Below are 72,089 nucleotides of genomic sequence, written 5' to 3' on the forward strand. Positions count from 1 at the left end.
CTATTGTTTTCCTCTCTTTCTTTGCACTGATCACTGATCACTTTCTTGTCTCTCCTTGCTATTCTTTGGAATTCTGCATTCAAATGGGTATATCTTTCCTTTTCTCCTTTGCCTTTTGCTTCTCTTCTTTTCACAGCTATTTGTAAGGCCTCCTCAGACAGCTACTTTTCCTTTTTCCATTTCTTTTTCTTGGGGATGGTCTTGATCACTGCCTCCTGTACAATGTCACAAACATCCATCGGTAGTTATTCAGGCACTCTATCAGATCTAACCCCTTGAATCTATTTGTCACTTCCACTGTATAATCGTAAAGGATTTGATTTAGGTCATACCTGAGTGGCCTAGTGGTTTCCCTACTTTCTTCAATTTAAGTATGAAATCTGCAATAAGGAGTTCATGATCTGAGCCACAGTCAGTTCCCGGTCTTGTTTTTGCTGACTGTATAGAGCTTCTCCATCTTTGGTTGCAAAGAATATAATCAATCTGGTTTCAGTATTGACTATCTGGTGATGTCCATGTATTGAATCTTCTCTTGTGTTGTTGGAAGAGGGTATTTGCTATGACCAGTGTGTTCTTTTGGCAAAACTCTGTTAGTCTTTGCCCTGTTTCATTCTGTACTATAAGGCCAAATTTGCCTGTTACTCCAGGTATCTCTTGACTTCCTACTTTTGCATTCCAGTCCTCTATAATGAAAAGGATATCTTTTTTGGGTGTTAGTTCTATAAGGTCTTGTAGGTCTTCATAGAACCCTTCAACTTCAGCTTTTTCAGCATTACTGGTTGGGGCATAGACTTGGATTACTGTGATATTGAATGCTTTGCCTTGGAAATGAACAGAAATCATTTTGTCGTTTTTGAGATTGCATCCAAGTACTGCATTTCAGACCCTTTTGTTGACTAGGAAGTCTACTCCATTTCTTCTAAGGGATTCTTGCCCACTGTAGTAGATAAAATGGTCATCTGAGTTTAACCTACCCATTCCATTCCATTTTAGTTCACCGATTCCTTAAATGTCAACATTCACTCTTGCCCTCTCCTGTTTGACCTGGACCCAACATTCCAGGTTCCTATGCAATATTGTTTTTCACAGCATCCTCCTTTACTGCCATCACCAGTCACATCCACAATTGGGTGTTGTTTTTGCTTTGGCTCCATCTCTTCATTCTTTCTGGAGTTATTTCTCCACTGATCTCCAGTAGCATATTGGGCACCTACTGACCCAGGCAGGTCATCTTTCAGTGTCCTATATTTTTGCCTTTTCATGCTGTTCCTGGTGTTCTCAAGGCAAGAATACTGAAGTGGTTTTCCATTCCCTTCTCCAACTCTTTGCGACCCCATGGACTGTAGCCTACCAGGCTCCCCTGTCTATGGGATTTTCCAGGCAATAGTACTGGAGTGGATTACCATTTCCTTCTCCAGCGGATCTTCCCGACCCAGGGATCGAACCCAGCTCTGCCGCATTGTAGACAGACGCTTTACCATCTGAGCCACCAGGGAAGATTTTCCCTTCTCCAGGTGACCACATTTTGTCAGTACTCTCCACCATGATCCGCCCATCTTGGGTGCCCTACATGGTATGGCTCATAGTTTCAATGAGTGAGACAAGACTGTGGTCCATGTGAGTAGATTGGTTAGTTTTCTGCAATTGTGGTTTTCATTTTGTCTGTCTGTCTGTCTGATGGAGAAGGATAAGAGGCTTATGGAAGCTTCCTGATGGGAGATACTGACTAAGAGGGAAACTAGCTCTTGTCCTGATGGGTGGGGCCAGGCTCAGCAAATCTTTAATCCAATTTTCTGTTGATGGGTGGAGCTGTGTTCCCTCCCTGTTGTTTGATCTGAGGCCAAACTGTGGTGGAGGTAAAGATGATAATGTTGACCTCCTCAAAAGGTCCCATGCATGCACTGCCACCCTCAGTGACCCAAACCCTGCAGCAGGCCACTGCCGACCCACACCTCCACCAGAGACTGACATGGCACTTCACAAAAGAGGAAATTCAAACAGCTGGTAATCATAATAAATTACTCAAATTCATGAGAAATCAGGGAAATAAGACATCACTGCATACATATTACTTTGGCTAAGTAAATAAATAAATAAATAACAGAGCTGACTAGTTTCTGTATTAAAATATGAAATATTGGGAAATCTTATATATTGCTGATGAGTACATAAATTAATACAATCCCTTGTACAACAATGTGACACGTTCTTTGATGCAGTAATTTCATTCTTAAATAAACATCCTACAGAAATGCTTAGTTAAATGCTCTGGGACATAGTATAAATTTGTTTCACAGAAACATTGTCTATAGCAGCTGAATGCTGGGGAAATTCCTAATGTCTATCAACAATAGAGTAGATAAATCGTGACATATTCATGTGATGAAATATTAGATGTCAATGAAAATGAATTAACTAAACGATGATGTTTTAAAACATAATACTGAATTAAAAAACAACACTCCAATAAATATATACAATATATTTCTATTGAAAACCTTTAGAGTTATGCTATATTTTCCATCAAAAATTTAATTATAATTTTTAATAGAGAAAAAATATAAGTATCTAGAAATAAATTTCTAAAAAGTTATGCAAGAGGTTCTTAGAGAATATTTTAAAACTCAGTTGAAAAGCATTATAGAAAACTTAAATAGAGAAATGCACCATGCTTAGAGATTGTATCTGTTAACATTATACAAGATAATACATGTTGATTATCTCCAATTTAATCTATTGATATAATCCAACCTGAATACATACCAACAGATTACATTATGGAATTTGAGAAGTTATTCCTAAAATTTATATAAAAATGCTAAGGATAAAAACACTAAGATATGCTGGATCAAGAAAAGTAAGATAGGGTACATGCCAAGATATATATTAGAGCTACTGTAATTAAGACACAAGTATTCACTGAGTTATAGATATCCCTTAACTTAAGTTAGGTACAGCTATACTAATATATATATACATAGATACACTAAGAGAAAGACCAGAAAACAAACCCATACATGTATGGACACGTGCTATATGATAAACTTGATATTACCTGTTAGGTAGGTAGAATAGGGAAAAGGAGTCCAAAATGGCAGTGACTAGAAGACAAGGAAGGTCAAAGAAGGTCTGAGGACCAGAGTGAAGACTTCAGGCAGAACAAACAGCACTCCTGGCTAAGCCCAATTTGCATAGGGCAGGCCCAGGTGGAGGAAAAAACATATAAAAGGAGGAGCCAAAGCGCTTTCCACTCTCCACTCTCTTCTCTTCGAGTCTTGGATTCTCCTGCTATCTTCTAAATAAAATGGAGCTGTAACACTGATTTGCCTAAGAGCTGTAGCACGGTTTGTCCTAGACCCGAGAGCTGTGACGCACTGAGGACTTTAATGTCCGTCGCTCCAAATCTTTGTTGTGATGAGACAAAGAACCGAGGAACATACACTCACGTGACATCTATGGTGCCGTGACTTGGATACAACCTGGCTGAAACAATCTCTGCATGGAAGAGGCCAAGCACAACAGGAGCCCAACTCAGCAAAGCTCCCGCGCTAGAAGCGGAAGGCAAAGAAACCCAGCGCAGGGGAAGGCCCATCATGCTGGAAACCTGGACAGCGAAAAACGAACTCAGCAGAAAGCTCACGCGGCCCAGTCTCAGATTCCAGAAGACCTCAGGTTAAGGTAAGCGGTCCTTGCTCCTATAGCTGGAGGGACGTTTACAATCTCCTGTTTCTTGTTTCCTCGAACCTCCTGCGAACAGGCAGGCGGCAGGGGGCACAATTAGGGACTCTGGAGAGGCTACTCCTCAGTATGTCTCAAAGGCGCTATCTGCTGAGCCCCAGTAGCTGTTACACAAGCCGGTGGGGGTTCTTCTGTCCTTTATCTTCTCTGCGCCGAAGATCAGACCAATGAAATTGTGAGCACCCGTCATATATTTAGCAAATTTTCCGGCGGGCTATGAAGGGGATTCCTTGGCACGTTTTTCCCACTGCTTTTTCCTCCTGTCCTTCAGCCCTCTCCCGGGACTCAAGCCCGGCCAAAACTAATGAAACTCAGGCTCTGATGTCTCATTGCAAAAATTATTTGAGATACAAAGCGATAAGAGGTAGATTTATTAGGATCCAGAGAGAAGCCACCCTTCAGGGTGTGAACTGTTGCCGAGGGCAAGGGCTGAGGCCATGTAATTAGGCCTGGCTAGGTTTTGTGAAGGGATGGAATTCATATGCTAATGAGTGAGAGGATCATCCCAGCCATTGGGGAACCACCCACTCCTCCCTCTTTTACTTTGTGCCTTGGAGCTGTCCTGCCACCTCTGGGTGTGTCTGTTGGCTTATAGATTGGGGATTAAGGTTTACTTGAAGTTGACTTGTCATCTTGGACCCAATTGATTTTAATTGGTTTACATTATACCCTTGTGCTATGTCACTCTTTCAAAGTTTGTGCTCTGCCCCCTTCCCTCCTGTTTCATGCTCTTTTCCTGAGCCCCATCCAGACCCACAAGGTTGTCTCTACAATCTTCTGGAGAGACAACCAGAAAATAGTTGGCCTTGTGAGGAAAATACTTTATAATATCCAACCGCCTAATCCTACCCAATACTGGTCACACTGGAGATCTTGGGGACGCCCAAACTCCAGTCTGGGGTGTCCCAGGAGGTCATCACACCTTGACCTGCCTAGGGATCGGTCTTCGAAAGGTTGTCACGCCTCAACCTGTTCTGGGATCCTTTAGTCCCAGGGGTCCCAGGAGGTCATCACACCTCGACCTGCCCAGGGACCCAATCCTCGGGAGGCCGTCACGCCTCGACCTGCCTGGGGATTCGATCTCTAGGAGGCTATCATGTCTCAGTGTGCCTGGGGATCCGTACCCGGACCCGGGGACGCCTGGCTCTCAGGTTGCAACAGTTCTGGGTAAGATGAACTTGTATCTATTCCTGTCCACGGTGGGCAAACTAGCAATGAGTTACAAATCTCTCAATTCTACCCAGCACTGGTCACACTGGAGATCTTGGGGATGCCCAAACTCCAGTCTGGGGGGTCCCAGGAGGTCATCACGCCTTGACCTGCCTAGGGGTCGATCTTCGAAAGGTTGTCACGCCTCAACCTGTTCGGGGATCCTCTAGTCCCAGGGGTCCCAGGAGGTCGTCACACCTCGACCTGCCCAGGGACCCAATCCTCGGGAGGCCATCACGCCTCGACCTGCCTGGGGATTCGATCCCTAGGAGGCTGTCATGCCTCAGCCTGCCTGGGGATCTGCACCATGACCCAGGGACGCCTGGCTCTCAGGTTGCAACGGTTCTGGGTAGGATAAGCTTTAGAAAGACTCACCCCTAAGGAAGCCCACCCATGGAAACATAAAGAAGCTTATTACTTGTGGGACTGTGCCCAGTCTCAGCAATAACTCAGGAGCCCAATGAGAACCCCATTGCCTTTCTGGAGAGGCTAAAAGAGGCACTCCAAAAGTTTACCAACCTGGACTTAGACTCTTATGAGGGATGGGTGATTTTAAAGGACAAATTCCTGTCCCAATGTGCATCAGATATCAGAATTAAGTTACAGCAGCTACAACAGCAGGACGCTGCTGCCTCTTTAGATGAGATGGTCCAGACAGCCACCAATACCTTTTATAACAGAGAACAGGAGAAGGAGGCCAAGGCCCAGGAGGAGAGAAAGAAAGAGACAAGGCATGCCCAAATGCTGGCTGCCCTCCAGAGAAGCCCTATGGCAAACCCTGAGTCCTTGAGGGACAAGGCATGAGACAGATGCCTGATCTCTAGACAGGCGGGGCATTGGGCCAAAGTGTCCAAACCGTCCAAACAAGTCTCCTAGAATGGCTTGCCACAAATGCCATCAACTGGGACATTGGGCGGCACTCTGCCCTGGGGACCCAAGAGCCTCAAGGTCAAGTGCCAAGCCTACCCTCATGATGGTTCAAGAGGACTGAAGCAGCCCACTCCAGCCAGCCCGCCTGTCACAGATAACCATCATGGGGCTGGAGCCAAGGGTGCAACTGGATGTGGCAGGTAGGTCTGAGAATTTCTTGGTTGACACAGGGGCTACCTACTCTGTCTTGATCTCCTACTCCGGAGCCTTCTCCTCCCAAACCTGTACCATTTTGGGTGCTACAGGAAAAGCAACTACTAAAAGATTCACCCGAGCACTTCTTTGTTGCTGGGATCGACAAATATTTTCCCACCAGTTTCTGGTGGTCCCTGAGTGTCCTACCCCCTTATTGGGAAGAGGTATACTCACTAAACTGGGGACCAACCTTGTGATGGGAAGTTTTTCAGCCCCTAGAGCTCTACAGCTCCTGGTTACTACTGAAGAACCCATTACACCTTCAATAGAGAGGGATCAAAAACTATGGGAAGACAAAATTAACCCCCAGGTGTGGGACCAGGGGATTCCTGGATGAGCCCACCAAGCTGAACCGGTCATCATTGTCCTCCGAGATCCCACTCGCTTTCCTAACCGGAAACAATATCCTCTCAAAAGAGAGGCTCGGGAGGGACTATAGCCTTTAATAAATAAATTCCTTGCTTGCGGGCTATTGATCCCTACCAGTTCGCCATGTAACACCCCAATCCTCTCAGTAAACAAAAAAAGACGGAACCTGGCGAATGGTTCAAGATCTCCGGATTATAAATGAAGCTGTAGTTCCCCTCTATCCCACAGTACCCAATCCCTATGTAATCTTGGGAGAAATCCCACCCAGTGCCAAGTGGTTTTCAGTCTTGGATCTCAAAGATGCATTTTTTTTTTTTTTTTTTGCATACCACTGGCTAAAGAATCCCAATACCTTTTTGCCTTTGAGTGGGAGGCCCCAGGAGAAAAACACCAACAGATGACTTGGACAGTATTACCTCAGGGGTTCAGAGATAGCCCCCACCTGTTTGGACAGGCCCTTAGCCGGGATCTCATAGATCTGGACCTGGGACCTAATGGGAAAATATTACAATACGTAGATGACCTACTAGTCTGCTCTCCAGATAAGAAAAGTGCCCAACAACATGCAATTCAGATTCTAAACTTCTTGGCAGAAAGGGGATATAAAGTCTCCCGTACTAAGGCACAGATGGTCGAGACAAAGGTCACTTACCTGGGAGTTCAGATTACACACAGGTCCAGGAGGCTGTCCTCTGATCGGGTACAAGGAATCCTCCAGTTGCCCTCCCCCACGACTCGAAAACAATTGCGAGCTTTCCTGGGGCAAACTGGTTATTGTAGAATCTGGATACCCAACTATGGTCTAATTGCCCAGCCCTTATATGAAAGCTTAAAGGGACGAGATGATTCAATCCCACTGATGTGGGGAACTCCTCAAAAGGAGGCAGAGGCTACACTAAAACAGGCCTTAACTCAGGCACCAGCCTTGAGGTTGCCAGACCCAGAAAAGCATCCCAACTTTATGTCCATGAAAGAGAGGGAATAGCCTTGGGAGTGTTAACTCAAAGGTTGGGATCTGAGCCCCAGCCTGTAGCTTACTTATCCAAGAGGCTCAATCCAACTTCCCGAGGTTGGCCCCCCTGCCTTTGAAATCTTGCAGCTATTGCAATCATGATAGAAGATGCTTTAAAACTCTCCTTTGGGGGCAAACTATTTTTACCAGCCACCAAGTAAAACAACTCCTAAATGGGAGAGGCCATTTATGGATGTCTGATCAAAGAATCCTCAGATATCAAGTAATGCTGATGGAAAATCCAGGCCTCACTATATCCCCTTGTGAGGTTTTTAACCCAGCCACCCTCCTACCTACCCTTGAGGGCTCTCTCCCATTTCATTCTTGTCTAGAAACCTTGGACCACTGGACAAAACCCCAAGAGGGATTGTCAGAAGATCCTCTGACCAATCCTGAGGAAATCTAGTACACTGATGGAAGCAGCTTTGTCTTGGATGGAAAAAGAAGAGCCGGGTATGCAGTAGTCTCCAGTTTTGAGACCATAGAGGCTAAGCCTCTGCCACCAGGTACTTCAGCCCAATTAGCTGAGCTCCTAGTCCTGACTCGAGCTTTAGAGCTGGGAAAAGGAAAAAGAATAGCCATTTACACTGACTCCAAGTATGCCTTTCTGGTGCTACATGCACATGCAGCTATTTGGAAAGAAAGGGACCACTTGACCACCCGAGGGTCCCCAATCAAATATGGTGATCAGATTCTTCGACTCTTGGAGGCAGTCCATCTGCCCACTGAGATTTCAGTCTCCCACTGTAAAGGACACCAAAAAGGGAACACGGAAGTGGCATGAGGGAACCAAGCAGCTGATCAGGCAGCTAGGAGAGCAGCATTACAGAACCATGACCTAATAGGGATTGCCACCTTAGTTTCACAGACTAATTTTCCAAAAACTCCTTCATATACTGGAGGTGGGAGGTGAGACTCTTAAAGCTAAGAGCGAGGGCTTTCAAGAAGATCATATGGGGTGGTTCCAAAAAAAGGGACTCCTTTTTCTGCCTGGAAACCTCCAATGGAAGTTGGTTAACTCCTTGCATGCCACTACTCATTTAGGAGAAAAGGCCCTCCAAAGATTACTAGAAAGGTCCTTCAGAGGAATAGGCCTCCAAACAACTATAAGACAGGTGGTCTCCTCTTGTCCCACTTGCCAATTAAACAACCCTCAAGAAGCTCAAAGACCCCAGCTGGCCCAGCCCATCCAACAACGTGGGGCCTACCCAGGAGAGGACTGGCCAGATCGACTTCACCCAGATGCCATTTTCTCAAGGGTATAAATACCTATTAGTTATGATAGATACATTCACAGGATGGATTGAAGGCTTTCCCACCCGGACCGAGAAGGCTGAGGAGGTAGTTAAAAAACTGCTCCATGAAATCATTCCAAGATTTGGTCTGCCCAGGTCATTACAAGTGACAATGGGACATCATTTACTTCTAAGGTCACCCAAGGGGTCTCGAAAGCATTGGGCATTACTTATTATCTCCATTGTGCCTGGAGGCCTCAATCTTCAGGAAAAGTAGAAAGAGCCAATCAGTTCTTAAAATCAGCGATAAAAAAGATAACCCAGGAGACCTCCCTGGGATGGAAGGAGGCTTTACCAATAGCTCTCCTCCGCACCTGCATTGCCCCTAAGGAACAGGTTGGTCTTAGCCTTATCAGATGCTATATGGGAGACCTTTTGTTTATGTCAATGACCTCTTCCTAGACCCAGAGGTTCAGACCTTCCAGTCTTATATCATGGCCATTGGGCAATTCCAACAGGATATACGCTTGTGGGGTATGAACCAGGACCCAAAAGATTCTAAAGAGTCACCACTATATGCTCCAGGGACTCAAGTCCTAATTAAAGTCTGGAAAGATGGGTCCCCAAAGGCTCAATTCCAGCCCACATGGAAGGGCCCCTACCCTGTAATACTTTCTACCCCCACAGCAGTCAAGGTACCAGGACATGACTCCTGGATTCACTACTCACGAGTCAAGCCATGGAAGAAAACAGAAGAGTACACTCAATACACCTGTGAGCCCCGGGGAGATCTCAGATACCTATTCAGAACTACCAATGAGTGCCATTCTAATGAACACCCCCAAAATCTGGTTTCTGTGGATAAGATTTCTCAGGATAACTCCCAACACAGCTTGACAGAGACTGTACTCCAAAACGGACAGGAGATAGATCTTCTGATCCCTGAACAAGGAGGGACTTGAGCTATCCTGGCGATGTGGATTTAAAATTGACCAATGTCCCTACTAGTCCTCATTATGCTATATTGATGATGCCTATGATTATTCCATGTACTGTCAATTGTCTAACCTGTTTTGTCTCTGCCCAGATCAACCAGCTACAACATGCAGTGCCAGTTCAACAAAGATATAAAACTACAGCTGACCACGGAAAATATCACACACTCTTGGACACCGCTATAAGGACTCTGGGGGTTGAGACTAGCAAGACGGGGAGGCCCAATACCCCTCACCGCTCCAGTTCAGCAGGAAGTAGCCAGAAAGACCTCGACGCCCCTATTCTCAAAGAATTGGGCCTCCCATCTCTTGGGGAAATGTTAGGTAGGTAGAATAGGGAAAAGGAGTCCAAAATGGCGGTGACTAGAAGACAAGGAAGGTCAAAGAAGGTCCGAGGACCAGAGTGAAGACTTCAGGCAGAACAAACAGCACTCCTGGCTAAGCCCAATTTGCATAGGGCAGGCCCAGGTGGAGGAAAAAACATATAAAAGGAGGAGCCAAAGCACTTTCTCACAGACTGTCTCTCTCTATCTCCGCCCCCCCCCCCCACGTACGCATGCGCTCTCTCTCTCTCTCCCCCCCCCCCCCCACTCCCCACGCATTCCTCCACTCTCTTCTCTTCGAGTCTTGGATTCTCCTGCTATCTTCTAAATAAAATGGAGCTGTAACACTGATTTGCCTAAGAGCTGTAGCACGGTTTGTCCAAGACCCGAGAGCTGTGACGCACTGAGGACTTTAATGTCCGTCGCTCCAAATCTTTGTTGTGATGAGACAAAGAACCAAGGAACATACACTCGTGTGACATACCTATCAAAAGTGAAAAGATGGACTTTTCAATTAAGAATCTTGAAACAATGGGTTAATCATTTGGAAAGAAATGGAATTGAACTCATTCACACTGTACATATATGAAAACCAATATGAAGCAAGTTAAAGAACAGTCTTTGAAAGGAAAAAAATTCTAAACTCTTCACAGAAATTGTTGGAGAATTTTAAAATAAATTCAGGGTAATGTATAAGTCAGAATTCAATCAGAGAAGCAGAACCACAATGTGGAATATGTATGTCTGTGTATGTGCAAAAGGATTCATTCTAGGAATCTAATCTTCTTGCCTCCTTGTGAAGAGCTATTGTCTCCCTATCTGATGGTGAAACTTCAAGTCCACAAGGCAGGAAATCAGCAAGAAATTCTGAGGGAGAGGAAGAACAAGTCGGAACACACAAGGACAAGCTGAGGGCCACAGGACAGATTGAAATTTGTGTCAATTCCTATTGTCTCTTACCTTGATGGTTTGCATGCCCTCTTTGTCACAGACCTAAACTTAGTAACTTGGCCAATAAGTAAGAAAGCTGAAGAAAGATACAGGGAAGATGAAGTAGTTCCAGATCTGGCCACACCTCATGACAAAGATATGTGTCAGTAGATCAGACAAGCTGTGTGAGCAATAAAGTGGCTACTGCTTTGCTTTTGCCTCCCAAGTTTCCCACAGAAGTCTCTCTTGTAGTCCACCCTAACTAGAAATACTATATACAAAAGGAAGTTCTAGGAAATGTAGCTTAGCCTAGCCAAGCTGACTTAGTACAAAGCCACTGTTGTTCAGTCACTCAGTCATATCCAACTGTTTGTGACCCTATGGACTGCAGGACACCAGGCTTCCTTGTCCTTCTCTATCTCCCAGAGCTTGCTCAACCTCATGTCTATCGAGTTGGTGATATCATCCAACCATGTCATCCTCTGTTGTTCCCTTCTCCTTCTGACTTCAATCTTTCCCAGCATCAGGGTCTTTTCCAATGTCAGCTCTTTGCATCAGGTGGCCAAAGTATTGGAGCCTCAGCATCAGTCCTTCCAATGAATATTCAGGGTTAACATATTTTTAAAAACAAAATATGCAAGGAATACCCTGGTGGTCCAGGGTTAGGACTCCATGCTTCCAATGCAGGGGACCTGGATTCAACCCCTGGTGGAGGAACTAAGATTCTGCAAGCTCTGGGGCCAAAATAAAAGCCCTACAATGAGCTGTAATAGCACATGTTAAAATAGTTTTATTCAACAAGGAAACCTGAAAAGCATATTTTCTCGGCTCTTGTATATTTGAGAATATTTTGTTATATATATATCATTTTTCATTTAGAACTTCAGTTCAGATCAGATCACTCAGTCATGTCCGAATCTTTGCAACCCCATGAATCACAGCACACCAGGGCTCCCTGTCCATCACCAACTCCCGGAGTTCACTCAAACTCACGTCCATCGAGTCGGTGATGCCATCCAGCCATCTCATCCTCTGTCGTCCCCTTCTCCTGCCCTCAATCCCTCCCAGCATCAGAGTCTTTCCAATGAGTCAACTCTTCGCATGAGGTGCCCAAAATATTGGAGTTTCAGCTTCAGCATCAGTCCTTCCAGTGAATATTCAGGACTGAGTTCCTTTAGAATGGACTAGTTGGATCTCCTTGCAGTCCAAGGGACTCTCAAGAGTCTTCTCCAACACCACAGTTGAAAAGTATCAATTCTTCGGTGTTCAGCTTTCTTCACAGTCCAACTCTCACATCCATACATGACCACTGGAAAAACCTTAGCCTTGACTAGATGGACCTTTGTTGGAAAAGTAATATCTCTGCATTACGATATGCTATCTAGGTTGGTCTTAACTTGCCTTCCAAGGAGTAAGCATCTCTTAATTTCATGGCTGCAATCACCATCTGCATTTTGGAGCCCCCCAAAATGAAATTTGGCACTATTTCCACTGTTATCCCATCTATTTCCCATGAAGGGATGGGACCAGATGCCATGATCTTCATTTTCTGAATGTTAAGCTTTAAGCCAACTTTTTCACTCTCCTCTTTCACTTTCATCAAGAGGCTCTTTGGCTCCTCTTCACTCTCTGCCATAAGGGTGGTATCATCTGCATATCTGAGGTTATTGATATTTCTCCTGGCAATCTTGATTCCAGCTTGTGCTTCTTCCAGCCCAGGGTTTCTCATGATGTACTTTGCATGTAAGTTAAATAAGCAGGGTGACAATACAGCCTTGTACGTACTCCTTTTCCTATTTGGAACCAGTCTGTTGTTCCATGTCCAGTTCTAACTGTTGCTTCCTGATTTTGGAAGGAAAGTTATGACCAATCTAGATAGCACATTGAAAAGCAGAGACATTACTTTGCCAACAAAGGTCCGTCTAGTCAAGGCTATGGTTGTTCCAGTGGTCATGTATGGATGTGAGAGTTGGACTGTGAAGAAAGCTGAGCGCCGAAGAATTGATGCTTTTGAACTGTGGTGTTGGAGAAGACTCTTGAGAGTCCCTTGGACTGCAAGGAGATCCAACCAGTCCATTCTGAAGATCAGCCCTGGGATTTCTTTGGAAGGACTGATGTTGAAGCTGAAACTCCAGTGCTTTGGCCACCTCATGTGAAGAGTTGACTCATTGGAAAAGACTCTGACACTGGGAGGGATTGGGGGCATGAGGATAAGGGGACGACAGAGGATGAGATGGCTGGATGGCATCACTGACTCGATGGACATGAGTCTGAGTGAACTCCAGGAGTTGATGATGGACAGGGAGGCCTGGCGTGCTGCAATTCATGGTGTCGCAAAGAGTCAGACACCACTGAGCAACTGAACTGAACTGAGTGTGAACTCCAATGTGAACTCTCTTCCTGGTTTGCAGATGGTTGCATTCTCACCATGTCTTCAGTTGATCTTCTTCAGAGCGAGCATGCTGGTTCAGTACATTCTTGCTGGGGGTGGGGGGGTGATTGTGGGGGATCATTCTAAAGTCTCATAAGGACACTAATCTTATTAAATCACAGTCCCATTCCTATGACCTCATTTAACCTCATTTACTTCCTTAGAGGCCCCATCTCCACACTGGGGTTTAGGGCCTCAGTGTATGAATTTTAGAAAGGACACAAACATTCAGCCCATAACAGAAAGGTTTTGTATTTTTGGAAAGACTACCACATACAAAAATGTCTTTATGCATCATATCAAGGGATTCATGATATTGATATGTCTACTTACTGGTGTTATTTATCCTGATCATTTGGATAGGTTGGTGTCTGCTAGGTTTCTCCCCTAAATTACAGTTACTTTATTTCCCCTTATAGTTAATAAGTATCTTTGGGGGAGTATTTTGAGATTGAAATTCCTTCTCAAACATCTGCCCCCTAATTTTAGCATCCATTGGTGAATCTTGTCTGCAACAAATATTACTAGGGCACTTAGAATGATGATTCTCTATTTCCCCTTTCCATCTACATTTAATTCAAATTCAACTGTAAGAAAGAGCTGTCTCTTTTCCTTCATTTATGCATTTGATTTTTATATTTGCATAGACTCCCTGAGTGTATTATTCTAGGCGTTAAAGTCAAACGCTATTATATTGTTATTCACATTATTCCAGTTTTAGCCATTAGATGCTCCTTTAGATTGGTTTCTCTGTTTTTAATAAGCCTCCATCTTTCGTAGGAGCATTTCCTTACCTTCTGACATCACAAAATGTCCTAAGTTTATCTTCTATTTTCTTTGCTCCAGGCTGCTGTGGAATCAAATTATCCAAGGAACTCTGGTTCCTTATGTTGGAGCATGGCATTTAGAAACCAAGATCTGATAGTAGGTGTGCTCATTGTTCTGGAGTGTCAACTGCTTCTAGGCCTTCTCAGTGAGTTAGTTAGGAAATATCAATGTATACTAACCCACACATATGCCCATATTATATATTTATAATAATGTGTCTGAATTATATACTAAAACCCATGAATCTATGTGGATGCCTCTTATTCTAATCCAATACCACAGGCTTGACTTTATCCTTCTTCCTTTCTTTACAAAGTTTTCCTCCAACAGTAAGACGCCTGGCTCTCACTATCCACAATATATGTACTTACTTGTTCAATTCCAGTACATAGTAGGCAAATGCAGTTTCAGGATTGCTAACTCATATACCTGTGAGAATAACATTTACTAACTAGAGCACAGTGCTTAAGACTTTAGCTCTGTGCCTAGTGAAGATACTGCTTCTAAGTTGCTTAGGTTGATTTTTTTCCCCATCTTCTTAAGTATGGTCATGTTATTCTTTCACAGTACATTTACTTTCATTTGTTAGTATTGGCATTTCAATTTTCTTTTGTCATTTCCTGCTTGGTTTTAGTCATTTGTTTATTTAAGGGTATGTGAAGAGCATGCAAGATTCTACGAATCATACAAAAAGATGTAATCAGAGAAATGTTACTCTACTTCATTCTTGCTAACCTATTGCCATTCTCTTCTTCTTTCTATCCCTTTCCTTTAGGTAGTCTGTCTTGTTAGCTTTTGGTTTATGCTTCTCGTATTTTTTTATTTTGTACAAATGAGCAGATGTTTATTTTCTTATAGCTCTTATGCCTGCTCAGTTGCTTCAGTCGTGTCTGACTGTGACTCCAAGGACCACAGTCTGCCAGGCTTCTCTGTCCATTTGCCAGGGATTTTCCTGGCAAGAATACTGGATTGGGTTGCCACGCCCCCCTCCAGAGGGTCTTACCCACCCAGGGATCCAACCTGTGTCTCCTGCATTACAGACAGATTCTTTACTGCTGAGCCACAGAGGGGAGATATTTTGAAGGGTAGATACATGAAGGGTAACATGCTATACTCTTCTGTTTTGCTTTTTTTTTTTTTTCATTTTAAAGCATGTCTTAGAAATTACTCCATGTCTTAGAAATCACTTATCAGTTCATAAAGCTCTTCCTCATCCCACTATGTAGACATGTTTTTTTTTCAACTACTCTCCTATGAACGGGCATTTAAATTGTTTGCAATTTACTGCAATTAAAAACTATTATAATTAATATATTTTTGTATATACTTTAATACTGTTGGAGGGATATCTTCAGGATTCCTGAAAACAGAGGAGCTGGCCCCACTGGTTAAAACGTAAATGAATAACTTTGTTACATACCATCAAATTTCCCTCCAGAAAAACTGTATCCATTTGTAGTCCCATCAGCAACATGTGAACATGACTATTTCTTTACAGTCTTGCCAACATGTATTGCCATATTCTTAAGTATTTTCCATTCTTACCAATGAAAATTGTTGAATTTTAATTTGCATTTATCTAATCTCAAATGAATTTTAATACTTTTCGTTTGAAGGTTATATCTTTCATCATGAATTATCTGTTCATATATTTTGCCCATTCTCATTCTGCTTTTGGTTCTTTTTCCTCTCATTACCTATACTTTTGGGGCTTCCCAGGTGGTGCAGAAGTAAATCTGCCTACCAATATAGTAGCCGCAAGAGATGCAAATTCAGTCCCTGGGTCTGAAGATCCCCTGGAGTAGGAAATTCCAACCCATTCCAGTATTCTCGCCTGGAAAATTCCATGGACAGAGGAGCTTGGCAGATCCACTCCTCAGGGTCACAAAGAGTTGGACATGACTGAGCATTCATGCACTTTTTTATACTTTTAGCACAATTATTTGCCTATTGTGCTAAGTAAAGGTTGTAGGAGGACACTGGTGGAAGCAGGGAGACAGTTGCTTCAATAATCCAAATGACAGATAATGCAAGGCTGTCACAATACAGGTGGCAAACAATGGTCAGATTCCAGGTAAATGAAGACAATTTCCTAACTGACTAGGGTAAGAGAAAAAGAAAAATCAAGGTTACTCCAAGGTTCAACTGTGGTGTACTTAGTCACTCAGTCATGTCTGACTCTTTGCGATCCCATAGACTGCTGCCCTCCAGGGACCTCTGTCCATGGGATTCTCCAGGCAAGAATACTGGAGTGGGTTGCCACGCCCTCCTGCAGGGGATCTTCCCAACCCAGGGTTCAAACCCAGGTCTCTGCATTGCAGGTGGATTCCTTACTATCTGAGCCACCAGGGAAGCCCAAGAACACTGGAGTGGGTAGCCTATCCCTTCTCCAGAGAAGCTTAGACTAGGGTATAAGAAAAAGAAAACTCAAGGTGTACTCCAAGTAGGTACACTTGAACACGTTGAAGCCTGGATTTTTCATTAACTGAGATAGAGATCTTGGTTGAGGAAAATCGTGGGTGTGGATTAGAACTTGGGTTTGGTCTGTGTTAATTTTGAGATGCCCACTGAACTTCTAAATAGAAATCTCAAGAAGGTGGTTGGAAACACAATGTTGAAGTTCAGGAAAAAGTTCCTGTATATAGATGGTATTTTAATTCATGAGAATTAGATGAGACTATCGTAAGTGAACATAGGTATAAAATCAAAGACACACCAGGACTGAGCTGTATGTAACTTCAACATTAAGAGATCATGGAGGAGGGAAAAAAATAACAGGAGACTAAGGAGGAGCAACCAGTAAGGTAGTAGGAAATCAAGAATATGATGTCTTGGTAGCAAGAGTGAAGAACAAATTTCAGTGTTGTTGTTCAGTCACTCAGTTGTGCCCGACTGGATGGAGAAATGAGAAATTGACTAAAAACAGGTACATGGAAACTCTTTGGAGCAACAGAAACACATCTTGCTTGGTATGTACATAGGTGTGTGTATCACTTCAGTTGCACAGTTGTGTCTGTGACCCCATGGACTGCAGCACTCCAGGCGTCCCTGTCCATCACCAACTCCCAGAGCTTGCTCAACCTCATGTCTATCGAGTTGGTGATGCCATCCAACCATTCATTCTCTGTCGTCCCCTTCTCCTCCTGCCTTCAATCTTTCCCAGCATCAGGGTCTTTTCAAATGAGTCAGTTCTTTGCATCAGGTGGCCAAAAATATTGGAGCTTCAGCTTGAGCATCAGTCCTTCCAAAGAATACTCAGGACTGATTTCCTTTACGATGGACTGGTTTGATCTCCATGCAGTCCAAGGGACTTGCAAGTCTTCTCCAACACCACAGTTCAAAAGCATCAATTCTTTTGTGCTCAGCTTTCTTTACCGTCCAGCTCTCACACCATACATGACTACTGGAAAGCCACAGCTTTGACTAGATGGACCTTTGTTGGCAAAGTAATGTCTCTGCTTTTTAATATGCTGTCTAGGTTGGTCATAGCTTTTCTTCCAAGGAGCAAGAAGAGTCTTTTAATTTCATGGCTGCAGTCACCATCTGCAGTGATTTTGGGGCCCAAGAAAGTAGTGTCAAATTTCAATGACTTATAAATTGTCAAATGCTCTAACAGGTCAAGTAATATAAAGACTAAGCATTGACCATTAGATTTAGCAATATGTTGATATTTGAAGACCTTGAGAAAAATAGCTTTAATGGAGTGATAAAGCTAAAACCCTAATTTGAGTGAATTTCAAATGAGAAATAAGAGTTTGAGACCATCAGTATAGATAAATCTTGAGAATTTTGCTCTAAAGGATTCAAGCTACATTCCATATTATGGAATTTATCAGAAAAAAATGGGTGCTTGATAATTCCATGAGAAGCAAAGCCTTAATAATAAAAGCAGAAAGCATCAAGAGGAGGAGGTAAAGTAAGAAAATGAAATGAAATGAAAATGGATGCAATATGTCTATTAGGATGATTTTAGATGATTTTATTTAACAAATACTGATACATCGCTGTCAGGCACTATCCAAGGATTTATAAATACAATTAATTCAAGAAGCTTCTGATTCCCAAAATTCATTTGAGACTGCCCTTTTCCCAATCTTTAATTGTATTAAGACATGAGCCCACAATTTCACCTTCTTCTCTGTTTATACTGTTTCCCTAAGTGAAGTTATTCAGACCAATGGCTTCAAATGGTACCTATTTACTGATAGCCTTTAATTATGTATACCCAAGCTCCAACATTTAATATTTTAGCTTGATAGGAAAGTGAAATTTTAATATTTTGGATTGTTGTATTTGCAATTTTCCCAAAATGGACATGTACTGCTTCTTTTTTTAAAGCTTAAATTTTTTTTCAAAGGAGGTAATTAATTCATGAACTAATCTCCCCACAGATAGATAAATTAAGAAGACTGACAACTGACCACTGGATCTAGCAACATGGTAGTTGCTGGTGTCCTTAACAAAATCTAATATGGTGGAGAAGGGGGAGAAAAATCTGCCTGGAATAATCTGGCAGTTCCTCAAAGTTAGGGTATGGCCCAGCAATTACACTCCTAGGTATATACCCAAGAGACTTGAAAACATTATGTCTACACAAAAACATATACCCAAACATTCAGAAAAACATAGCAATATAACATTCTAGTAGCCAAAGTGTACACAACCCAAATGTCCATAAACAAATGGATAAACAAAGTATGGTATATCCATACAATGGAATATTAGCAATTTAAAAAATTAAGTATGAATGCATGTAACAGCACAGATGAACCTTGAAAATATTAAACTAACTCAAAGAAATCAGTCACAAAGGAAAATATACTGAATGGTTCATTCCATGCATATGACTGTCTAAACTAGGCAAATTTATAGAGACAGAAAGTGTATTGTTGTGTTGCCAAGGGATGCGGAAAGAAGGGTCTGGGGAGACTGCTAATGAGTATGACGTTTTCTAGGTGGTAATGAAAATGATCTAAAATTAGATCATGTTGAAGGTTACACAACTGTGTGAATAACTGTACATTTCAAAAGGGTGAAATTACAATATGCAAATTACCTTAATAAAGTTACAGAAAAAAGGGGGGGGGGGCAAGAGAATCTAGTTGACACTCAGTTTGCATTTGTTTTATTCCCTCTCAGTATTTTCTGACTTTCTGTTTTCTATTTTGTTGCCAATGTCCAGGTTTTATTTGACCTTACTTCCAGAAATTTATTATTTCTTAAAAATAACCTTTTCCTCCTTTCCCTTAATCCCTATCTCTACAACTCTCCAAATCAAAGATAACCAGAGATTAAAATGTCTGGCTCTATTAAGAAAAGCTACACTTTACAATTTTAAAAAGTATTAAATGTGGCCATGTTCAGATTTACTTTTCACACAATCTTAGTCATATATTTACATATTTCAAAAAACGGAAGCATTTGCCTAGAGATAACATACCACTTTAAGCAAACAATACATTATCTAGCCTGAATTCTAAAACCCATTTTGTATCATATGAAACTACTTTGTAAAAGTTACAAAACATCCCTCACTCTTGAAAAATGTTTGAAGTTTTTAATGCTGCTGCTATAATACATTTTCTTTCATGAAATTTAAGAAAAACTTACAACAATGGTGAGTAGAAGGTATTGTCATTTTATGGGTAAAGAGACATATAAAGATACAAGCCCATTGGCAAAGCTAAGTTTTAAGTTGATTTCCTATCTTGGATTATATAATTTTAAAACTACACAATAATTAACTATTGTTGGAATAACATCTGGGCAATTTAGCTAAACATACAAATAACAAATATTCAAACAGGGAATTCTAGTTGAAGTAATAGAAAAATAGAAAATTTTTCCTTCCAAAAAAAGGTACCTATAGACAAAGATTCAGATATCCCATGAGTTATTCATAAAAGTCAAACATGAGTTAATCTTTTCTGTATTTCTTACATAAAATTTTACAATCAGCTGATGAAAAGACAACTTTTACATTCAATAACACTTTCAGAATGCCCTATAACAATGCAAAAGTATATGAAAAAACATAGCTATTTCACTGATGCCTTTAAGAACAGCCATTTTATTATTTTTGATGCATCTTCTTACGCATTTCTTCAAGAGCTGCTTCTTTCTCTCTCAGCACTTGCTTAAGTCTTCTTATCTTTTCATCTCTAATGGTTTCTTCTAACTCTGGTGGTGTCATTGGGAAAATATCTTCAGTATAATTTTTATTAAAGGAATGGCTTTGTTCAAAAGCTGTACTTGAGTTCAATATGTCTTTTTCTTGGTTTCCATGAGTACAGTGCTCTACCTCAGTTCTATTTTTTTCTCTGGTTTTGTTGCAGCTTGTGAGGATGTTATGGTTTGACACATCTGAAGTTGGTAAAATACTGCTAATGAGCTGGGAACTGGTGACATTAGTTCCTCCATTTATAGTTGTGTTATTAACACTACTGGTTCTTCTCTTCTTTGGGTGATCCATCTTCTTAGTGGTTTTTGCTTTTCTTTTCTTATCAATACCCTGCTGCAGTTTTGAGTAAGACTTCAAAAGAAAAATAAAATATTATTGCTGTTTATTGTACTCTTGAATTTAAAAATATGTCCAGTTACAAATATTTAGCCATTAAATTTAACTCAACAAAACTACTGAGAACAACTACAGGAAGAAAGTAATGTTTGCCACTGTATGGTATCAAAGTGAATGGCAATGTCCCAGTGACAGTCACTGAGAATAAATTGCCTATTTTCCTGCTTAAGTCAACTAATAGAAGCTATATTGATCTACAATAAAAGCTTAACAATCATTTGTGAAGAGCCTAAGAAATAGAATTTATCTAACATTTTTTTTCATCTGCACAGTAGGCACATATGAAAGATTATCACTGGGAAAGGTTGACTGGTTTCTGATCTGAAGTTCAGGATATTCAACAATAAGGAAACATTTATAAGTAGAATGACAGTAGGCAACGTTACAGGGATTTTTTGGTTCATCATTATTGTGTAGATTTCTCTTAAGGCTTATATTAAAAGCAATACTGTAGTGAATATCTACATGCTTATATTTTCCTTACATTTCTGTCATTTATTTTCCTTTTTAAATTTTTTTGGCCACACTGTGCAGCTCGAGGGATCTTAGTTCCCTGAGTAAGGGATTGGGTCCTCGACAGTGAGAATGTGGAGTCCTAACAACCGGACTTCCAGGGAATTCCCTAAACAACATTTTAATTAACTGGAGATATCTTTTTACTTGTGCACATCTTATTTTCTTATATGTTTTGGTATAATACATATAGATGCAATATTGGTAAGAACTATCATTCATATTAATGCATAAGACTAAAAAATAAAAATCAAGAAAATTAATACATTCATGTATCTTTGGAATACCTACAAAGGATACTTTAAAATCTATTACCTGTGTTCACGTGTGCACGAATTCCCCATCCTGAACCCCCACCCATGGCAGATGCATGTTGATGTATGGCAAAACCAAGACAATATTGTAAAGTAAAAAATAATAATAATAATAAAGGAAAATCTATTACCTGTTTTCTCCCTTCCTCCTTCACTATAAACTCTGCCTCTTTGTAAGTTTCACTCTTCACCAAAGGGCTAATGGAATCAAAACCTTCTCCAGAGCCCAACTGCTGAGCAATCCGAGTAAGGCACACTCTCAAATCTTTAGTGATACCAAATATCTTTTTAAGTTCAGCATCACTCTTCAGATATGACACCTTATTGCTTCTTCGTTGAGAACTGTTCTTGTCATTTCTTTCTTGAGTAACTTTTTCTAATGTTGATGCCATCTCATTCTGGATCTGGAAATAGGAAAAGAAAACACACAAACAATACTGCCAATTACTTAAGCTATCTTATCACACTAGCAACTAAGTAATTACCTCATCTTACTTAAAATGCCATGCTTTAAAGTCCTAAATGGTTGGATTGCATTAGTCTTACGTTACCACCCACACTTGGAAAGCTGAACTTTACTGGGCAAAACCAAAATGCTCCCCTACAATTTTACTTTCTTGTACTAGGAAGGTAACAGGCAGTCAATTCTCAAACAAATGAAATGAGAATACAGACTAATAACAAGTTGAAGATAATCTATATGACATTGTTGGAAATTGTCATTTTTTGAAAAACTCTTATACCTTTAATCAATCGTACTTAATGAGAATTTACCTCCTTATATCCCTGGAGTTCAATGAATTCTGTACAAAAGGGGAAAATACTGAGATTATTAAGTAGACCTCTAAGTACAAATATTTAGAGGTCACACATACACGTATCTTAAGTAGAACAGAAATAATTATGTGGATATGTTGGGTAACTGAATGAGGAGTCAGAAAGAAGGGCTAGAAAAAGGAAAAGGAAACTTGTATATTAAAAAAAAAAAAAAATCAGGATGTTGATAACTTTTTTCCACATATGAATGAAAGGTGTTAATTAGTCAAGTCCTACCCTTTCCACCATCTACCTAAAAAACTGCCAGATAGCTCCCTACCACAAAACAAACAAATCCCAGCTCTCCTCTATGCCTAACATTAATCTCTTCTTATACTAAAAGTAAGCTCTTAAATACATGTATGTATATGTACTTATGTGTACAAATATAAGCATGCATATATATATTTACACACATAATTTTACGAAGCTTTGACTTCACATTATCCTTCTCCAACTCTTCTGAATCTTGTTGCTCTGTGATTTGTTTGTTTAATTTTGCTCTGAAGATTTGGCATGCCAAATGATTCAAGAGAAAAATACTGTTTGGTTTCTATTACACTTCTCAAACATTTCCCTCAAATGAAAGCTTTGGCTTAAGCATTCACCTGTGTATGATATGTATATGATGAAAAGGAGGATGGGAGAGGAGGTAAAAAGAGGTATCATAGATAACTAAGAATCAAGAAAGAAAAATTTTCTATATACATAAGATAAAAAGAACACCCTGACATGGGAAAATTACCTTTGGTTCTTGGTCTCTGAAAACACACTGTTGTGAAGTAACAGTTGTTGCATCAACAGAGGAACTTATTTTCTCTATGCTCTGGATGATATTTCCTTTCCTGGGGGCATTTTGTCCTGTACTAAATCCATCTGGTAAGACTGGCTTTGAGAATAAAGTCTTACTCTGCTTTAAGTAGTTAATAGATTGGTTCATACTATGTGGGTTTGGGGCAGAAAGAGATGGTTTCTCCACTTTCTTATTCTTCTCTGCCCTTAAATTGGCCATGGAAGCAAGCTGAGTATTTGAAACTGATTTTGTCTCCATCTGGGAAGATTTACTTTTAGCCAAAACAATATTTACAACCTCTCTGGATATTTCTGTGACTGGACTTGAACTCACTATCTGTGATGCATCTTTTCTTGGTGGAATATCAGAAGAAACTGAATTCTGTTTGTCAATTAGTGATGGTAAAACATCTGTCCCCTTTTTAGCCAAGAGATAGACTTTCCCATTAAACATAACCAAAGCATTATCTTTAATAGGCATACTTTTGGATTGTGTCCCAGTAGGACTGATGGTACTCAATGGTGGCATATTTACAGTATTATCTCCCAAATTTTTTCTATCTACAAAAGTTTTTAAAATCTTTGAAGCCACATTATTTGAAGATTTAACAGGAACAAGAGATGGAGTGCAAGGCTGTAGATTTTCTTGAAAAATCCATTTCACTGGAGCAGCTTGAGAATGCTGACCACCTTTTAACTGTGTCTCTTTAGCAACATTCATTGGAATCTGTGTGGTGTTTAATATCATTGGCTTTGCTATTTCTGTAACAGGTTTTGGGTAAATGTTTTGAAAGTTCTTGGTAACTACATTTTTCACTGTATTTACAGGAGATACATAAATAACAGTAGGTATTTGGGAGGGCTCAACTGTTCCTGAGGTACTTGTGGTGGCAGTTGCAAGTATCTTTTGCTGAACTGAAGGAGGCAATGATGACGCTGGTACAGATTTCACTTCAGCATGGGCTGGAATCTGTAAATGATGCCCAGAAGGCAAAACCGGAGACTTCACAGTCATTGGGAGATTCTGGGTATTTACTAAAATGTAAGATGAATCATTTTGTGTTGAAGAGGGAGAAACAGCAAATGTTTGCATGGTGAGTCCATCAACTTTCACACCATGACTCTGAACTTTAGAAACTGATGAGGTAAAATTTTCAGTCCCCACAGAAGTAACTCTAACTTTTTCTGCTGTATCTACTGTTCTTGTAAGAAAATAGTTTGAAGAACTGGCTGGCTGAAAAATGGGCAATTGAACTGATGCACTTGTGGAAGAGCTGGAAATCTGAGTCTGAAAAGTAACTTGAACTGGACTTCCTGTATTCCCTTTCAAAGCATCAGACATGACTGAAGATTGAACTAGTGGCATAAGATTTCCAGAGGAATTAGGAATTGGAAGTAATTGCAGAAGGTTTTTTCCATCCGAGCCAATCGTCTGAACTACTTGGTACATGCAGCCTGAAACACTTAAAAAAAGATTGAGTAAATAAATACAACATACTACATGGTATATACATTTTATTTAAAAACAAGTATTTGTAAATATTATTTTTTAAAAGTAAAAGTTTATAAAATATAAGTATGTAATTTGACACTTTGAGTTTTCAAAGTGAAATACTGCAAAAGAAAGATTTTGAAGTAGAAGAGATAATCAGAGATATAGCAAGCTTTGATTTAGATCTTCTCATATGATTAGGCAATGCATATGAGATACTAGCATTTATTCTTAAAACTAAAATTAGACTTTCCTAAGGTTTTATCTTGTATAAAATTTCACCTACTAGAATATGCTCCTCTTAAACCACATATTCTCCCTTCTTTCTTAAATTCTTTCCTCTAGTCCTTCTTCTTTACTATTACTGACCATGATTCTCATTTTACCTCCATTTATGTCATTCTATTTCCCTCGCTCTTTTCTTTCCCTAGCTAATCTGTTCTGTGTTCTTCCCACTGATAATGACAAGTTCTACTGTCAGCTATTCTTTTGCTCAACACATCTCTTAAGACACCACCTTCATGTGCCACATGTCTGGAGACTAAACTGAGTTACTCATGTAGGAAGCAAATTCTTCTTTGATGTCAGTACGTTTGACATTTAGTACTAAATAGCTCTTGGTATGGCAACTACTCATATTAGTTTCAACTGTCTGTCAATCCATATTTTAATAGCAACATCATTTCAGCTGAATGGCTTTCAATGAATATGGAATATGAATGACATCATTCACTATAAACTATCAAATACACTGGAAGTCAGTATTCCTTTTTAACAGCCTATTTTGATCCTGATAGTTATTAGCTATTACTTGGCACAGGTTGTCTGATTTTAAAGAAAAAATCAATACATACCAGTATCAGATCGTATAATTAATTATCTGTAGATTAGTTAAATGCAGACACCTAAAGCTATATACCTAAAACCAACCTTCAGCTCTTGGAAAATACTAAACCTTTAGTATGGGAATCAGGGTCCTCACACATGCTAATTAGTTATTAATTAGTTATTCTTCATCCACCCATGTAACTTAAGTCTCAACATAAATGATATTTCCCAGAAGATACATCCTCTGGCCACTTTTAACTACCCTTGTTCCTCCTTCATAATTAATAACATTAATTAATTAACTTTCTACAGGGTACATATATCACAGGTTTTTACCATATCTTAATTTTTTTTTCACCAGTTTATGTACTATCTCTCATGCTAAATTCTAGCAATATGGGTACAGAGTCCATGTCCTATACAGTTAACACGGCTTTATATGACTAAGATCAGATGAAAAAAAATTAAGAATGAAAAACAATGAAATAATAATTAGAATTCTCAGTAGTGTAAAGGTATGTTTTACTGCCTAAAGGTGTTTTTTAAGCCTCAGGTATTAATACAAATCAAAGTAAAAAATTCTATGCAGTACACAAGCTAAGAATGCTTTTTTAAAATCTTTTTTAAAAAATCACAAGTATTTTGTGATATGTAAAAATTATGAATTTCAAACTCACTGATGGACAGGGAGGCCTGGTGTGCTGCGCTTCATGGGGTTGCAAAGAGTCAGACACGACTGAGTGACTGAACTGAACTGATCCATAAATAGTTTTATTAGTACAGAGTCACCCCTACTTTTTATGTACTGTACATGGCTACTCTCATGCTGCAACAAGAGTTCAGTAGTTGCAGAAGAGATCATATAGCTTATATAGCCTAAATATTTACTATCTAACCCTTTACAGAAAATGTTTGCTAGTTTCCAATGTAGTTCAACCCACAATCCCTAAAAGAACTTAAACTGTTGGGTACATGAACATGTAAATAGGCAATTATCATTGAGATGATGATCTATTTGTATGACAACAAACATGCTTACTCCTCTCTTATAACATTTTCTTCCCAAGGCTTCCTAGATACCATATTCTTCTATATTTGTAGTGGTTCCTCAGTCTTCTTTGCCAACTTCAATCCTTGAATCAGCCTTAAAACGTTGGAATTCAACAAAGTTTAAAGTGAACTCTTCCTACTCAATAAGCTTTGCCCCAGATGATTTATTTTATATACATGACTTAAATTACCATTTATATATCAACAATTCAAATATTTATATCTTAGCTCTTTTGAGTCAGGCTTGTATGTCCAACTTCCCTCTTGACATTTCCATTCACAATCTCAAACACACCTAAAACTAGACACAGTCTTTTCCAATGTTCTTCCTTCAGTAAATGGTATCCCAACTATCTTAGATCCTAAATCTAAACAAGTAATTCCAGCTTTCTAACAAGTAATTCCAACTTTCTAACCATATATACCCAACCTATCTCAAAATCCTGTTGATATTATTTCCTACCTTTCTCTTGATCTAGTCAACTGTTTCCAAATCAGTCCTTCCCACCCCAGTCTATCTCTGGCTTGCTCTGTTATAGTAGCTTAACAACCAATCTTTTCTTTAGTCTATCGTCTTCTCTTCAAATTACCTAGCACTCTTAAAGCTGGCTGGCCCTTCCCTACTTAAAATGTTTCATCAGCTTCCCACTATCTCAGTGGTAAAAAGGAAACCAAGAGATTCTGAGGCAATTGAAGACAAAGGAAGAAAGAGTTTCAAGAAAACTCGGTAATTCCACTGAAAATTTCTGAGAGACCAAATAGAAAGCAGATTAAAAATGTATACAGGAATTAATGGCATGAGGATCACTGATGGCATTAAAGGGCAGTTTTGTGTGGAAAGAAGTCAGTAGGAGTGAATATGAAGAAAGAATATGAAAACAGCAAAGACAGATAACACTTTGATGAACTTTGGATGTAAAGGGAAAGAGAAAAACTGGCAAGTAGCTGGAAACTAAACGGGGTCAAAGAGGAGTTTTTTTTTTTTTTAATGTTAGGTGAACTAGAGCAGCAGTCCCCATTCTTTTTGGCACCAGGGACTGGTTTCATGGAAGACAATGTTTCCATGAACCAGGGTGGGGGGATGGTTTCAGGATGATTCAATCACATTACATTTATCATGCATTTTATTTCTATTATTATTATATCAGTTATTACATCAGCTCCACCTCAGATCATCAAGCATTAGATCTGGAAGCTGAGGATCTCTGAACTTGAGCATGAATACTCATGTGAGTCACCTTAAGGGAGAGACTGGAAATAAAGGAGAAAGAGGGACAATTAATAATGTAAAGTTTGAAAAAGAGGTAGGAAATTGAGACCACAAGTCAGGTCAAGAGACTAAAATGGAGGAATCAACCTACCTGACTTCAGGCTCTACTACAAAGCCACAGTCATCAAGAAAGTATGGTACTGGTACAAAGACAGAAATATAGATCAATGGAACAAAACAGAAAGCCCAAAGATAAATCCACGCACCTATGGACACCTTATCTTTGACAAAGGAGGCAAGAATATACAAGGGAGAAAAGACAATCTCTTTAACAAGTGGTGCTGGGAAAACTGGTCAACCACTTGTAAAAGAATGAAACTAGAACACTTTCTAACACCATACACAAAAATAAACTCAAAATGGATTAAAGATCTAAACATAAGACCAGAAACTATAAAACTCCTAGAAGAGATCATAGGCAAAACACTCTCTGACTTAAATCACAGCAGGATCCTCTATGACCCACCTCCCAGAATACTGGAAGTAAAAGCAAAAATAAACAAATGGGACCTAATTAAAATTAAAAGCTTCTGCACAACGAAGGAAACTCTAAGCAATGTGAAAAAACAGCCTTCAGAATGGAAGAAAATAATAGCAAATGAAGCAACTGACAAAGAATTAATCTCAAAAATATACAAGCAACTCCTGCAGCTCAATTCCAGAAAAATAAACGACCCAATCAAAAAATGGGCCAAAAAACTGAACAGACATTTCTCCAAAGACATACAGATGGCTAACAAAGACATGAAAAGATGCTCAACATCACTCATTATCAGAGAAATGCAAATCAAAACCACAATGAGGTACCATTTCATGCCAGTCAGAATGGCTGCGATCCAAAAGTCTACAAGCAATAAATGCTGGAGAGGGTGTGGAGAAAAGGGAACCCTCTTACACTGTAGGTGGAAATGCAAACTAGTACAGCCACTATGGAGAACAGTGTGGAGATTCCTTAAAAAACTGGAAATAGAACTGCCATACGACCCAGCAATCCCAATGCTGGGCATACACACCGAGGAAACCAGAATTGAAAGAGACATGTGTACCCCAATGTTCATCGCAGCACTGTTTATAATACCCAGGACATGGAAGCAACCTTGATGTCCATCAGCAGACGAATGGATAAGAAAGCTGTGGTACATATACACAATGGAGTGTTACTCAGCCATTAAAAAGAATACATTTGAATCAATTCTAATGAGGTGGATGAAACTGGAGCCTATTATATAGAGTGAAGTAAGCCAGAAAGAAAAACACCAATACAGTATACTAAAGCATATATATGGAATTTAGAAAGATGGTAACGGTAACCCTGTATCCGAGACAGCAAAAGAGACACAGATGTATAGAACAGTCTTTTGGACTCTGTGGGAGAGGGGAAGGGGTGGTATGGTTTAGGAGAATGCCATTGAAACATGTATAATATCATATGTGAAATGAATTGCCAGTCCAGGTTCGATGCATGATACAGGATGCTTGGGGCTGGTGCACTGGGATGACCCAGAGGGATGGTAGGGGAGGGAGGGGGGGGGGGTGCAGGATGGGGAACACGTGTACACCTGTGGTGGATTCATGTTGATGTATGGCAAAACCAATACAATACTGTAAAGTTAGAACACAAACACACAAATACGAGAAAAACTTAGCTAGAAAAATAAAAAAATAAAAAAGATGCAAAAACAGTCTTTCAGCAAGAATAAGCTGACTTTAGAAAATATCAGAGTCATTAGACACTGCCCCAGAGAGGTAGGTAACGATCATTAATTTACAGTTATACCAACTGTGCTGGTTAGTCTCCTTGTTTTACCAGGTATAGCCAAAGAGAAAGTGTTATCACTAAGTTCACCCAAGGTTGCAGTGGCTTCAGAAGGGTGTAACAAAAATCAAAGAGCAGCAAATGATTTTAGGGTATTGAAAATTTTTTTCAAATAATGAAATGCAGAATCTATACTAGATGGGATGAAAATGAGAATATAAAATCTAACATTTAGGGAGAAAGGGGATTCCCTGGTGGTTCAGACAGTCAAGAATCTGCCTACAATGCTAGAGAGCCAGGTATGATCCCTAGGTTGAGAAGACCTAGAGAAGGCAATGGATACCCACTCCAGTATTCTTGCCTGGAGAATTCCCCAGACAGAGGAGCCTGGCAGGCTACAGTCCATGATGTTGCAAAGAGTCGGACGTCACTGAGCAACTAACATTTTCACTTTTTCACTTTCATAGGGAGAAAATAAAGGGAATAGACTGAAGGGCCAGATAAAAAAGTCAGCGTGGGAGTACTTAAAACAACTAAGCTAAAATACAGGAACTGTGGTGTTTGGAAAGCAGGATGCCTAAAACCAAAATTTTGTAAATGCAGCAATTTCATCTGATAACAACTACAGAAGTGGATTGATGGTGATAGAATGGAGAAAACATTGAAGAAAAAGATCTGTGTACTGAAAGACCAGGTGACAAAAGAGATTACCCATACAGATGCTGAAGTCATTTGGATTAGAGAGATGATTAGGATGTGGGTGCTTACATTCAGTGACAGGAAGTGGGTACATGGTGTTAATGAACCACAGTTAACTTTCTGTTGCTGATATGCTAGAAAGTTGACTTGAAGCTCATGTCTTCTGCAATCTATTTTCCTCCCATATTCTACTACACCTTATTTTCAAAGATTACCAAGTATGTCCTCACAGTTAAATCTGGCTTATTCTTTGTCTTCATTTCCTAGGTGCTCTCTGCTGAAGCTAACATTGGTAGCTAATTATCTGCCTATCTTGAACCTCTTCCTAACACAGTTTCCATTGTGTGCAGTATTTGTTTTGTCTTTCTGTTCCATTTCTTATTAATTTTCTGCATTTTAAGCATCCAACTATGACTACTCCTGAAAGTACAGTTCTTCACTATTTTTCTTTCAAGACATTCCTTTGTAAATCAACCATATTTCAATTAAAAAAAAAAAAAACAAAACTTTTTAAAGGCATTCTTCCATAAAGACTGCATCAGGGTAACAGTTCAAAGCTTCTATTATCTTAAATTATCTCCTCTGCAATAATGACTCTATTATTTATCTCTTCCTATTCCTTAATATTTATCTCAATTCCATATTTGTAATGCCTGACCAAATATTTTCACTTCTAAAACCATTAAAGTTAAAATTACTCTGTACTGAAAACTAATACTTTCTTACCATCCAGTCATGTGTCAGCATACTATTTTCCAAGTCACTTAGGTCTTAAAATACCTAGTCATCTCTATCTTTACCACCCTCCTTATTCAACTTTAATTCAGAGTACTTTGTATAGATACCTAGATACCTACAAAGGATAAACATACAATAAACGTATACTGAATGAATCACCAAGTCTACATTTTTTCCCCTTTTTTACACCTCTTCGTCATATTCTCTTTCTTCGTCGTCACCACTTCTACTTCCTAGATCAGACCTGTATCACCTTGTGTCCTGTCCTCATTATCTCATCCCTATATTTTTTGGCTTTGACTTTTAAACTAGATTGCTTGATTGCAGCCATTATTATGATGTATCTCTGGCAGACTAAATCATTGTTTTCATCCTGTTGCCTTCTTGCTCAAAGTTTCAATAATTCATCACTGCCAATTCAGTTTGATGTTAAAATCATCTACAACCTAGTCTCAACCAATCTTCTATAACATCTCAACATAAAATCTCTGGTCTTATCATAAAGGTCTTTACTATTCTGGATTGTCCCATGTACAATATTTACTCTAACTATTCTTCAAGTTTTTTTTTTTCCTTCTCTAACAATTTAAAAGTTATAAATTGAGGACCAATGCATTTTCTCTACGAAATATCTTCTAGACACTCAAACTCACATTAATTTCTCCCAACTTGGTATCCTGAAAGCACTCTTGTTGCCATTAATGCCAGGAGTTATATAATGCCTTCTGTATTGTCTTTATTAGTTAATTTTTTTAAATGAGTAAACTATTGTTTTCCTCAGTAAGGCTGAAACTCCTTATGGTCAGAGACTGTATCATTTATTTTGTAATTATTCTTCCAATACCAAGCACAGAAGGCCCTAACAAAATTATATAAAAAATAATGCAACTCTTTGAAATATTTCAAACATATTAAAATGCCTCAACACCTGTATTGTTTAGTTAATGTATTTCATCTGTCAGTAATATCTGGCTAACAGATTAGAAGTTTCAACAGAACAGAATCCATGCTTTTATAATTAATTATTTGCATAGCGGAAAACACATTTTGGACTTCCCTGGTGGCTCTGATGGTATGGAATCTGCCTGCAATGTACAAGACCTGGGTTTCATCCCTGTGTCAGGAAGATCCACTGGAGAAGGAAATGGCAACCCACTCCAGTATTCTTGCCTGGAGAATTCCATGGATAGAGGAGTCTGGCAGGCTACAGTCCAAAGGGGTCCCAAAGAGTGGGACATGACTGAGCAACTAACACGTTTAAGGGCTTCCCAGATGGCACTAGTGGTAAAGAACCTGCCTGCCAATGCAGGAGATGTAAGAGTTGTGGGTTCGATCCCTGGGTCAGGAAGATCCCCTAGAGGAGGAAATGGCAACCCACTCCAGTATTTTTGCCTGGTGAATCCCATGGACAGAAAAATCTGGCCAACTACAGCCCATAGGGTCACAAAGAGTCAGATACCACTGAAGCGACTTAGCACACACGTAAACACATTTTAATTAGCACAGCAGTTAAGCAAATCACACAGGCTTCCAATAGGTCATTCACATACTTTATTATATGACCCCTGTATTCATTTTATAAAAAATATTTATACTATGCAAACTCTTTTTAAATCTAATCCAGAGTTTTTCCCTCTTTTCCACTTCCCCTCAAAAAAGGGATGGAAAATACAGTCTCTTCTATGTCAGTATATCAGTAGAGATTTATATGATCTGCCAGAGACCTATTCATATCTATGTTCTCTATACGTAATAGAGCAACTGGCACACTGTTAACAGTATTAGCTAAACTGAATCCTACAAGCTGTAATTTTTAAAAAATCCATGATTTCCTAGTAATAAATGGAATGAGTTCTAAAGAGTAAACTGAAATGCAGAATGCTAAGGAAAGAAGTGATAAACCAGGATGAAATTCATACTTCTTCAATCACTGTACATTTTTTTCAGATACAGAAGAGACATTCCATTTAAGATACTAAAGATTATATTCTTCTAGCTAAAGTTAGAACTAAAACTAGAGCCAGATTTTGCGTCCCATGTTCTGGTTAGGCCACTTAAAGAATAATAAACATGCTAATTACTTTAAATCAATTAGGATTTGAACTGAGAAATTACTTTGGAAAGTTAGTTTTAAGATTTTAAAAGAGAAGAGAGAAATGTATTAGAAGATTACTGGCTTCTAATCCTAGCTCTCCCAATTATTAATTGACTTTGGTAAACTTACTTAATTTTTTTGAATCTCTCTTTCTTTATTTGTAAGTTTTGCTATAACTGGTTGGGATCCTGATAAGCTCCCAATACATGCTAGACATTATCTTCCATTAAAATATTATAATTTCTGTCCAAGATCAAGTAAATGAATCAGGTAATCTTATGAAAATATGAGAACTTTAATAAAAGATATTAAATAAACTTATTATATAACTTTTGACATTTTTGACTTTTCATTTTGAATGAAGCATTTACAGATTTGATACAGAATCATAAAAATTTTGCAGGTTAGGACTTTCCTGATGGTACAGTGGATAGGAGTCATCCTGACAATGCAGGGGATGCAGGTTTGATCCCTGGTCTGGGAAGGTTCCCCACATCACAGGTAGCTAAAGCCCACGTGCCACAACTATTGAGTCCACATTCTAGAGCCCGTGAGCCACATCTAACGAGCCCCTGTGGTGTAACTACTGAAAATGATGTGCCTAGAGCCTGTGTTCAGCAACAAGAGAAGTCAGCACAATGGGAAGCCTGTGCACCGTGACCAAGAGTAGCCCCTGATCACTGCAACTAGAGAAAGCCCGTGCTCAGCAACAAAGACCCAGTGCAACCAAAAATAATTAAAAAAAATTTTTGTAGGTTAATAAACATTTTGTAGATAATTTCACAAAATTTTCAACTGCTAAGAGATTTTTTCCAACTTACTCTCTATGATTATTATAATAATCTCTATAATTATTCTCTATTATGTACACACATAACATATACAAATACATAATATAATAATATATATGATAATATATTTCATATGTATAACAAGTTGTTATAAATAGTTGTCATTAACTCTACTCTTTATAAACAGTCCAACAAGGTAGGTACTGCCATTCCCATTTTATAGTTGAGAAAATGGAAGTTTAGTAATATTAAAGAACTTATTCAGAATGACATGCTTTCTTAGGGAATCCCATTCACTTTCTTGCATTTACTTTAGCATAACCTCAATATAATATGGTCCTCAAAATTCATGCATAAACTGAGATATTAATGAGAAATAGATTTCATTTAACCAGTACAGTATGTTTCTCTCTCTTACACACACACACACTCAAATCACATAAACAAAGATAATAACAACTGTACAAAACTACATGCACACCAAACTGACAATGAAACATTTTATAACCAAACCAAGTCCCATACTGAGGACACCCATTTAGCTCCCTATTTAAGAACAAAGGGTCAAAGGCGGATAGAAGCCAACTGCCAATCACATGGCATCCTAATTCTTATTATTGTGGGATATATTATCACAGGCTTTTATTATAATTCTTCTAAGCTGATGACTCACAAGTCTCTTTGTGAACTCTGACTCTCAAATTTCCAGCTTTGACTCTACCTGAATTTCAGATTCAAGTATCTCACTGATTGCTTTCTTGGTGTATTCCTCATCTCAATTAATTTGATAATATCTGCCCAGAAAACTGGCATAATTGACCCACTTTTCTTCATACCAATTCACTGACAAGATCTGCCCATTTGCCTTTCTGTATTTCTTTGAATCCAACCCTTGCTCTACATTCTAGCACAGACTTTCAGAATCTCTGAAAGGACAACTGAAATAGAATCTTTATTCATCTGACTCGGCACCTCAAATCCACACTGTCATCAGTTACCTAAAATGACATGTGACTATAACAGTTCCTTTCTTAAGATCCTCAGAAGGGTCTCCAATGGAGAGAAGTCTAATCTTTTTAGCAAATCCTTATGAGCTATCTATTTATCCTGCTTGTAGTATAGACTCAAACAATAAATACCAATTACTAGCAATACATCATACTACCTTTTTTTTTTTTTTAAATCAATTTCCTCTGCCTGGGTATAGCCTTCATTTATCTTTTACTTGGACAGCTAATACTTAATATTCCCCAACTCAGCCACTCCAGAAACCTTTCCCACAATTTCCTTTCTCTATGCCCTCACAGGATCATCCTGTGCATATTATTATTAACAAGTGTATTATAATTCCCCCTAGATGTTAATGTTTTTCATGGGCATGGTCCATAGCCTATTCTTTAATCAGTCTCTCCATTTAGTAAAGTCAGTCACACCATAGGCACTCAGTGAACAGCTTTTAACCAAATGTTTTAACTATACTAAGTGATGAACTAGAACATGAACCTAGGTCTCTGTAACTATCTTCTTTCTCTAACTCTATCAAGGTCTTTGTACCTCAACTGTACCATTCTGACTCCTGGTTTTCTCTTTACATATAAAGTTCAAATCTAAATAAACTTAATGCCTACTATCACAGATATCTTCCAGATTTCTCCTTTGTATTATAAGATTAAATTTGGCTTTTACATTTTATACCCTGATGAATTAAAAGAAACACTTTTAAAGCAATCAACATTCTGTATTACATTACTGAAAGCTTTTACAGTAGGAAAGAGGTAACTCAAGAAAAATCCAAGTATCCATAGAAAATCATATAATTTTAAGCTTATAAAAAATGCTTTTGTACAATAAAAATATCATCAGATATGTAAGACCATGAAGCTTCCAAAAAACTAAAGAGCTGACATTAATCCACGTATTTACAAAAGTATCTTTGAATGTCCTGCAGATTAATTATAAAACAACAGAATCAAATATGCAAACAGTAACCAAAATAAATGTCAAAGAGCTTCAGAAAGGCATCTGGCAAATGTCCCAAATATGTGATTTAAAATCTTAAGGACTTGAAGAAAAATACATTCAAAGATGATAAAAATAATGTATAAACCAATGAGTTAATTAACTCCGAATAATTGATAAATGTAGAAAACATAATTCAATTTGCAATGTTTTTAAATATAACCAAAAGTAGAAACAGGATAATTAAGTACACAATAAACAAAAAGTAAGGTTCTTACTCTAATTTCTGGTATTTAAAAAGAATGAAACCCTGAAACAAATTGTATTAAACTAGGATAAATCAAACGTTATCAAATATGCAGGTATTAAGACAAGATAGAAGAAATCAGCAACCATTAAAGACTAGTTCCATTTTTGCGTATCCACACAAGGCACTATCTCTGCTCTTTCCCTCAACTTCCACCAAAAATAAACCAACAAAAAACAGACATGCACAAAAGCTGGCTCTTGCTATGATCTGAAATACAATGGCTCTTTCTTGGCAGTTTTCAATGCAGTTATAGCTAACCACTTTTGATGACCATTTCGTTTTAGATTATTATGCATGCTTAAGTGTTTATCACAATTAGGTTTCGTATCTATTCGTAACTACCTACTTCCTGGGCTAAAATTTTTACAGAAGTAAAATCGTATCCTTAAAATTATAATAGCTAACATTTAAACAACGCTTTTCTATTTTTACTGCACTAAGTATTTTAGTATATTCATTCTTTTAATCCTTAAAATACCTCTGGGTGTTCTTACTTACAGACTGGAAACCAAGTCATTTGGCCTCACAAATAGTAACTAGCAAATCAAGGATTAAACCTAGTGATACTGTTTTCTTCAAACATAAACGCTCTTCCATGATTTTTACATCTCCATTTCTATGGTTTCTTCTTCACATTTTCTTCTACAGGGACTCAAACTTTTTTCTCACCACTTATTATATACTCACAAACCATTGACAGTTTAACTTAAAATATTCTACCTTAGCTTACAATTTTGTTCATTTCATCTTGAATAATATGTTTTTAAAAAATGAGTTAGTGATACACTATTATCTAAATTTACAAATAAGTGTCTAAGAAATATAGGAATCTACCTCTGACAAATGTAGTTCCTTTATATATACATCATTCTCATTACACCCGCTTCAAATACGCTGTTCCAAAGGATTTTACATGATAATTCCTCTATTTTCATTTTTTAATATCTTCAAATAAAGCTATCATTTGAAAAAAAATTTTTAAATTAATTCCCTTATTCCAAAACAAATTTTCAGTTTCTATATTCTTATCAATTACCCCCCCAAAAAAGCCTTTCCTTCCCACAAACTCTTACATTACAGCTATCTTCCCTGACGGTCCAGCGCCACCTGTGCTGCACTTGCTAATCCGCTCTGATTGCTGCGTGTTTTTCTGCGAGTGCGCGAGAATCTTCCAGAAGATTCTGGTCATACAGGCGCGCCGGCCATGTTGATTTTCCTCTCCCATGGAGATCTACTCTGTCAGCCTATGAAATTCAGACGCTGGAGTCCTGCGGCGCCAGGGCAGAGGCTGACTGCGTCAGACTCTGAAGGGGGACGTGCTTTAAGGGATCTAAGCGCCAAACTGCCGCGCACTTTCCCTGGAATGCTCACCCAGAGGGATCAAAGGCGTCTGAACTGCAGAACCTCAGGAAACGACGGCCGACTCGACATCCTGCTAAGAGACTGGAGAGGGGCCGCCGGGTCGAGGGAGATTAGAAACCGGTACTTACCAATGCGAGGCGTTGCCTGACTTTTCCTCTGTAGGTTTCAAGAAGACCCTCTGTGGGTTATTGGACATTTTATAGGGTTGGGAGGGGCCAATACATCCAGGAAAGGGGGCAGTGTCGGGGCCGAGGTTCTCCAAGGGACGAGAATGAGAGCGAGAGCGAGAGCGAGAGAATGTTGGGCTGGAGTTGTCCCGGAGCAATTCAGAGGGGTTCGAAGATGAAAGGAGAGAGATGGCAGGCTTTTAAGAGGGTGTATCCTTAGGCTTCGGAGGGAGGCGGCGCAGCCACTAAAAACCGGAAGAATAGAAGAGACTGACGGGGCGGGTCCGTCCCTAGCCTCTCAGAGAAGGGTCTCGAGTCTCCACCCACTCAGCGCCTGGGACTTCGCTCCACAGCCGCCCGGAGTCAGCGCTGGAGGCGTGGCCTTAATGGCACCGCCCCTATGGGTGCTTGGTCAGCCTTAAAGACCGAGCCAGAAGGGCCCGATCGACCCCGCCCACCAAAGCCGCCAGCTAGCAAAGCTCAGCCTGCCAGCTTCCTGTATCGTCACATCCGGTCGCCAAGATGACTGGCTCGCTAGCGCCCCGCCCTTATACTTCGATCCAATCAAAGGTGCTGTCTGCCATCTCTTCTTCCGGATCAAGTAACGAATCGCAAAAGAAAATTCTCCAGATGCCTACGCAAAATAAAATGTTTCCGGGGCAATCGCGAATTTCCTCCCTTTGTATTTGCCGCTGGTCTGTTTTCTTTTCCGCCAGTGCTTTAAAAGACATTGGAGGGCTCTTTCGTAGTCATAGGAACTTCCGGAGTGAGAAAATTTTAAGACACCTGCCTGTGGCAAGCGCCTGTTTTATTGCTACTTCCTGTGGGTCTCTCGGGTTTTATTCTCTTACTTAAAGGTTTGCCTCGAGACTTAACCTACGTTCTCCCTCCACCCCTTAATACTTGCTGGAAATAACACTGTCATATAGTTTCTTCATTCCCTAAAAGTTTCATTTCTTGTATTGACTTACTTTTTGGCATCTTTATCTGATTCTCCAGAGAAATACTTGGCAGATGTCTCTTGATTACTGTTGTTAAGTCTCTTATCTGAGAAATGGGTTGACTCTCTGGCTTCAGCTGGGACTAGGAGGAAGTTGTGGGAGGAGTGGTTTCAAAGATCTAGTTTTATCAGCTACCAGCAGTAAAAATGTAAACAGGCTCATACTGTTCAAATTTAGGAGACTGATGTATGGTAGCCAAGTTAAAGGTTTATTTTGGTCTTTTATAAATGCTGGTTAGTCATTCTCCTAACTCGTTAGTGAAATGAAAGATCTTGACGTCTCGATTATCATAGAGTAATACTTTTAAACTACTATTCACTCTTTGTTAAAGATTAATTTTGGTGATATCGAATCCTGTGTGTGTAAGTGGTATTTATCTTTTAGTGAAATATCCCCATACTAAAGAGGAGGCACAGTGTTGAGCCCTTTTTACTATCTTGGTTTTGATCATCCTCCTGTCTGTGAAAGCAGAATTACTTAAATGAGTTGCCCATTCTTGGCTTGTTTTATTTTTCTCACCACTCATTTCTTAAATTTTGTGTTTTTTAACTTCTCATATTCATCAGCACTTCTCATAAATGAAGCTCATTGTCACAGATCGGGTTCCCTGGGAGGCAGACTCTTCAGATAGACTTTGGTGGGCAGGAAGTTTATTAGGGATCAGTGTCTGTGGAAGGAAAGCATGTTGTTTAGCTGTAAGTCCTGTTGGATTCTTTGTGACCCCATGAACTGTAGCCCAACCTGTCTCCTCTGTCCATGGGATTTCCCAGGCAGGAATGCTGGAGTGGGTTTCCATTTCCTTCTCCAGATGATCTTCCCTACCTGGGAATTTGAACCCAAGTCTCTTGCACTGGCTGATGGATTCCTTATCATTGAGCCACCAGGGAAGCCTCAGTTCAGTTCAGTTCAGTCGCTCAGTCGTGTCCGACTCTTTGTGACCCCATGAATCACAGCACGCCAGGCTTCCCAGTCCATCACCAACTCCCGGAGTTCACTCAGACTCACGTCCATCGAGTCAGTGATGACATCCAGCCATCTCATCCTCTGTCGTCCCCTTCTCCTCCTGCCCTCAATCCCTCCCAGCATCAGAGTCTTTCCAATGAGTCAACTCTTCACATGAGGTGGCCAAAGTACTGGAGTTTCAGCTTTATCATCATTCCTTCCAAAGAAATCCCAGGGCTGATCTCCTTCAGAATGGACTGGTTGGATCTCCTTGCAGTCCTAGAAAGGAAGAAAAGGGAGCAAAGTTGGACAGAGGGAAAAATTAGGTTGTGATGCCCAGTCTTAATAAAGCCCTTCAAGGATCCCACATAGAGCTCTAAAATTAAGATGAACTTTTGAAGCCTTCCCAAGTGGGATTCAGGCTTTTCCAGGGAAGGGTGCATGAGCTTAGGTGAGGAGGATCTCTTTAGCCAAGGCAATTACTCAAGGAGGCATAGCTAAAGCATGTCTGCTGGCAACATTCCCAGTTGGAATGTTGGCAGAATAAAACCATTTCTCAAAGAAGTTCTGGGAAATGCATTAAAGTGTCAAGTGTACTCATTAAACCACTCATTCAGCTACTTCAGTTGATGCTGTTTATCACATTTATTTATATCTTTACTCAGTTCAGTTCAGTTCAGTTCAGTCGCTCAGTCATGTCCGACTCTTTGCGACCCCATGAATTGCAGCATGCCAGGCCTCCCTGTCCATCATCAACTCCCAGAGTTCACTCAAACTCATGTCCATTAAGTTGTAATGCCATCCAGCCATCTCATCCTCTGTCATCTCCTTCTCCTACTGACCCCAATCCCTCCCAGCATCAGAGTCTTTTCCATTGAGTCAACTCTTTGCATGAGGTGACCAAAGTATTGGAGTTTCAGTTTCAGCATCAATCCTTCCAAAGAACACCCAGGACTGATCTTTAGGATGGACTGGTTGGATCTCCTTGCAGTCCAAGGGACTCTCAAGAGGCTTCTCCAACACTACAGTTCAAAAGCATCAATTCTTCAATGGTCAGCTTCCTTCACAGTCCAACTTTCACATCCATACATGACCACTGGAAAAACCATAGCCTTGACTAGATGGACCTTTGTTGGCAAAGTAATGTCTCTAATTTTGAACATGCTATCTAGGTTGGTAATAACTTTCCTTCCAAGGAGTAAGTGTCTTTTAATTTCATGGCTGCAGTCACCATCTGCAGTGATTTTGGAGCCAAAAAATAAAATAAAATAAATAAAGTCTGACACTGTTTCCACTGTTTCCCCAACTATTTCCCATGAAGTGATGGGACCAGATGCTATGATCTTAGTTATTCAGCAGCACGTTAATCCTTCTACTTGGCGCCATTGGTAATGTATTTTCTTGGATTCCCTCCTACTTTTTTGTGTACTCCTTTTAAGTTTCTTTTGAAGTTTTATCCCTCACATGCCCATTAAACAGATTTCCTTAAATTTGATCATTGATCCTTTTATTTTCTCAAATCATCCTGTCTCCTAAAATGACTTTAAACATGCTTGTGGTTTCAATGACCACCTCTAGCCATTTTTATCCTAACCAAACACCTACATAATATTACATGGCAAGCACTACCCTAAGTACTTTACAAATATTAACTTGTTTACTCTTAACAGCTAGTGAAAAATAGTACATTCGATGGAGAAGCTGATGCACAGAGAATAATACAACAGCATGGATAAAGGAATGAGACACCAAAGAGAAACAAGAGCATATTAAGATAAAGATCTTGTTAGCTAAAAGAGTGACAAATTTAAGCAACAACTGACAGAAATGAGTAGATTTACAAATCAACAAATGTAGAGGATGGTTTTATAGACATGTATCTCTGAGAAATTAATAGTTAAAACATACAAAAGCTAGGGATAGATTTCAAATTTCTAAACAATGCAATAAGCCAGATTGGGACATCAGTTGTGTAAATAACTCTCCACTCATTGAATAATTCACATTATTTTTGAGACCATGTAGAATATGTATAAAATAATGTACTGGATTAGGATTAATACTATACATACTATGTTTACCAACCATAAGTTGGTTAAAATTAGTTATTCAGATAATTAAGAATAGCTTTAAGACATATTTGGAAACTGAGTAACCTATTACTAAATTACGCTTGAATTAAAGATGAAATTATAGTGGAAATTAAGTGATTTAAATGTTTTTCATAAAATAACACAATATTTAAACACATGAGTTACATATGTTGTAACTAAAGATTCTGCATACTGCAACTAAAAAAATTTGAAAAAGATCCCACATACCACAAGGAAGACCTAGCATACTAAAACTTAGACACAACACAGTCAAATTAATTAGTTTTTAGAAAGTTAAGAATCCAATTTAGACATGTTTTTAGAAGCAACAGAATACCAAAGGAAACAAGAATAAGCAAGTAAAGTAAATAATAATAATAATGCAGTAAGTTAACAAAGCCACAAGCTGGTTCTTTGATAAAATCAACACTAGAGATAGACGTTAAGAGAGATTAATCAAGACAAAAAAAAAAAAGAGAGCAAAAATACAGAATAAAAAGTGGAAATAACTATAAATACAGCAGAGATTTTTCTTTACAAGTACTACAAATAATAATTATAACACAACATTTGTTGAATCCTGCTACAGTGATGAGCTAAGAACAGCTGTTTACTTCCCCTATATTATAAAAGGAAAACATATTCTAAGAACTAAGAACAGTGTTGGCTTAAAACTCAACATTCAGAAAACTAAGATCATGGCATCTGGTCCCATCACTTCATGGCAAATAGATGGGGAAACAGTGGAAACAGTGACAGACTTTATTTTGGGGGGGGGGCCTCCAAAATCACTGCAGATGATGACTGCAGCCATGAAATTAAAAGACACTTGCTCCTTGGAAGAAAAGTTATGACCAACCTAGACAGCATATTCAAAAGCAGAGACGTTACTTTATCAACAAAGGTCCATCTAGTCACAGCTATGGTTTTTCCAGTAGTCATGTATGGATGTGAGAGTTGGATTATAAAGAAAGCTGAGTGCCAAAAAATTGATGCTTTTGAACTGTGGTGTTGGAGAAGACTCTTGAGAGTCCTTTGGGCTGCAAAGAAATCCAACCAGTCCATCCTAAAGGAAATCAGTCCTGAGTGTTCATTGGAAGGACTGATGTTTGAAGCTGAAACTCCAATACTTTGGCCACCTGATGGAAAGAACTGACTCATTTGTAAAAACCCTGATGCTGGGAAAGATTGAAGGCAGGAGGAGAAGGGGACGACAGAGAATAAGATGGTTGGATGGCATCACCGACTCAATGAACATGAGTTTGAGTAAACTCTGGGAGTTGGTGACAGGGAGGCCTGGCATGCTGCAGTACTTGGGGTTGCAAAGAGTCAGACATGACTGAGCGATGAACTGAATTGAAGAACATTTTGAAAACTCCAGAGGGAACTGAAGGCTGTCTTAAAATGAACATGTAGGGAAGAAAGTAGCTGCTGTCTGAGCACAGAAAACTGAAGTCATAAGTTTGAAAAAGGCAGTTTTAAGTTATTTCTGTTCCCGCTCTCCCACATTGCCTGGAATTATCAATGTCTGTCCATCCTCTCAGAAGGAAGTTAAAGAAATAGTCAAGATTCCTGGTGCAGGTGTTCATGATAATATCAGGTCAGCAAAGAGCACTTCAGGCTTCTCTGGTGGCCCAGATGGTAAAGAATCTTCCTGTAATGCAGGAGACCTGGGTTCAATCCCTGGGTTGGGAAGATCTCCTGGAGGAGGGCATGACAATCTACTCTAGGGAGTCAGACACAACTGAGTGACTAAGCACACAAAGTGCACTGCTGAGGTGAAGAGTTGAATAAGATATTAATAGATAAATAGTTTGAGATGCGGGCATCTCTGTCTCTCTAAAAAATCCTAAGACTTATAGATTAGAGTCTAGGATGCACCTTCCTCCCAAAATTCCAGTGAATTATTTCAGTCAAGTGAAACCCTCACTTGGGGACCTGGTTTGTGGGGAGACAGAAAGCAGGAATATTTTACTGTTTGGGGATACCTGGAGTTCTCTGTTCTAGACCTCAACCTACCCACTCTCCTTCATTTTACTGGAAAAATGACATAAATATGGGTAAGGCCTTTGGCCCTTGCTTAAAACGCATTACCAGGTAAAGCAACCACAGTCAACAGGAGAATATGGCATCACAAACCAAAGTAACTAAAAAGGAATCACTATTTCAGAAGAAGACAAATGGAATTATTGAAAAAATACAATATGAAGTAGAGTTACTAAAACAAATCAAAATTTTAAATATGCATTATCAATCAAGTTAAGATAAGGAAAATTAAAGGAAATTTTAATTGGAAAACCACCAAAAAATGCATTTATTAGGTCAGTAATATATGAGTTAAAAATACATTGGATGTGACAATTAGTAGAATCATACAGCTGAAGGAAAACTTAGGAAACTGAGAGAACATATGAAGAAAAATGTTGGATAGCAGCTGGAAAATATAAAAAATTAATATTTATTAATTATTTAATAGCAATCTTTGAAATTAAATAATAATAAATAATAAAATTATGTTAGATAGAAGCTATGTGCCAATATCTAGATAACAAGAGTTGCAGAAAGAGAAAAATGAAAACAATTATTTAAATCTATAAACTATTTTTCCAGGATTAAATAAAGTAGAAAGATGTCAGATAAAAAGAGCCATAAAGAAATGAGTAGGGAAGAAAAGGAAAAAAAAAAAAAAAAACAGAAACAAAAACCATGCCTAAAAATAGAGAAAATAGAGACTACAAAAGAGAAAGAGAAAATTTAAAGCTTCTAGAGAGGAAGACTGTATTAGTTATGTAATGCTGCATTACAAATTACCACAAGTTTGGCTAGTGAGAAAAACCCACACTTTACTATCGCATGGTTTTTCTGGGTCAGAAGTCCAGGCACAGCTTAGCTGAGTCATCTGCTTTAAGGTCTCTCACAAGGCTGCAGTCAAGGTGTTGTCCAGGGCTGCAGTCTCAACTGGGCAAGGTCTACATTCAAGCTCTTGTGGTTAGCAGAATTCAGTTCTTTGCAACTGTTAGACTGAGGGCCTCACTCTCTTGCTGGTTGTTTCTTCAGAGGCTACTTTCACTTCTTTGCTATGTGAGCTGTAAGAGATAATCACAGCTGCGGATTAGTAAAAGCAGTGAAACATTTCTGCTTCCAGTAAGAGAAAGAACCTGAGCCTCATACCAATTTGTGAGGAAATGTTCTGGTATTTTAAAGGGAAAATCAGAGAAAGGTGAATTGAGACTCAAGGAGAGGTAAAGAAGTGAAAAATTATGAAGGGTTGGTCAGTGTAAATGCAGGTGAGCCAGTGTCTGCTAGCTGGCAATTATCAAGGTTAAGATTTTATCTTCCCCCAGAGACTGGGAGTGCTCTATCCTTCCTTATGATTACATTTTGAAGCAATGACTTTCTGGTCTTTGAGAAAGACACATCTAGTTGTAGGACATAGATATACATCTCAAAAGGATGGATAAAGGATTCATAATTGTAAGTCCTTTTATAGTAAATGTTCAATTTAAGGGAGCATGAAGATAGCAGTGGCCTATCATTAGGTGCTGGGTAGGACAAACAGTATATTCTCTTGGCAGTGTTTAGCTTTCTCAGGCAAGCATTTTACTGGAGTCATCCTTAGAATTCCAGGATGTCAGACACTACGTGAGTGGGCACACCATCGAGGTTATCTGGGTCATGATCTTTTTTGTATACTTCTTCTGTGTATTCTCACCACTTCTTTTTAATATCTTCTGCTTCTGTTAGGTCCATACCATTTCTGTCCCCTATTGTGCCCATCTTTGCATGAAATGTTCCATTGGTATCTCTAATTTTCTTTAAGAGACCTCTAGTCTTTCCCATTCCATTCTTTCCCTCTATTTCTTTGCACTGATCACTGAGGAAGGCTTTCTTATCTCTCCTTGCTATTCCTTGGAACTCTGCATTCAAATGGGTATATTTTTCTTTTTCTCCTTTGCTTTTCACTGCTATTCTTCTCACAGCTATTTGTAAGACCTCCTCAGACAGCCATTTTGCCTTTTTGCAATGCTTTTGCTTGGGTATGGTCTTGATCCATGTCTCCTTTACAGTGTCACAAACCTCCATCCATAGTTCTTCAGCCACTCTTGTCTATCAGATCTAATCCCTTGAATCTATTTCTCACTTCCACTGTATGACCATAAGGGATTTGATTTTGATCATAGCTGAATGGTCTAGTGGTTTTCTTTACTTTCTTCAATTTAAGTCTGAATTTGGCAACAAGGAGTTCATGATCTGAGCCACAGTCAGCTCCCCATCTTGTTTTTGCTGACTGTATAGGGCTTCTCCATCTTTGGCTGCAAATAATATAATCAATCTGATTTCAGTATTGATCATCTGGTGATGCCCATGTGTAGAGCCTTCTCTTGTGTTGTTGGAAGAGGGTGTTTGCTGTGACCAGTGTGTTCTCTTGGCAAAACTCTGTTAGCCTTTGCCCTGCTTCATTCTGTACTCCAAGGCCAAATTTGCCTGTTATTCCAGGTATCTCTTGACTTCTTACTTTTGCATTTCAGACCCCTGTGATGAAAAGGACATCTTTTTTGGGTGTTAGTTCTAGAAGGTCTTGTAGGACTTCAAAGAACCATTCAGCTTCACCTTCTTCAGCATTACTGGTTAGGGCTTAGTTTTGGATTACTGTGATATTGAATGGTTTGCTTGGAAACGAACAGAGATCATTCTGTCATTTTGCATACAAGTACTGAATTTCGGACTCTTTTGTTGACTATCATGGCTACTCCATTTCTTCTAAGGGATTATTGCCCACAGTAGTAGATATAATGGTCGTCTGAATTAAATTTACTGATTCCATTCCATTTTAGTTCACTGATACCTAAAATTTCGATATTCACTCTTGCCATCTCCTGTTTGACCACTTCCAATTTACCTTGATTCAGGATCCTAACATTCCAGGTTCCTATGCAATGTTGTTCTTTACAGCATTGGACTTTACTTCCATCATGAGTCACATCCAGAACTGGGCGTTATTTTCACTTTGGCTCCATCCCTTCATTCTTTCTGGAGTTATTTCCCCACTGTTCTCAAGTAGCATATTAGGCACCTACTGCCGTGGGAAGTTTATCTTACCTTCAGTTCAGTTACATTCAGTCGCTCAGTTGTGTCCGACTCTTTGCGACCCCATGAATTGCAGCATGCCAGGCCTCCCTGTCCATCACCAACTCCCAAAGTTCACTCAGACTCACGTCCATTGAGTCAGTGATGCCATCCAGCCATCTCATCCTCTGTCGTCCCCTTCTCCTCCTGCCCCCAATCCCTCCCAGCATCAGAGTTTTTCCAATGAGTCAACTCTTTGCATAAGGTGGCCAAAGTATTGGAGTTTCAGCTTCAGCATCATTCCTTCCAAAGAAATGTCAGGGCTGATCTCCTTCAGAATGGACTGGTTGGATCTCCTTGCAGTCCAAGGACTCTCAAGAGTCTTCTCCAACACCATGGTTCAAAAGCATCAGTTCTTCGATGTTCAGCTTTCTTCACAGTCCAACTCTCACATCCATACATGACCACAGGAAGAACCATAGCCTTGACTAGACGGACCTTTGTTGGCAAAGTAATGTCTCTGCTTTTCAATATGCTGTCTAGGTTGGTCATAACTTTCCTTCCAAGGAGTAAGTGTCTTTTAATTTCATGGCTACAGTCACCATCTGCAGTGATTTTGGAGCCCCAAAAAATAAAGTCTGACACTGTTTCCACTGTTTCCCCATCTATTTCCCATGAAGGGATGGGACCAGATGGCATGATCTTCATTTTCTGAATGTTGAGCTTTAAGCCAACTTTTTCACTCTCCACTTTCACTTTCATCAAGAGGCTTTTGAGTTCCTCTTCACTTTCTGCCATAAGGGTGGTGTCATCTGCATATCTGAGGTTATTGATATTTCTCCCAGCAATCTTGATTCCAGCTTGTGTTTTTTCCAGTATGCAGGTCAAGAAGCAGCAGTTAGAACCAGACATGGAACAACAGACTGATTCCAGACTGGGAAATGAGTACATCAAGGCTGTATATTGTCACTCTGCTGAATACATCATGCAAAATGCCAGGCTGGATGAAGCACAAGCTGGAATCAAGATTGCTGGGAGAAATATCAATAACCTCATATATGCATATGGCACCACCCTTATGGCAGAAAGTGAAGAACTAAAGAGCTTTTTGATGAAAATGAAAGAGAAGGGTTAAAAAGTTGGCTTAAAACTCAACATTCAAAAAACTAAGATCATGGCATCTGGTCCCATCATTTCATGGCAAATAGATGGCAAACAATGGAAACAGTGAGAGACTTTATTTTGGGGGCTCCAAAATCACTGCAGATGGTGAATATAGCCATGAGATTAAAAGATACTTGCTTCTTGGAAGAAAAGCCATGACCAGCCTAGACAGCATACTGAAAAGCAGAGACATTACTCTGCCGACAAAGGTCCCTCTAGTCAAAGCTATGGTTTTTCCAGTAGGCATGTAATGATGTGAGAGTTGGACTCTAAAGAAAGTTGACCACTGAAGAATTGATGCTTTTGAACTGTTGGAGAAGACTCTTGAGAGTACCTTGGACCCAAGGATATCCAACCAGTCCATCCTAAAGGAAATCAGTCCTGAATATTCACTGGAAGGACTGATGGTAAAGCTGAAACTCCAATTCTTTGGATACTTAATGTGAAGAACTGACCCATTGGTAAAGACCCTGAGGCTGTGAAAGATTGAAAGCAGGAGGAGAAGGGGACGATAGAGGATGAGATGGTTGGATGGCATCACCAACTCAATGGACATGAGTTTGAGCAAGCTCCAGGAGTTGGTGATGGACAGGGAAATCTGGCGTGCTGCAGTCCATGGGGTTTCAAAGAGTCAGACACGACTGAGCAACTAAGCTGAACTGAACATAGGGCCATCATAAGAGCACAATTTCTTGCAGCTACAAGTTTTGCAGCTCTCTGACCTTCCCAATTTGGCACCTTGCTTTGTCAAATCCAACATGGAAGAGATTCTAGTAACAAGATGGAGGTCACAAGCTCATGTAACTTAAACACAGAGGTGATCTCCCATCATTTTTTATGAATTCAATTTGTTACACTTGAAAAGAGATTGTTGCACTAGATGGTCAACAGAAGAAGATGGGAATCATTGAAGACCAATCTTTAAGTCTGCCTTCCACAACTAGCAAGCACTAAAAAATGATATTGGTATCATACATCTCAAAAAACAGTTGATGCAAAAGCAAGGTGAAGGGGATTTCCCTGGTAGTTCATTGGTTAAGACTCCATACTTCCATTGCAGGGGTTGTATGTTTGATCCCTGGTCTGGGAACTAAGATCCCACATGTCGTGCAGCATGGCAAAAAAAAAAAAAAAAAAAAAATGTGATGGAGTTTTTGAACTGTTAAATGATAATTGAAGAAATGTAAAATTATGGCTTTCATGTAAAATTAAATGGGCATGTATTAATAATTTCATGTAACTTATAAATTAATGAGGGAACAATTAAGATGTTTAAATAGGTTTAAATAGAATCCTAAGAGCAGGCAACTATTTAGGCAATGGGGAATGCTGAACTGAATTTTTTTTTTCTAATTTTATTTTATTTTTAAACTTTACATAATTGTATTAGTTTTGCCAAATACCAAAATGAATCCGCCACAGGTATACATGTGTTCCCCATCCCGAACCCTCCTCCCTCCTCCCTCCCCATACCATCCCTCTGGGCCGTCCCAGTGCACCAGCCCCAAGCATCCAGCATCGTGCATCGAACCTGGACTGGCAACTCGTTTCCTACATGATATTTTACATGTTTCATTGCCATTCTCCCAAATCTTCCCACCCTCTCCCTCTCCCACAGAGTCCATAAGACTGTTCTATACATCAGTGTCTCTTTTGCTGTCTCGTACACTGGGTTATTGTTACCATCTTTCTAAATTCCATATATATGTGTTAGTATACTGTATTTATGTTTTTCCTTCTGGCTTACTTCACTCTGTATAATAGGCTCCAGTTTCATCCACCTCATTAGAACTGATTCAAATGTATTCTTTTTAATGGCTGAGTAATACTCCATTGTGTATATGTACCACAGCTTTCTTATCCATTCATCTGCTGATGGACATCTAGGTTGCTTCCATGTCTTGGCTATTATAAACAGTGCTGTGATGAACATTGGGGTACACGTGTCTCTTTCCCTTCTGGTTTCCTCAGTGTGTATGCCCAGCAGTGGGATTGCTGGATCATAAGGCAGTTCTATTTCCAGTTTTTTAAGGAATCTCCACACTGTTCTCCATAGTGGCTGTACTAGTTTGCAATCCCACCAACAATGTAAGAGGGTTCCCTTTTCTCCACACCCTCTCCAGCATTTATTATTTGTAGACTTTTGGATCGCAGCCATTCTGACTGGTGTGAAATGGTACCTCATAGTGGTTTTGATTTGCATTTCTCTGATAATGAGTGATGTTGAGCATCTTTTCATGTGTTTGTTAGCCATCTGTATGTCTTCTTTGGAGAAATGTCTATTTAGTTCTTTGGCCCATTTTTTGATTGGGTCGTTTATTTTTCTGGAGTTGAGCTGTAGGAGTTGCTTGTATATTTTTGAGATTAGTTGTTTGTCGGTTGCTTCATTTGCTATTATTTTCTCCCATTCTGAAGGCTGTCTTTTCACTTTGCTAATAGTTTCCTTTGATGTGCAGAAGCTTTTAAGGTTAATTAGGTCCCATTTGTTTATTTTTGCTTTGATTTCCAATATTCTGGGAGGTGGGTCATAGAGGATCCTGCTGTGATGTATGTCGGAGAGTGTTTTGCCTAGGTTCTCCTCTAGGAGTTTTATAGTTTCTGGTCTTACGTTTAGATCTTTAATCCATTTTGAGTTTACTTTTGTGTATGGTGTTAGAAAGTGGTCCAGTTTCATTCTTTTACAAGTGGTTGACCAGATTTCCCAGCACCACTTGTTAAAGAGATTGTCTTTAATCCATTGTATATTCTTGCCTCCTTTGTCAAAGATAAGGTGTCCATATGTGCGTGGATTTATCTCTGGGCTTTCTACTTTATTCCATTGATCAATATTTCTGTCTTTGTGCCAGTACCATACTGTCTTGATAACTGTGGCTTTGTAGTAGAGCCTGAAGTCAGGTAGGTTGATTCCTCCAGTTCCATTCTTCTTTCTCAAGATCGCTTTGGCTATTCGAGGTTTTTTGTATTTCCATACAAATTGTGAAATTATTTGTTCTAGCTCTGTGAAGAATACTGTTGGTAGCTTGATAGGGATTGCATTGAATCTATAAATTGCTTTGGGTAGTATACTCATTTTCACTATATTGATTCTTCCAATCCATGAGCATGGTATATTTCTCCATCTATTAGTGTCCTCTTTGATTTCTTTCACCAGTGTTTTATAGTTTTCTATATATAGGTCTTTACTTTCTTTAGGTAGATATATTCCTAAGTATTTTATTCTTTCCGTTGCAATGGTGAATAGAATTGTTTCCTTAATTTCTCTTTCTGTTTTCTCATTATTAGTGTATAGGAATGCAAGGGATTTCTGTGTGTTGATTTTATATCCTGCAACTTTACTATAATCATTGATTAGTTCTAGTAATTTTCTGGTGGAGTCTTTAGGGTTTTCTATGTAGAGGATCATGTCATCTGCAAATAGTGAGAGTTTTACTTCTTCTTTTCCAATTTGGATTCCTTTTATTTCTTTTTCTGCTCTGATTGCTGTGGCCAAAACTTCCAAAACTATGTTGAATAGTAATGGTGAAAGTGGGCACCCTTGTCTTGTTCCTGACTTTAGAGGAAATGCTTTCAATTTTTCACCATTGAGGATAATGTTTGCTGTGGGTTTGTCATATATAGCTTTTATTATGTTGAGGTATATTCCTTCTATTCCTGCTTTCTGGAGAGTTTTTATCATAAATGGATGTTGAATTTTGTCAAAGGCTTTCTCTGCATCTATTGAGATAATCATATGGTTTTTATTTTTCAATTTGTTAATGTGGTGTATTACATTGATTGATTTGCGGATATTGAAGAATCCTTGCATCCCTGGGATAAAGCCCACTTGATCATGGTGTATGATCTTTTTAATGTGTTGTTGGATTCTGATTGCTAGAATTTTGTTAAGGATTTTTGCATCTATGTTCATCAGTGATATTGGCCTGTAGTTTTCTTTTTTTGTGGCATCTTTGTCAGGTTTTGGTATTAGGGTGATGGTGGCCTCATAGAATGAGTTTGGAAGTTAACCTTCCTCTGCAATTTTCTGGAAGAGTTTGAGCAGGATAGGTGTTAGCTCTTCTCTAAATTTTTGGTAGAATTCAGCTGTGAAGCCGTCTGGACCTGGGCTTTTGTTTGCTGGAAGATTTTTGATTACAGTTTCAATTTCCATGCTTGTGATGGGTCTGTTAAGATTTTCTATTTCTTCCTGGTCCAGTTTTGGAAAGTTGTACTTTTCTAAGAATTTGTCCATTTCTTCCACGTTGTCCATTTTATTGGCATATAATTCTTGATAGTAGTCTCTTATGATCCTTTGTATTTCTGTGTTGTCTGTTGTGATCTCTCCATTTTCGTTTCTAATTTTGTTGATTTGATTTTTCTCCCTTTGTTTCTTGATGAGTCTGGCTAATGGTTTGTCAATTTTATTTATCCTTTCAAAGAACCAGCTTTTGGTTTTGTTGATTTTTGCTATGATCTCTTTTGTTTCTTTTGCATTTATTTCTGCTCTAATTTTTAAGATTTCTTTCCTTCTACTAACCCTGGGGTTCTTCATTTCTTCCTTTTCTAGTTGCTTTAGGTGTAGAGTTAGGTTATTTATTTGACTTTTTTCTTGTTTCTTGAGGTGTGCCTGTATTGCTATGAACTTTCCCCTTAGGACTGCTTTTATCGTGTCCCACAGGTTTTGGGTTGTTGTGTTTTCATTTTCATTCGTTTCTATGCAAATTTTGATTTCTTTTTTGATATCTTCTGTGATTTGTTGATTATTCAGCAGCGTGTTGTTCAGCCTCCATATGTTGGAATTTTTAATAGTTTTTCTCCTGTAATTGAGATCTAATCTTACTGCATTGTGGTCAGAAAAAATGCTTGGAATGATTTCTATTTTTTTGAATTTACCAAGGCTAGCTTTATGGCCCAGGATGTGATCTATCCTGGAGAAGGTTCCATGTGCGCTTGAGAAAAAGGTGAAATTCATTGTTTTGGGATGAAATGTCCTATAGATATAAATTAGGTCTAACTGGTCTATTGTATTGTTTAAAGTTTGTGTTTCCTTGTTAATTTTCTGTTTAGTTGATCTATCCATAGGTGTAAGTGGGGTATTAAAGTCTCCCACTATTATTGTGTTATTGTTAATTTCTCCTTTCATACTTGTTAGCATTTGTCTTACATACTGTGGTGCTCCCATGTTGGGTGCATATATATTTATAATTGTTATATCTTCTTCTTGGATTGATCCTTTGATCATTATGTAGTGACCTTCTTTGTCTCTTTTCACAGCCTTTGTTTTAAAGTCTATTTTATCTGATATGAGTATTGCTACTCCTGCTTTCTTTTGGTCCCTATTTGCATGGAAAATCTTTTTCCAGCCCTTCACTTTCAGTCTGTATGTGTCCCCTGTTTTGAGGTGGGTCTCTTGTAGACAACATATGTAGGGGTCTTGTTTTTGTATCCATTCAGCCAGTCTTTGTCTTTTGGTTGGGGCATTCAACCCATTTACGTTTAAGGTAATTACTGATAAGTATGATCCCGTTGCCATTTACTTTATTGTTTTGGGTTCGAGTGTATACACCGTTTTTGTGTTTCCTGTCTAGAGAATATCCTTTAGTATTTGTTGGAGAGCTGGTTTGGTGGTGCAGAATTCTCTCAGCTTTTGCTTGTCTGAAAAGCTTTTGATTTCTCCTTCATACTTGAATGAGATCCTTGCTGGGTACAATAATCTGGGCTGTAGGTTATTTTCTTTCATCATTTTAAGTATGTCTTGCCATTCCCTCCTGGCTTGAAGAGTTTCTATTGAAAGATCAGCTGTTATCCTTATGGGAATTCCCTTTTGTGTTATTTGTTGTTTTTCCCTTGCTGCTTTTAATATTTGTTCTTTGTGTTTGATCTTTGTTAATTTGATTAATATGTGTCTTGGGGTGTTTCTCCTTGGGTTTATCCTGTTTGGGACTCTCTGGGTTTCTTGTACTTGGGTGATTATTTCCTTCCCCATTTTAGGGAAGTTTTCCACTATTATCTCCTCAAGTATTTTCTCATGGTCTTTCTTTTTGTCTTCTTCTTCTGGAACCCCTATGATTCGAATGTTGTAGTGTTTAATATTGTCCTGGAGGTCTCTGAGATTGTCCTCATTTCTTTTAATTCGTTTTTCTTTTATCCTCTCTGATTCATTTATTTCTACCATTCTATCTTCTAATTCACTAATCCTGTCTTCTGCCTCTGTTATTCTACTATTTGTTGCCTCCAGAGTGTTTTTAATTTCACTTATTGCATTATTCATTATATATTGACTCTTTTTTTATTTCTTCTAGGTCCTTGTTAAACCTTTCTTGCATCTTCTCAATCCTTGTATCCAGGCTATTTATCTGTGATTCCATTTTAGTTTCAAGATTTTGGATCAATTTCACTGTCATTATTCGGAATGCTTTATCAGGTAGATTCCCTATCTCTTCCTCTTTTGTTTGGTTTGGTGGGCATTTATCCTGTTCCTTTATCTGCTGAGTATTCCTCTGTCTCTTCATCTTGTTTAAATTGCTGAGTTTGGGGTGTCCTTTCTGTATTCAGGCAGTTTGTGGAGTTCTCTTTATTGTGGCATTTCCTCACTGTGTGTGGGTTTGTACAGGTGGCTTGTCAAGGTTTCCTGGTTAGGGAAGCTTGTGTCGGTGTTCTGGTGGGTGGAGCTGTATTTCTTCTCTCTGGAGTGCAATGAAATGTCCAGTAATGAGTTATGAGATGTCTATGGTTTTGGGGTGACTTTGGGTAGCCTGTATCTTGGAGCTCAGGGCTGTGTTCCTTGTTGCTGGAGAATTTGCTTGGTATGTCTTGCCCTAGAACTTGTTGGCCCTTGTGTGGTGCTTGGTTTCAGTGTCGGTATGGAGGCATTTGATGAGCTCCTGTCAATTAATGTTCCTTGGAGTCAGGAGTTCCCTGGAGTCAGGGTTTGGACTTAAGTCTCCTGCTTCCGGTTATCGGTCTTATTTTTACAGTAGTTTCAAAACTTCTTCTTCTATACAGCACCATTGATAAAACATCTACATTAAAGATGAAAAGTTTCTCTACAGTGAGGGTCACTCAGAGAGGTTCACAGGGTTACATGGAGAAGAGAAGAGGGAGGAGGGAGTTAGAGGTGACCCAAATGAGATGAGGTGAATCAATTGTGGAGAGAGTGGGCTAGCCAGTAGTCACTTCCTTATGTGCACTCCACAACTGGACCACTCAGAGATGTTCACGGCGTTATACAGAGAAGAGAAGAAGGAGGAAGGTAACAGAGGTGGCCAGAAGGATAAAAGGGGGGAATGAAAAGGAGGGAGACAGATCCAGCCAGTAATCAGTTCCCTAAGTGTTCTCCACCGTCTGGAACACACAGAAATTCACAGAGTTGGGTAGAGTAGAGAGGGGTTAGGGAGGAGACACAGGCGACCTGGTGGAGAAAAAGGAGAGTCCAAAGTGAGAGAGAGCCGTCAAGCCTGAACTGAATTTGATAATAGGTGTAAATAGGATATTTACCCAATATCTGCTGGGTAATAAAGCAAATGTAGTATTTATAATCATCTCTCTCACAGGTTTGAGAGGGGTGTAGAATAAAACGCATCTCTACCATACAAAATTCACTTGCATCTTTTTTAAGAGGAACCATTTGTTTCATCACTATCAGGCTTTTGAAAAGTTGACTTCATCACTAAAGAGTTGAAAAATTATCAGAGATAATGGAAAGTGTAAATTCTATAGACTCTGATAAACCTTAAAGAGAATTATGGATAAAGTCCAGCATTCCTTTGAAAGAATGTGTCATCTTTTTTCCATTTCTCTGCTAAATTTTCTGAAAGAATGAAGAAATTTATATGAAGCAAAATTATCACTTAATATGATATTCAAATCCTTAATATGATATTCAAATCCTTTTCATATATACATGAAAAGTATTTTAATTAAATACTAAAATAAAAAGAAAAACAAGTCAAGGAAATACAAGGGGAAGATAGTTATTCTATAATCCTTGGTTTGAAAGTATGATTTGTTACTAGACATTTGATACATTACAGAAGAATTTGAGAGGATGTAAATTTTGCATTTCCTTAACAGCAGCCATGAAATTAAAAGACTCTTACTCCTTGGAAGGAAAGTTATGAGCAACCTAGACAGCATATTAAAAAGCAGAGACATTACTTTGCCAACAAAGGTCCATCTAGTCAAGGCTATGGTTTTTCCAGTAGTCATGTGTGGATGTGAGAGTTGGACTATAAAGAAAGCTGAGCGCCAAAAAATTGGTGCTTTTGAGCTGTGGTGTTGGAGAAGACTTTCGAGTTCTTTGGACTGCAGGGAGATGCAACTAGTGCATCCTAAAGGAGATCAGTCCTGGGTGTTCATTGGAAAGACTGATGTTTGAAGCTGAAACTCCAATACTTTGGCCACCTGATGCAAAGAACTGACTCATTTGTAAAGACCCTGATGCTGGGAAAGATTGAAGGCAAGAGGAGAAGGGGACGACAGAGGACGAGATGGTTGGATGGCATCACTGACTCAATGCACATGAGTTTGGGTAAACTCTGGGAGTTGGTGATGGACAGGGAGGTCTGGCGTGCTGCAGTCCATGGGATCACAAAGAGTTGGACACGACTGAGTGACTGAACTGACTGAAGCACAATTTTGTACCTAAAAAACACTAAGTAACTGCAAACGACTGCACCCAGATAAACTGAGAAATGTAGATCATAAAACACATGTCCCCACATGCCTCAAGGACAATGAGCCCCACACATCCATATCTGGTGTTGAAATTCTCCATCTTATCTTGGACAACCCTCCTTCTATCACTTGACAATAATTCACAAGTTATATCCCTTCAAATGGTCAATTTGGCTGCTCAGCCTAGTACATTCTAGCTTTAATTTCCTGTCTGTCTTGTCAGACTATTTGCACTTTTTTCTCCATGTTCTTTGTTGTTTTTCTGTTTAATCTACCATTTCTCTCAATGTTTTTAAAAGCTCTTTTGCTTTCTTTCTCATACATACAACATAGTGAGGGTGAGGTGGGCAGGCTGGCAGGAGAATGAGCATGCCCTCCCACAAGTAAATTTCAGATTTTTCACAAGGTAAAGTGCCATGTTTGTTATAGTATTTATTAGTCATTAAACCTGTTAAAAACTGTACTTCCATTTTTATTTAGTACTTATCATTTTATTTAATGTGTCAGAATTTTCTGGTGTTATGTTCATAACCTAATTTTCCTATGAGTAAAATGGGTTTTTATTGCATAATTTTGCATGGCATGGTGATTTTTAGGAATGTATATATCATGCTATATTAAAAATGACTGAAAAGATAATTTTTAAAAAGTCTAGTAATACCACTTCTGGACAAGATAGAGTAACAGGGACTGGATTTAACCTCCAACTTGAAGCAATGACAATAACAACAATCAGACAAGAATGTTTGAAACAACTGTCTTCAAGACAACCAGATAATGAACAATGTTTCAGTCAGCTTGCGCTGCCATATAAAATACCATAAAACGGGTGGCTAATAAATGGCAGGCATTTATTTCTCACAGTTCTGGAGGCTAAGACCAGGGTGCCAGCATGTTCAGATTCTGTTGAGAGCAGACTATCAACTTCTCATTGTATTCCCACATGAAAGAGAACAGAAAGAGGACAGGAGTTCTAACTCTTATAAGGGCATTAATCTCATTCATGAGGACTCCACCTTCATGCCTTCTTCTAATTCTAGTTACTTCCCAAAAGCCCCATATTCAAATATCATCACGTGGAGTGGGTGGGTAGGATTTCAACATACAAATTTAGGGAAACACAAACATCCCCATCAGACAGTGATCCCTGAAAGATGGGAAACAACTGAGTTAAAGCTTACAAACACCTCAGATTACTGCTTTGAGAGTTTCTACACTACAAGTCAGGGAAGGGAAAGTGAGGAAGAACATGTCAGACTAGCTGAGTTGTGAAGATGGAGCTGATGGCCTAGGATACAAGGCAGCTAGAGTTGATAAGGTAAAAAACCCATCTGCAATGTAGGAGGTCCCAGTTCGATTCCTGGTTCAGGAAGTTCCCCTGGAGAAGGGATAGTTTACCCACTCCAGTATTATTGGTCTTCCCCGGTGGCTCAGCTGATAAAGGATCTGCCTTCAGTGTGGGAGACCTGGGTTCGATCCCTGGGTTGGGAAGATCCCCTGGAGAAGGGAGTGGCTACCCACTCTTTACTCTGGCCTGGTGATTCCAAGGGCTGTACAGTCCATGGACTGTATATTTTGATAAATGGGGCTAGGAAAACTGGGCTGCTACATGTGAAAAAATAAAATTAGAAATTTTCTCATACAATATACAAAAATAAGCTCAAAATGGATTAAACACCTAAATGTAAGATGAAAAACAGTTAAACCTAATATAGAAGAAAACATAGGCAATCTCTTTGGCATCTATCTTCAGTTCAGTTCAGTTCAGTTCAGTTCAGTCACTCAGTCGTGTCCCACTCTTTGCGACCCCATGAATTGCAGCATGCCAGGCCTCCCTGTCTATCACCAACTCCCGGAATTCACCCAAACTCTTATCCATCGAGTCAGTGATGCCATCCAGCCATCTCATCCTCTGTCATCCCCTTCTCCTCCTGCCCACAATCCCTCCCAGCATCAGAGTGTTTTCCAATGAGTCAGGTCTTCCCATGAGGTGGCCAAAGTATTGGAGTTTCAGCTTTAGCATCATTCCTTCCAAAGAACACCCAGGACTGATCTCCTTTGGGATAGACTGGTTGGATCTCCTTGCAGTCCAAGGGACTCTCAAGAGTCTTATCCAACACCACAGTTCAAAAGCATCAATTCTTCAGCGCTCAGCTTTCTTCACAGTCCAACTCTCACATCCATACATGACCACTGGAAAAACCATAGCCTTGACTAGATGGACCTTTGTTGGCAAAGTAATATCTCTGTTTTTCAATATGCTATCCAAGTTGCTAATAGCTTTCCTTCCAAGGAGTAAGCGTCTTTTAATTCATGGCTGCAATCACAATCTGCAGGGATTTTGGAGCCAAAACAAAAACAATAAAGTCTGACACTGTTTCCACTGTTTCCCCATTTATTTCCTATGAAGGGATGGGACCAGATGCTATGATCTTCTTTTTCTGAATGTTGAGCTTTAAGCCAGCTTTTTCACTCTCCTCTTTCACTTCCATCAAGAGGCTGTTTAGTTCTTCTTCACTGTCTGCCATAAGGGTGGTGTCATCTGCATATCTGAGGTTATTGATATTTCTCCCAGCAATCTTGATTCCAGCTTGTGTTTCCTCCAGCCCAGCATTTCTCATGATGTACTCTGCATATAAGTTAAATAAGCAGGGTGAAAATATACAGCCTTGTGGGGTGTTAAAGTCCCCTACTATTATTGTATTGCTTTCAGTTTCTCCTTTTTGGTACGTCACTATTTGCTTTATATATTCTGATGCTCCTACATTGGGTTGTTCAGTTGCCAAGTCACATCCAACTCTTCACAACCTGATGGACTGCAGCACTGCACCTACATTGGGTGCATATATATATTAATGAATATTTATCTTCTTGCTTTATTGGCTTCTTTATTATTGCTTAGTACCCTTATCTTTTATTATAGTCTTTGTTTTAAAGTGTATTTTATCTGTTATAACTATTGCAAGTTTCTTTTCATTTTTGTTTGCATGGAATATCTTTTTCCATCCCTTCACAGCCTGTGTGTGTCCTTACTTCTGAAATGAGTCTCTTGTATGCAGAATATAGCTATGCTGCTGCTGCTGCTAAGTCGCTTCAGTCATGTCCGACTCTGTGTTTGCAGCCCACCAGGCTCCCCCATCCCTGGGATTCTCCAGGAAAGAACACTGGAGTGGGTTGCCATTTCCTTCTCTAATGCATGAAAGTGAAAAGTGAAAGTGACGTCGCTCAGTCATGTCCGACCCTCAGCGACCCCATGGACTGCAGCCTGCCAGGCTCCTCCGTCCATGGGATTTTCCAGGCAAGAGTACTAGAGTGGGGTGCCATTGCCTTCTCTGGAATATAGCTATAGATGAGTGCTATTTTTAAAATCCATTCAGCCATTTTACCTCTTTGATGAGCAAATTTAGCCCATTTACATTTAAAGTAATTATTGATAGGCATGTACATATTGCCATCTTGTTCACTGATTTCTGGCTGTTTGCATAATTCCTCTTTTTTCCTTTCTTCTCTTTCCCTCTTTTGGTTTGATGGTTTTCTTTGGTGTTATATTTAGATTCCTTTCTCATTTTCTTTTGTGTATGTACTGTAAATTTTTTCTTTGTGGTTACCAAGAGTTTCATAAGCAACATCCTGTGCATATATTAAAAAAATTTTTGATGGCAACTTATATTTGAACACATTCCAAAAGCTTTACATTTTTACTCTTCCAGTCAGTCTTCATATTTTAGGCTGATTTTACATATTTTTATTTAATGCATCCCTTAAACTAGTTATTACAATTTTAATTCTACTTTTATTTTTTGACCTTCATACTTCCTTTATAAGTGATTGATATACTACCTTTCTACCTTTCATTTTTGTTGAACTTTTCCAATGAGATGATTGCTTTTGTGTTTTCTTATTATTAATTAGTATATTTTTTCAACTTATAGAATTCTTTTCAACATTTCTTGTAAGGCTTATTTAGTGATGATGAGCTCCTTTAACTTTTGTTTTTGTGGAAAACTCTTAGTCTCTTCAGTTCTGAACAATAACTTTTCTGGGTAGAGAATTCTGGATTGGAAGTCTTTTCTTTCAGCACTGTGACTATATCATTCTACTCCTCTCCGGCCTGAGAATTCTACTGATAGTCTCATGGGGTTTTCCTTGTATGTAATACATTGTTTTTTCTCTAGCTGCTTTTATTTATTTATTTTAATTGGATGATAATTATTTTACACTATTTTGATGGCTTTTGCCATACATCAAAATGAATCAGCCATAGGTATACATGTGTCCCCCCAATCATGAACTCCCCTCCAGCCTCCCCCCCCACCCCGCCTTCTAGGTTGTCCCAGAGCACCAGCTTTGGATGCTCTGCCTCATTCATTGAACTCACACTGGTCATCTATTTTAAATATGGTAATGTGTATGCTTCAATGCTATTTTCTCAAATCATCCCACCCTCACCTTCTTCTACTGAGTCCAAAAGCCCATTCTTTATGTCTGTGTCTCCTTTGTTTCCCCGCATGTAGGGTCATTGGTATCATCTTTCTAAATTACATATATATGCATTCATATACAGTAATTGTCTTTCTCTTTCTGACTTACTTCACTCTGTATAATAGGCTCCAGGTTCATCTACCTCATTAGAACTGACTCAAATGTGTTCCTTTTTACTGAGTAATATTCCATTGTGTATATGTACCACAACTTCCTTATCCATTTATCTGGCAATGGACATTCAGGTTGCTTCCATGTCCTAGTTATTGTAAATAGTGCTGCAATGAACATTTGAGAACATGTGTTTCTTTCAATTCTGGTTTCCTCAGGGTATATGCCCAGCAGTGGGATTGCTGGGTCGTATGGCAGTTCTAGTCCCAGTTTTTAAAGGAATCTCCACACTATTCTCCACAGTGGCTGTACCAGTTTGCATTCCCACCAACTGTAAGAGGGTTCCTTTTTTTCCACACCCTCTCCAGCATTTATTGTTTGTAGACTTGTTGATGACAGGCATTCTGACCAGTGTGAGATGATACCTCATTGTGGTTTTGATTTGCATTTCTCTAATAATGAATGATGTTGAGCATCTTTTCATGTTTTTATTAGCCATGTGTATTTCTTCTTTGCAGAAATATCTGTTTAGGTCCTTTGCCCACTTTTTGATTGTGTTTTTTGTTTTTCTGGTATTGAGCTGCATGAACTGCTTGTATATTTTGGAGATTAATTCTTGGTCAGTTGTTTCATTTGCTATTATTTTCTCCCATTCTAAGGGTTGTCTTTTCACCTTGCTTATAGTTTCCTTTGCTTTGCAAAAGCTTTTAAGTTTAATCAGGTCCCATTTGTTTACTTTTGTTTTTATTTCTATTACTTTAGGAGGTGGGTCATAGAGGATCTTGTTGTGATTTATTTCAGAGGGTGTTCTGCCACCAGGGCTTCCCTGGTGGCTCAGATGGTAAAGCGTCTGCCTGCAATACAGGAGACCTGGGTTTGATCCCTGGGTCGGAAAGGTACCCTGGTGAAGGAAATGGCAACCCACTCTAGTACTCTTGCCTGGAAAATTCCATGGATGGAGGAGCCTTGAGGCTACAGTCCATGGGGTCGCAAAGAGTCAGACACGACTGAGTGACTTCACTTTCACTTTCTGCCTATGTTTTCCTCTAAGAGTTTTATAATTTTCTGGTCTTACATTCAGATCTTTAATTCATTTTGAGTTTATTTTTGTATATGGTATTAGAAAGTGTTCTAGTTTCATTCTTTTACACGTAGTTGAGCAGTTTTCCCAACACCACTTGCTGAAGAGACTGTCTTTTCTCCATTGTATATTTTTGCCTCCTTTGTCAAAGGTAAGGTGCCCAAAGTTGTGTGGATTTATCTCTGGACTTTCCATTTTGTTCCATTAATCTATATTTCTGTCTTTGTGCCAATACCATACTGTCTTGTTGACGGTAGCTTTATAATAGTCTGAAGTAAGGAAGGTCGATTCCTCTGGTTCCATTCTTGTGTTTATACAAATTATGAAATTGCCTGTTCTAGTCCTGTGAAAAATACCATTGGTAGCTTGATAGGGATTGCATTGAACCTATAGATTGCTTTGGGTAGTATACTCATTTTCACCATATTGATTCTTCCAGTCCAAGAACATAGTATATTTCTCCATTTATTTGTGTTATCTTTGATTTCTTTCATCAGTGTTTTATCGTTTTCTGTATACAGGTCTTTTGGTTCTTTAGGTAAATTTATTCCTAAGTATTTTTTTCATTGCAATGGTGAATGGGATTATTTCCTTAATTTCTCTTTCTGATTTTTCACTGTTAGTGTATAGGAATAAAAGTGATTTCTCTGTGTTAATTTTATCCTGAAACTTTACTATATTCATTGATTAGCTCTAATCATTTTCTGGTGGTGTCTTTAGGGTTTTCTATGTAGAGAATCATATCATTTGCAAAAAATGTGAGTTTTACTTCTTTTGCAGTCTGGATTCCTTTTGTTTATTTTTCTTCTCTGATTGCTTTGGCTAGGACTTCCAAAATTTGTTGAATAGTAGTGGTGAGAGTGGGCACTCCTGAATTGTTCCTGATTTCAGAGGAAATGGTTTCAATTTTTCACCATTGAGGATTTTTTATTTCCTTTTTTATTTCTTCAATGATCTGTTGGTTATTCAAAAGCATGTCATTTAGACTTCATATGTTTGTTTTTTATAGCTTTTTTTCCTGTAGGTTATATGTAATTTTACAGCTTTGTGATAAGAAAAGATACTTGAAGAGATTTCAATTTTTAAAAATTTACCAAGGCTTGATGTGATATATTCTGGAGAATGTTCCATGTGCAGTTGAGAAAAAAGTGAAATCCATTGGTTGTGGGTGAAATGCCCTGTAGTTCTAACTGGTCCAGTGTATCATTTAAGGCTTGTTTTTCCTTGTTAATTTCCTGTCTGGATGATCTGTCCATTGGTATGAGTGGGGTATTAAAGTCCCCCACTATTATTGTGTCAATTTTCCTCTTAATAGTTGTTAGTATTTGCCTTATGTATTGAGATGTTCCCATGTTGGGTGCATATATATTTATAATTGTTATATCTTCTTCTTTGATTGATCCCTTGATCATTATGTAGTGCCCTTCTTTGTGTTTTATAACAGTCTTTATTTTAAAGTCTATTTTATCTGATTTAAGTATTACTAATCCCGCTTTCTCTTAGTCTCCATTTGCATGAAATATCTTTTTCCATCCCCTCACTTTCAGCCTGTATGTGTCCCTAGGTTTGAGGTGGGTCTCTCACAGACAGCATGTATAGGGGTCTTGTTTTTGTGTCCATTCGACCAGTCTTTGTCTTTTGGTTGGAGTATTTAACCCATTTACTTTTAAGGTCATTATTGAAAGATATTATCCCATTACCATTTATTTATTGTTTGGGGTTCATTTTTATAAACCTTTTCTGTTTCCTGTCTAGAGAACATCCTTTAGCATTTGTTGAAGAACTGGATTGGTGGTGCTGAATTCTCTCAACTTTTGCTTGTCTGTAAAGCTTTTGATTTCTTCTTTGATTCTGAATGAGACCCTTGCTGGGTAGAGTAATCTTGGTTGTAGGTTTTTCTCTTTCATCACTTTAAGTATATGGCCTGCCATTCCCTTCTGGCTGGCAGAGTTTCTGTTGAAAGATCAGCTCTTATCCTTAATGGGATCCACTTGTATGTTGTTTGTTCCTTTTCCCTTGATGCTTTCAATATTTGTTCTTTGTGTTTAATTTTTGTTAGTTTGATTTATATGTGTCTTGGCATGTTTCTCCTTGGGTTTATCCTGTATGTGACCCTCTGGGCTTCTTGGACTTGGGTGGCTATATCCTACGCCATTTTAGGGAAGTTTTTGATTATTATCTCAAATATTTTCCAATGTCCTTTCCTTTTGATTTCTTTTTCTGGGATGCCTATGATTTGAATGTTGGGGTACTTAGCATTGTCCCAGAGGTCTCTGAGGCTGTCCTCATTTCTTTTTTTTTTTTTTTTCCACTCTGCTTCATTTATTCCCACCATTCTATCTTCCAGCTCACTTATCCTTCCTTCTGCCTCAATTACTCTACTGTTGATTCCCACCAGAGTGTTTTTAGTCTCGGTTATTGAATTGTTCATTCCGACTGACTATTCTTTATTTCTTCTGGGTCCTTGTTAACCATATCTTGCACATTCTCAATCCATGTCTCTAGTCTATTTACCTGTATCTCTATTTTGTTTTCAAGATTTTGGATCATCTCTACTATCATTATTCTGAATTCTTTCTTAGGTAGGCTCCCTATCTCCTCCTCTTTTGTTTGGTTTGGTGGGTTTTTATCATGTTCCTTAACCAGCTGTATATTTCTCTGCCTTTTCATTTTGTTTATTTTGATTTACTTGGGGTCTCCTTTCTTCAGTCTGGAGTGTCATACTTCCTCTTAATTATGGAGTCTGTTCCCTGTGGGTGGTGTTGGACCAGTGGTTTGTGAAGGTTTCCTGGTTGGGAGAGCTTGTGTCTGTGTCCAGCTTATATGTCCCAGATTATATGGAGCTGGATATAATCTCTCTGGAGGGCAGTGGAGTGTCTAGTAGTGAGTTTAGGGGTATCTATGGGTTTGGTATGGCTTTAGGCAGCCTGTCTTTTAACGTTCAGGGTTGTGTTCTCGTTTTGCTGAAGGAGTAGTGTGAGGTGTATTGCACTGAAGCTTACTAGCTCTTTGGTGGAGTTCAGTGCCAGTATAGGTCTGGAGGCTTTTGGGTGGGCTCTTGTCTTTTAATGTTCCCTGGAGTCAGAAGTTCTACAATGGTCTAAACTTCTGGAGTTGAGCCTACTGCCTCTGGGTTTTGGTCCTGACCTCTTACAATAGCATCAAGACTTCTCCATCCACACAGCACAGAAAACAAAACCCCTAGGTTAATGGTGAAACAATTCTCCACAGACAATAGCACCCAGAGATTCATAGAGTAATATAGAGGAGAGAAAAGGGAAGAAAGAGACAGAGGTGACCAGGAAGAGAAAAGGGAGAGTCAAAAGGGAAAAGAGCAATGAAGACAGTAATCAAATCCTTAAGTGAAAAATGGATACTAAAAATTAGACTCTTAAAGACACAAAATTAATAACAAAAGATCAAAAAGCAAAAATTAAAAACCTAGAATAAAAATTAGACTCTCAAATGTACAATAAAAAACAAAATGGAAAACAATTATTTTTTAAATGGAATTTATTTTAAAAACAAGGGTTTTTTTGAAAAAAAGTAAAAGTAGTCTCTAAAAAATAAAACTTATAGGAGAAATAAAGAACTATATTAGGACAGAATGAGAGGACAAAAGAAAAAGAGAAGGGGAAGAAAGGGGAAAAAAGAGAAAAAAGAAAAACTAAGAATAAAAATTTAAAAGAAAAATTAAAAAGTAAAAAAAATAATAATAAAGAAAATATATATTTAGGAATTTGTCTGGAGCCATTTTTGGCAGTGTGGAGTCAGTTCAGTGTCAGATAATCCCTTGTTCTAGCTTGTACCTGTTCTCAAAGTCTACATTTGCCCCTCAAATGCATAGTCTCAATTTAACTGCAGGATTTTAATATGTTGGACCTGCCATTTCTGGTCTGGTTCCCCTTCTTTTCTTTGCTTAGGTTGGCCTCCTCTGCTTGCAAGTCTCTCTTCACTGTCTGATCTCTTCCCTGACATGAGGGGGTGGAAAGTGGCCACTTATTTGGGCTCACTTGCTCAGTTGTGCTGTGGAGAGGGAGGGACACTGCAAACAAATCGCACTGGCATGTGTCTGCCAGTGCTCACGGTGGATGGACCACACAGGGGTTGCTTCAATCTACTGTTGTGTCCTTCCCAGGTCCAAGCCACTCAGGGTCCTGGATGCGCCACAAGGGCACAGTCCCAGGTGGACCATGCATCTCCTCAGGGGAGCTAGTTTCAAGCTGTTACCCTCTTGGCAGATATGAACTGTGCAGGATCCCAGGAAGATGTGGTTAGCGACTGGGTTCCCACTCACAGCTTGGTGGGAAAAATGATCTCTGGGACTAAGATTGCAGAGGCCCCTTGCCTTCTGCCTCTGGCTGTCATGCACCTACCTTTCCACCTCCAGTGGTGGTAGTTTAGTCACTAAGTCATATCTGACTCTTGCAACACCATGGTCTATAGCCTGCCAGGCTCCTCTGTCTATGGGATTCTCTAAGCAAGAGTACTGGAGTGGGTTGCCATTTCCTTCTCCAGGGGATCTTCCTGACCCAGGAATTGAACCCAGGTCTCCTGCATTGCAGGCAGATTCTTTACTGACTGAGCTATGAGGGAAGCCCTCTCTCTGCCTCCAGAGAGGGCCACAAATAGCAGCTGGCTTGCTGTCCTTTGGTATTCGCTAGGGTGGGATCCTTCGCTCTATGAGTGCACCGGGGGTCACAGTGCAGCATTATAGCCTTTCTGCGGGTAAGGTCTTTTGTTTTTGTCTCTCCGGCATTCCCACAGTTTAGGTTTTCCCCATTATGTCTGTGCTATGTCACATGAGTCCCCTCAGAGTGTCCTTAGGGCATTCAACCCTGCTCCTTTTTCTAAGGACTGAGGATGCAGCCAGCACATCTGCAGCCAGCCCCAACTTGCTGCAGGCGATTGTGATCTGTGAGCCTCTTCTTGGCTGGTAATTGCCATTGGGCGTGATTTCTGTGGTAGTTCCCATCCAATTCCGCCACCCCAGCCCCCACCGCCCTGGTTACCCGGTTAGGCTGCCCTCTGAGATTCCAAAGCTCCTGCATGTGAGTGGGTTTCCTGTTGTGTGGAAAATTGTCTTTCATGACTCCCTCCCCGGGACGGGTCACTGCCCTGAAATCCTCTGTCTTGCTTTTCATCTTTATCCTTTGTCCTATCTCGTTTCCAAGAGATTGGTTTGCCTTTCTGGGTATCTGGTGTCGTCTGCAGTGTTCATAAGTTGTTCTGTGGAAGTTGTTCCACGTGCAGATCATCTTTTGATATATTTTTGGGGGAGAAAGTGATCTCCCCATCCTATTCTTCTGCCATCTTGGGACCCCCTCTCTCTTTAGATGCTTTTAAAATTCTGTCTTTATCCTTAAATTTTTAAATGTTAATTATGATGTGCTGTGGTGTGGTTCTCTTTGGGTCACCGTATTTGGAACTCTCTGGGCTTCTTGAATATGGATGTCTGTCTCCTTTCCCAGATTAAGGAACATTTCATATATAATTTCTTCAAATAATTCTTCTGCCCCCTTTTCTCTCTCTCTTTCACTCTCATCCTCCTGGGGCCCCTGTGGTGCAATTGCTATTCTGCTTGATGTTGTCTTAGGGATCCCCTAAGTTATCCTCACTTTTAAAAAATTCTTTAATTTTGCTGCTCTATCTGGGTAAGACCTATTGCTTTGTAATCCAGCTAACTGATTTGTGCTCCTACTTCATCCATTCTGCTCTTGAAACCCCCACTGTATTTTTCAATTTTTATAAGCTTTGTTTGGTACTTTCTTATAGATCTAATTTCTTTCTTTAAGTTCTCATGTTTTTTCAACCCCTTGTCTCCTGAGATCAGAGAACATCCTGATGACCATTACTTTGAACTCTTTATCAGATAGGTTGCTTACCTCCTTTATAAAAATTTTTATTTAAAATTTTTATTGAAGTATAGTTAATTTACAATGTTTTGTTACTTTCTGCTGTAAAGCAAAGTGAATGTTATCCACCTACATAATTTCATTCTTTTTCTTTTTTAGATTCTCTTCCCATATATGCCATTACAAGTATTGAGTAGAGATCCCTGTGCTATACAGTAGGTCCTCATTAGTTGCCTATTATATATGTGTGTGTGTGTGTGTGTATATATATATATATATATATATATATATATATATATAAAACAGGGTATATATGTCAGCCCCATTCTCTCAATTTATCCCTCTCCTTATTCCCTTACTCCTTTATCCCCCTCCTTACTCCTACTTATCCCTTCTTTAAATCTCTTTTTATTTATGGTCTTTTTCTGGGGCTCTGTCTTGTTCTTTGGTTAGGAACATATTCCTCTGTCTTCTTATTTTGCCTGACTCTCTGTGTTTGTCTATATGTATTAGGCAAGAAAGCCACTTCTCTCAGTCTTAAAGGAGAGGTTTTGTGTAAGAGATGATCCATGAGGCCCAGAAGCACAATCTCCTCTGTCCTCCAGAGCTAGGCAGTCAAGAGGCATTTATTGTGCAGACTGGGTCCCCCTACCAGTTATGGCAGGGCTTCAGCTACTGCACAGGGAGGGCAGGGTGTAATGTGGTCACCTAACACAGCTGTGGCAGAAGTACAGCATGAGGTAAATGGGGCTCAAGGCATTCCCTTGGCTCGGTTGTGGTATGGCTGGTGCATGGGAAGGGCAGGGCTTGGGGCACTCACCTAACTGTGGTGTGGCTGCTGGATAGGGTGGTGGGGCTCAGGACCCTTGCCCAGCCTGCTTACATGCGGCTGCTGCTCAGACATGGTAGGGTACCATGTGCTTGCCTGTCCTGCTTGTGGGGTGGCTGTTATGTAGGGTAGGTGATGTGCAGAGCATGACTTCTTGTGCTTGTAGGCTATAGAAAGGGCACCAAAAGTGGTTCTCAGCAGTGCTTCTGTCCCTAGAGTCACTCAGGTTCCTGCCTCTCTGGCAACTGCTTTAGAATTAGTGAGTAGATACCCCTCACTTATGACCTAGGTACTTTTTAGACATCAGAGTGAGTCAGTCTGCACATGAACACTTTAAGAACTTTAAGAACAAGTTCTTGATTCCCTATAGTTCCTAGATTGAATCTCTGTTAATTTTCAAAGCCAGATATTTTGGGGATTTGTCTTGCTGGTACAAGATCCAAGAATTGGGGTTAATGTCTGTGGTGGTGCACAGTCCCTTGACTGCCCTTGGGAATATTCTGTATTTAGGGAATTCTTCCCCAGTTGTGTAATGCCATGCCTGATGTTGGGTCCCAAGCAAGACAAAGTCCCTGCCTCTCCTATATATTTTGAGGCATTTCTTTTCTTTTGTTGTAAATATGCTGTTCCTCTAGTTCTCAGGTCCTTTTGAGAGGATAATTATTCCACATGCAGTTGTAAATTTGTTATGTCTGTGTAAGAAGTGTGTTCAGGATCTTCCTCTGTTGCTATCTTAAACCTCTTCTGTATTCTTTTAAGTGATGGTGAATCGGGTGCGGCCACAAGGGGGAGCATGGACAGTTAGCTACATTCATGCAGATCCTCACAGGTGAGGAGCACTGAGGGAGCAGATTCAACAGGTGCATGAGAGGGAGGGAACCTGTGAGCAAGTGCTTTTATTGTGGGTCAGGGGACTATAAAAGCAAAAAGTGCCAGGGGATTTCACTGGTGTGTTTCAATGTCAGCAGGTCACAGCCAGAGGATGACAAGAAGGAACTTATGGCAAGGGCCAACCCTATCACATCTACTCACCTGGGCAGGATGCTCACAGCCTACTGGTGGCGATGTTGAGGCAGCAGGGGAAAAAATGAAGTTTTAAAGTTTACAGTACAGTTGACCCTGTGGTTCAACATCACTGACAATTCTAATGGGGAGTCAGAATGGATAATGCTTGCCCCCTAGGTTCTGGAGATGTTAAAGGTGAATGGAACAGCTTGACTTAGCCACCGAAAGTAAATGTTGACAACGGTGACAACTAGTAGGAGTTCTATTAGGGATATTATGAGGGTTTGTAATGCACTCAGTTCACAAGGCACCCTACCTTGTGGGACAAAACCCATCACATCTGAATTAAAGAAATCTGTTGAAAGATGTTGGTTATATTATGAAAGATCTTTACCTCTTGTCATTCCTCAAAACTTGGTCTGTCTGTACATGTTCAGAGTTATTCATGTACATACAACAGAAGGTATCCTGAATAGCACAAACCCCTCCTTCCCTGGCTAGCAAAAAGACAAGAGCCAATCTGCTATTCATTAACATTTGGCCTAGAGACTAATGGTGTGTGTGCTCTGTCACTCAGTCATGTCTGACTCTTTGTGACCTCATGAAGTATAGCCCACCAGGCTCCTCTGTCCATGGGATTCTCCAGATAAGAATACTGGGGTGGGAAGCTATTCCTTTCTCCAGGGGCTTTTCCCAACCCAGGGATTGAACCCAGATCTCCTGCATTCCAGGCAGATTCTTTACTGTCTGAGCCACCAATGGACTAATTGTAAAACGGATGGTGTTTTGACAAGCCTTTAAATATGATCTGAAAATTCAACTGAAATATGATGGTTGGCAGCTGTAATCTGATTTTATTTGCCAAGGACTGCTGCTCTGCCAATTCTGCCAACTCTTATAGCTATGGCAAGGGCTATTAAGATAGGGATAAATGTTGCCCATTTTGCTTGGTGTCCTTGGTTTATAGAAACAAGGAGGTACCTAGTGTATAAAGGAATAAGGGAATCTCCTATGTAACCATTGCTCACTGGGGTATGATTTTATTAGAGAAAATCTGTGGGGAAATTGGCAAAATAAAAATACATAAGGTGCTGTGCCTGTGAGTTTGGACCACAGTATAACTGGAAGGTGCCATTATTTAGAGCACAATGTATCTTTGATGATGTTACCAAATAGACCAAATAGAACTACTGAAAGGAGAAACAGTGGAAATAATCACTTCCTTCTTTTAGTAAATCTTGACAAACAGGTAGAAAGTCAGGTGTCTTGTCATGGGATTTTGTGTCGTGTTCACCACCTTTACTGGCAGGGACAGTCCCATGGGGTCTCACTTTGCAAATAAGACTAGTAGAGCCAGGGACTTTGATTTGTTCCAGTGTTGCATGAAATAAGCTTTTATGCCTACAGTAAGAAAACCCAAAGCCAGAGGAGTCGCCAAGATGGGCAGCTATTAAAAAAAATAATTTTTCCAATAGTGACATCTACTGGAATCTGTTTGCCATGGGTAGTTTTACCCACGTTTACCCTGCCTGGTGGCTCAGACTATAAGAAGCTGCCTGTGATGGAAGACATCTGGGTTTGATCCTGGGTCAGGAACATCCCTGGAGAAAGGAATGGCTACTCACTCCAGTATTGTTGCCTGGAGAATTCCATGGACAGAGGAGCCTGGTGGGCTACAGTGCATGGGGTCATAAAGAGTTGGACACAACTGAGTGACTAACACTTTAACTTTCACTCTGCAGTTTAAAAGAAGTATCCCTTTTAAATTTGGATGGTTGCCTATAATGATGGTAACTTGCATTTCCATATCTGACAAAGCTAGAAAATATTATTTTTAGATTTATGATTAACCACCAGAGTTATATATGAGCAATTGCCCCAAGGTGATGTGACAAGGCCCAGGAATGGCCAAATCCCTTTGGAAGAGTTTGCAGAAATTCCCAATTTCAGAGATTTGGGTATTGGCTGCACACATCTTGGGTGGGCCAGTGGTTTCCTTGGCCATCAGATTTGTGGGCAAAGGATGATATTCTTTCAATGCACCTCTTGGAGGTGACCTGTCTAGTGATTATTTCATGAGGCT

General features: G+C 39.4%; 1 protein-coding gene and 1 long non-coding RNA gene across 8 annotated transcripts in view; one reads left to right on the forward strand and one right to left on the reverse strand.

Annotated features, from left to right (window-relative positions):
• The window catches only part of LOC147376023 (uncharacterized), a 13,013-nt gene extending 2,784 nt beyond the window's left edge, over nt 1-10,229 (forward strand). Inside the window, exons 1-3 of one of the 4 annotated variants that reach the window (XR_015160637.1) lie at nt 1-3,678; nt 7,786-7,906; nt 9,776-10,229. The exon at nt 1-3,678 is cut by the window's left edge and continues 2,784 nt beyond it. This is a non-coding gene — a long non-coding RNA (uncharacterized LOC147376023). Of the gene's footprint in view, nt 3,679-7,757; nt 7,960-9,775 lie in introns of all 4 variants that reach the window. The other 3 variants (XR_015160636.1, XR_015160635.1, XR_015160634.1) reach the window with 3 other exon arrangements.
• A 7,924-nt stretch (nt 10,230-18,153) lies between these two features.
• Nucleotides 18,154-37,964, reverse strand: LRIF1 (ligand dependent nuclear receptor interacting factor 1). 4 transcript variants are annotated; one of them, XM_086391738.1, is made up of 4 exons: nt 37,686-37,964; nt 23,161-24,662; nt 21,731-22,003; nt 18,154-20,727 (listed from the first exon to the last, which is right to left on the reverse strand). In XM_086391738.1, exons 2-4 carry the CDS (start codon nt 24,655-24,657, stop codon nt 20,269-20,271), a joined length of 2,229 nt encoding a protein of 742 aa, XP_086247864.1. In that variant the 5' UTR covers nt 24,658-24,662; nt 37,686-37,964; the 3' UTR covers nt 18,154-20,268. The 4 variants fall into 4 exon arrangements, with proteins under 4 accessions (XP_086247864.1, XP_086247863.1, XP_086247865.1 ...); XM_086391737.1 differs by having other exon boundaries at nt 23,161-24,670; XM_086391739.1 differs by lacking the exon at nt 23,161-24,662.
• Between the last annotated feature and the right edge of the window lie 34,125 nt (nt 37,965-72,089).

Source organism: Bos grunniens, chromosome 3, assembly GCF_055505025.1.
Source record: "Bos grunniens cultivar Pamir isolate PY7600 chromosome 3, Bosgru_T2T1.0, whole genome shotgun sequence".
NCBI classification, from domain to species: Eukaryota; Metazoa; Chordata; class Mammalia; order Artiodactyla; family Bovidae; genus Bos; species Bos grunniens.

Coding starts and splice junctions, on each gene's coding strand:
- LRIF1 (XM_086391737.1), bottom strand. CDS start 37,753: ATGTCCAATAACCCACAGAGGGTCTTCTTGAAACCTACAGAGGAAAAG. Junction 24,671..37,685: donor TCAGGCAACGCCTCGCATTG/GTAAGTACCGGT, acceptor TCTTTTTTTAAG/TGTTTCAGGCTGCATGTACC. Junction 20,728..21,730: donor AGGAGGAAGGGAGAAAACAG/GTAATAGATTTT, acceptor TTTCTTTTGAAG/TCTTACTCAAAACTGCAGCA.